Source organism: Theropithecus gelada, chromosome 8 (genome assembly GCF_003255815.1).
Source record: "Theropithecus gelada isolate Dixy chromosome 8, Tgel_1.0, whole genome shotgun sequence".
Classification (NCBI taxonomy): domain Eukaryota; kingdom Metazoa; phylum Chordata; class Mammalia; order Primates; family Cercopithecidae; genus Theropithecus; species Theropithecus gelada.
Window position 1 is genome coordinate 119,721,700 of NC_037676.1, and position 72,089 is coordinate 119,793,788.

A 72,089-nucleotide genomic window follows, 5' to 3' on the forward strand; every position below is an offset into this window, starting at 1 on the left:
TGATTTGAGAACTCTCTTCTTGATGCTTTGCTGAACTAACCAACATTGTTTATTTTTAACTATACTGAGGCTTAGTCTGAGACACAAACTACTAACTCAAATACTGGGAAGATAGGAAATATGAATGGTTAATGGTTAAAATGCACAGTTCTCCAGTGAAAGGGACCAAAATACCCTCAGGAGAAGGATCTCTGAATAAAATTGAAGTCTAAACTTGGAAAAATAAATTTGGAGGAAAGCCATGGCAGATTTAGAGGCAGGCAAATTAAACTTAGTGAATTTCAAATTAATTTCACAGATGGTATCCAATTCTGGTGTTGCTGGCAGGGTTCCAGGTTATATTGGAAACATAAAGAAAAAGCAAAAATCTTACTTTGATTTTCTCTGGAGATGTGAGATGTCTGATCTTTACAATTGTGTGTTTATAAGTATGTTTATGTGTGTTTGTACATATGAGTATATGTGTTTTGTGTGTATGTAGTCAATACCATATAAAGATGAACAAAACGAAACAGTATCCCAGCCTACAAATCTTGTAAGAAACAAATTCTCAGACACTTGTGAAGGGAAGTATCAACTAAATATTTATTGGGTCTATTTTTAAGAACTGCCAGATACATCTTTTTATAACATTGAAAATAAACTTAATCTTTACTTAAGGGATAGGATTATATATTAGTGATGTGTATATTATAGCCAAACTATTGATTCTATACTTCTTCTTGTGTAGAAATAGAAACAAGAGCTACAGCTGCCTGAAAAAAAAATGTATATAATATTAAATATTTAATATCCAATGTTCATATATATATGTACATTTTACTATTCCAGGGAATTACAGGATATTATTTTACTGATAGTTATATACATTAAAGATTATTCACCTTTTCAATTATTCTTGTCTGCTGAGACACTCTGCTCTTTTTAGATATTAGCAAGCAGATTCATGGCAGTTTTGGGACTTCTTAGTCCCCCAACTTTCTAAGTTTAGAGACTTCTATCCCATATCATTTCAAACATATAAAAATACACCCACAGCAGATGTTAAATATAACTTCCCTAAAATTTTTTCAAAAGGTTTTTAAAAAATGGTTATACATTTGAGTTTTCTTAAAGATAAATGGTTTATTTTGTTCTTGTGGATTACATTTATATTTAAGTTTATATTTAAGTAGAGTTGGATTGAATTATGCTTAACATTATATTCTTTAGATATTTAATTATACCTTTGTTCATTTTTATTTTTCAGGGTTTTTTTTTTCTTAGTTTGAAGCCAATAATTTTTCTTCCAGATTTAAACAATGCCATTGACAAGCTCCTAGACTAGTCTAGACACTAAGCCTATAGTACAAAATTGATAAAACTATTTTTTAGTTACCACTAATGATGCTGTACTTGCTATAAAACCAAGTTTTTTACTGTGGCTTATAATGTCTTATATGTATTTTTCTATGCCTTCTTCTATGGCCCTTGCTCATGCACTTGTCTTGTTTTCAGTCTGTTCATATAAGCAGTCTTTTGTTCTAAGAATCTATCATTGCTTGAGAAGATAAAGTAGCAATAGCAGTTTGAGGGAGTATCAGGGTTAAGGGAATACTTTTTAGGGTTTTTGCTTTGATTTGTATAGGATAGAAAAGACCTGGGCAAGCTTGTAGGCAGACAAGAAGTAGCTGAGCGAAAAACATCCAGCAGAAGAACAAATGTCCTTCATCGTTTTTATAATTGAGCTACTGCCTTAGCTTAGTGCCTGGACAGGGCATAGTGGTGATAGAGAAATTCTAGGCAGACAGGCGTGTGTCCCTGGCAAAACCCAGCTTCCAACTGAAAAGCCTGAGACCTGCAGCCCAAAGTGAGAACTTCTATCCCGGTGTGCCTGCTCTCTCCCAGTTGGTTCTTTCTGAATAATGTCATTTCACCAATTGAATGTTGCCTCTTCCAAAACTACCTATGGCCCACTCTGCCCCATCCTGTGCCTATAAAGACCCCAGATTCAGCTGGCAGAGGAAAGAAGTGGCTGGACCTCAGGGAGAGGTGGCTTTGGCTTCAAAAACAGTGGCTGGATGGGCAACTTGACTTCAAAAGAGAGAAGCAGAGAGGCCATTTGACTTCAGGGGAGTACAACCTGCTTTTCCCGTCCCCTTTCCACTCTCCCTCACTGCTGAGAGCCACTTTCATCACTCAATAAAATTCTCCACATTCACCATCCTTCAGTTCGTCCACATGACCTCATTCCTCTTGGAAATGGGACAAGAATTTGGGATGCACCAAGTGCAGGTACCCAAAAGGCTGTCACGCTGGCCCTTTACCCTCACTGGTAGAGGGCAGCCACCCCATGCAATGAGGCAAAGGTCCCACTGAGCTGATATCCAAAAACTGCTGTCCAAAAACGACGGTGCTAAGAGAGCACCTTAACACACTCTCTGAAGCCTTGGGGTCACAGGCACCCCTACCTGGATGCTGCAATGGGGCCTGCACAAAGTTTGCTTCTGCCAGCACTGAAGTGGCCGGCCAGTTCCTGCACTCTCCTGCCTGTGTGCTCCCTCCCAGGAGGGGTGGAGTCCAGCGGACCTGAGTGAATTAAGTTTGCTTCTGCTGGGCTGCTGGCTGGTTCCTGCACTCACTTGCTCCAGTTCCCATACTCGTTCACTCACATGCTCTGTCCCACAAGGAGTTGAGTGGAGTGGGCTGAGTAAATGGGGCACCCCATCACAAGTCCCGTGAAGGGGTCAAGAAAATATCCTGCATCAGTAGGAGGTCTAAAACCAATCTTTTTTGAAGGACAGTGTCATGCAATAGATGCTTTATTTTTATTTTTATTTTTTATTTTTGGAGACGGAGTCTCACTCTGTCGTCCAGGCTGGAGTACAGTGATGTGATCTTGGCTCACTGCAAGCTCTGCCTCCCGGGTTCACGCCATTCTCCTGCCTCAGCCTCCCCAGTAGATGGGACTACAGGCACCTGCCACCGCGCCCGGCTAAATTTTTTTGTGTATTTTTAGTAAAGACGGGGTTTCACCATGTTAGCCAGGATGGTCTCGATCTTCTGACCTCATGATCCACCCTCCTCGGCCTCCCAAAGTGTTGTGATTACAGGCGTGAGCCATGGCGCCCGGCCAATAGATGCCTTATTATAACAGAGTATGGTTTTCTATGACTGAGAAAGAATATTCTTCCAAGCTCTCTCATGCAGTTGTAGACAGGATTGTTTCTCATAGGATATTGGACTAGAAGGTCTTACTTCCTCATTGCCTCTTTGCCAAGGGCTTCCCTCAGTTCCTTGCCACATGGACCTCTCCATAGGGTGACTCACAACATGGCAGTTGTCTTCCTTCAAAGCAGGTGAGAGAGCAAAAGAGGCTGAGTACCCAAGACAAAAACCAAAGTCTTCTTTTATAACCAAAGCTTGGAAGTGGTATTCCATTACTTCTGCTGTATTCTATGCATTGGAAATAAGTCAGTAAGTCTAGCCCACACTCAAGGAGAGGAGTGACATGAGGACATGAATATCTGGTGGTAAAGATCTTGGGAAGTCATCTTAGAGCCACATTCACTATGTAGCAGAAGATTCAGGCTTCTAAACAAATAACAGTTTAAGATGTTGAGTAATATTTTTAAAAGCAGATAACTTAGAATATTTATTCCTATCTGGATCAGAGATGAAAATCTCAGAGAAAGTGACATTTGAACTAAGAACTGATTTTAAGGAAAATAGTCACCAGGTAGAGAAAATATTATGAGCAGAAAAACAGATGCACAGATGTTTATGGCATGTTTCTGGGACTTCAAAGACTTCCGTGAACTTGAAAGATATGTTGGGGAAAATGGCTGATAATAAGACTGCAACAGACTACTGTAGCCTATGGAGTTTCTCGTTTGTTATGCTGAAGAGCTTAAATTCCATCTTATACTTGAAGAGAAGTTAATGAAGGGATAAAAATCATATTTCAGAAAGATAATCCTGCTAACAGAGTGCAGAATAAGTGAAAACAAAAAAGAAAGAACTAGGCCATTCAGGAGCATGCTGTGACAGCATAAACAAAGATACAGTACACTACACTAAGCCAGTGGTCATGGGTATGGAGAAGTAGAGACATATAGGACAGATATGGTCAGGGGTTGAAAGAAAGCAAGACATTAATAACTTCAAGGCTCCTGGCTTGCATGACTAAGCAGATGTTGATGATTGAATCATAGATGGGTGGATGAAAGAGAATGAATTTCTTTCTGGATATGTTGAGTTTTAAGAACCCCACAAGACATCATACATACAGTATGGATAGGCTTTACTTCATAGACAGGGAAAGGGGGAGGAAATATAAAGCAACCATCACTTGGATGGAGACAAGCAGGAATGAATTTAGTTTAACAAATATTTGTTGAATGTTTGCTACAGTCTTGGCAGTATCTTAAATATGGTATCATAATGCATTTCACCAAAGTACGAACATGTAGATTACATTCTAAAGAAAAATAAAGAACTTCTAAATTATCCTTAAATTCAGATGCACCATTTTAAATAAACTATCATCGGAATTAATTCTAGACTTCGCCAGAATAAACACAGAAATCAAGATGAACATGGAGAAGAAAGGATATTATCAAAATATACACCAAGCAACTATATTCAACCATATTTGAATCATGTATACTGTTTCATTTCCCAGAGTTTGCCTTTTATTGTTATTTATTTTCTCTTGATTCAATTAGGAATACAGTCTGCAATTTGAAAGCAATTCTACATGTTATGTGACTGAGTTTCACACAAACCACTAATAAAATGTAGGAAAGGACAATACTCAATGAATCTCTTATGTATTAACTTGATTACTAGAATTAAGTCAGCTAGTTCCATTCCGTAGTGTTTAGCACATAATGCTCATGTAGCTTAGGACAGTTTGCAATTCAGAGCTTAGTTAATTAAAGTTTGTAGTTACTTGTTAAAATTGTAATTGCACCATGCCATGATTGAGGGTCTTTTAAAAATTAAATTGTTATTTACCCAAGTGGTGCTGAGTTTTTAGTGGGTATGTGTATATGCACACAACACAATTACACATATATTTTAACCAGACAATATTTAAGACATTTTTCCTCATTAATGTGATCAGAGAAAAAAAGATATGTGCTGCAGCTGCTTAGTTTTGGTGGCAGGTCTGTGTGTTCTGGCCCTAGATGTTCCCCTGTTTGCTTTCTTGCACACTCTTCAGAAGCATTTGCGTCTCTTCTCGAGGCCTCTGCTTCTCTTCTCGAGGTCCAAAACATCACACATTTTACAGAAAATGATGCATATGCCATTGATTTCAATGTTGTCTGTTCACGTTAACCTCACAGTTTGAACCAAAGATATTAAATTCTTAAAAAGCCCCTTCTTGATACATTAATACTCAGTCCTGATTTCTGTGTCCAAGCAGTCATCATCACAAATCATTGATGGTTCTAATGATGACAATAATCAGGGAAAGGGGAAGTGTAAAGTCTTTTATTAATTGCCCTCAACATATACAGAACTCCTCTTTCTACAGAGTGAAAGAAAGGGTTATGTTTTCAACCATACAGAAATTAACACCTCCAAAACCAAGAAAATGTCTTCAATTTTGTGGAGTAGGATGAACATTGGATGTGGTAGATATTGAATTAAAGCAGTTCCCTCAGTTTTACACTTTGTTCAAAATAGCTATAAAAATTTATACCTTTCCTTATATTTAGACCTGAAAAAAATACTATAATAGACTTAAAATACATTTATTCAACTAGCTTTGTCTTTCCTTTAATTCCAATTTAGTTGGCTTTTTATAGAAATGTGCTTGTTGATTTCTTAAGCTTTTCTATTAATTCTTGAAATGCCCCAGTGTATATTTTCATTTTTATATGCAACCTGATAGAAAATCTATAGAACTCAGAGACTTAGAAAAAAATGTAAGCACATTAGTAAATAAATTTCTCAAAATTGGAAAGAATTGTGTCTAATATACTGTTGATTTAAATACAGGAAGAGTGATTGAACAAATAAATGAATGATTGGGCTGCATAAATGAAACATGGCCCTGTATTCAAAACAAGAGATTCAAGGAAGGGAGAATGGGTAGACACTGGAATTAGATAGATCTATCCACTCTGGCATGGCTCTGGGCAGATGGGAGGGCAAGCCAAAATGAAGTGATTTCAGTGTTGAGATGTGCCAGTGTAGAGAATCCAACCTGACAATGCTCAGAATCCAAGTTAGATCAAGGCCCCTTGGAATAAACTTCAAGATATGATAAGCAAAAGCAAGACAAGGCTACAGTGTCAAGGGACAATAAACGGGTTCTCAGAGGCAGTAGGTGTGAATGGGAAGCAAACACATGGCTCAAAGGTTTCACTTTGAGTGAGCTGGAGTATGCAAAGTCAGGAAAACCAACACAATCAATGTTTTTGTTGTTGTTGTTGAAGAAGAAGATAGAAGAAGAGGAAGAAGAAGAAGAGGAAGAAGAACGAGGAGGAGGAGGAGGAGAAGAAGAAAAAGAGGAAGAAGAAGAAGAAGAGGAGGAGGAGAAGAAGAAGAAGAAGAAGGAGGAGGAGGAGGAGGAGAAGAAGGAGGAGGAGGAGGGGGAGGAGGGACAGGAGGAGGGAGGGGGAGAGGGGGAGGAGAAGGAGGAAAAGATGAAGAAGAAGAAGGAGGAGGAGGGGGAGAAAAAGAAGAAGGACAAGAAGGAGGAGAAGGTAGTGCAGGAGGAGGAGGAAAACTACCTATATAAGATTATTGATAGAATAAAAATGAGTACAAACAGTTTTAAAGTGTTTTTGCACAATGACTGCCATCTGGTAAATACTTCATAAATTGTCATTATTGTTATTACCTTTTAAAAAATCATTTCACTATAGTAAACAGCTGCTAAAAACTCAAGACAAGAGAGTAGATAAGAGATGCATTTCTACCAATGAGATGGTAAAGCTTAAGTCTCAGTCAGAAAACTGATTGACTCAAAAGACAACAAAAATTCTATGTAGAGAATTAAGGAAGCAGCATAGCACTCAAACCGAGATAAGTTGGTCCAGGGATAATATTATTAGTATGTGTCTCAAGGATAAACTGGAGAAAGTGAGGCAATGTTATCCAGTGAAGTTTTTACTTATACAATTCTCAGTCAATTAGCTTCACCTCCCATTAGTTGGTTCATGGGTGTCAGGCACAAAAAAAACTATAAACATTTTGATTTTAAAATATTTGAATTTTTGGCTCATTGGGTTGCAAGAGATCTTCTTGACCAGCCTGACCAACGTGGAGAAACCCCATCTCTACTAAAAGTACAAAATTAGCTGGGTGTGGTGGCACATGCCTGTAATCCTAGCTACTCAGGAGGCTGAGGCAGAATTGCTTCAGCCAGGGAGGCGGAGGTTGCAGTGAGCCAAGATCACGCCATTGCACTTCAGTCTGGGCAATAAAAGCGAAACTCCATATCAAAATATATATATATATATATTTTTTTAAAAGCATGACTCTCAAATATCAACTATTCTTTACCAATGATCTCAAGGTTTAAGAAAAATGAAAAAACATTTTCATACCTCAAAGGATTAGTGACTCTTAAATTAGCTTACCTGAGTTTTATTATTTAAATTAGCTTACCTGAGTTTTTGAGTTTTTAACTTTTGCAATGGGTTCCACATAGTTTATTCCATGCAATTCCAATTTATTTTTATGAATTGCCACCTAACATCAGTATCTTTGGGGTTTGGACATCTCATTTATCACTGGTAACCAAGGCGTTCTGGATGAGTGACATTTTTCAGAAAGTTGAAACTTATTCCATAAAAATGTGAAAACATTTATTTTAATTGCTTTGACTTACATATTTTTCTACCTTAATAGAAGACATTAAAAATAATTTAACCTCTTGGATAACCCAAGAGCATGATTTGAGATTTCATTACTAGAAGTAATAAGATAAATAGATTTGAGTCAGCAAACTTGGAATTAAGATCTGGTTCTCCCATCTATGTCCATGTAACTTTGGACAAGTAACTTAACTAATTTGAGATACCAATGTTTTCATCTGCAAAGCTGGTAGCAATAATACATAACTCGTGTTATGTTGTTGTCATGGTTGGGTGAAATAATATGAAATATATAAAAGACTACCATTTATGATTTCCTATTGCTATAGGCTTACTGGGTAATACGCTTTTTCTTGATACAAATTTTTTTTCCCAGAAAGATATTCCATTTGAAATATTATGTTTACCAGTTGAGATGTGATATGGTTTAGCTGTGCCCCCACTGAAATCTCATCTTGAATTGTAGCTCCTATAGTTCCCACCTGTTGTGGGAGGGATCAGGTGGGAGGTAATTGAATCATGGGGGTGGGTCTTTCCCGTGCTGTTCTCATGATAGTGAATAAGTCTCACTAGATCTCATGGTTTTATAAAGGGGAATTTCCCTACACAAACTCTCTTGCCTGCCATCATGTAAGATGTGACTTTGCTCCTCATTCACCTTCCGCCATGATTGTGAGGCCTCCCCAACCATGTAGAACTATGAGTCCATTAAACTGCTTTCCTTTATAAATTGCCCAGTCTTGGGTATGTCTTTATTAACGGTGTGAGAACAGACTAATACAAGATGATAACTTTTTCTTTTCTTTTTCTTTTTTTTTTTTTTTTTTTTGAGACAGAGCCTGAGCCTTGCTCTGTCGCCCAGACTGGAGTGCAGTGGCGTGATCTCGGCTCACTGCAAGCTCTGCCTCCCAGGTTCACACCATTCTCCTGTCTCAGACTCCCGAGTAGCTGGGACTACAGGTGTGAGCCACCATTCCCAGCTAATTTTTCTATTTTTTTGTAGACATAGAGTTTCACCATGTTGCTCAGGCTGGTCTTGAACACCTGAGCTCAGAGCTCAAGTGATTCACTCACCTTGTCTTCCCAAGGTGCTGGGGTTACAGTGTAAGCCACCGGACCTGGCCTCAGTCTTACCATTTTTAATCTTCCTTTTGCCAACTAAAAGTTTTGGCAATTGGCAGGAAAAGTCCACAAGCACCTGTCTCTCTGGCAGTGTATTCAGCCATCCCTCCTATGACTCTCGACGTACTGTCCATCCCCTTACCTTCTATCCCTGCTCACTGTTTTGTCCAGTAATTCTCCACCCTCTCTCCTGCATCATCATTTCCCATTTTCATTGAATAAATCTCAAGAGCATACAAACACATTGTGATTTCTCCCATCTTATTAAATAAAAAAAAAAACTCTCTTGACCTTCCATCACCTACAGCTACTCCCTATTTCTCTCTCTTTTTGGCAAAAATTTTTTAAAATGTTTTTAATATATAGAGAATATAGAGCATTCTCTGTGTTCATTCTCTGCAGTTCCTCTTTTCCAATTATCTCCAAAATTTCTTGCAACTAGTGTTTTGACCAATCCACTCTCATAAAACTTTTTCAACATGACCATGACCTCCAATGGCTTGCACGTTGTTGTTCCTCACCTTATTTGACCCTGTTAGCAGCATTTAACACATTGATTGCTGGCTTCCTTGAAACATTTCTTTAATTTGGGTTCTAGGACACTGTGCTCTTCTCCTTTGCCTCTTGCAACTCACTGACCACACCTTCTCAGTCTGTTGTTCGTTATTCCTCAGCTCCTAAATCTCATTATTTTATAGCACTCCGGGGATTCATGGTAATCTTAACCACACACATGGTATTAAATATCATCTATATTCTGAAAACTCCCACAGTTACACCTCTAGCCTGAACCGTACCCCTAAACTCCAGATTCTTGTATCTAGTTGCCAACCTGACCCCTTTCTTGGCTGACTGATGGGTGTGTCACAACTCCCATGTAAAAACTATGTTCTTATTCTTCTATCCCTGGCATATTCCTTCCACAGCCTTCCCTCTCTGTTAACGACAACTACATTTTTCCTGTTGCTTAGGCCACAATTCATTCTTGACTTCTCTTTCTCTCTTGTGTTCCACTCAGCAAATCTTTTTGGCTCTCCCTTCAAAATATATCCAGGGTATGACCACTTCTCACCTCTTCCTTTGTCACTCCCGTGGTCCAAGCCTTCAAGATCTCTCCTTTGAACTACTTCAATAGCATCAACTGCTTTTTCCCTCTGATCTTAGTCTCCTAGAGACTATTCTATCCAGAGCAACCCTGCTAAAATAGTCAGACCGTTTATCTCCTCTGTGCAATCCAACCCTCCACCCCAGCGTCTTACTCAAAATACACGCTCTCCCTGATGTAGTAACCTCACGCCGCCTGCCCCTCCCGCCCCCTTCCTTCTGGTGTGCTAGCCCCATTGGCCTGTTTGCTGAGTCTTGAACATGGCAGGTGGCTCCCTGCTCAAGGCCTCCCTATTCGTGGTCTCTATAATTGCTGTTCCTTCAAGTAATTGACCACATTAAGACAGATAACAAGCCGTTAATGACTTTCAAGTTGTCTGGAATGTTTTTTACTCAAATACTCCAAAGCATAATACCTCATCTTCTTTTAAGTCTTTGCTTAAAGATTATGTACCATGTGAGATCTTCTCTGATTACCTTATGTAAAACAGCACTGTCTATTCCCTTTCTCTGATTTATTTATCTCCATAGCCCTTCTTACCACTGACATAGGATATATTTTGCTTTCTTGTTAAATTATTTTATTTATTTAATGTTTATTGTCTTTCTCCCCCATTCATATGAGCAGCAGTTTTTTCTTTATTTTCTTTACTGCTTTAGTTCCAAGGCCTCGAACAGTGCCTGGCACATATTAGGTATTAAATAAATATTTGCTAAAAGAACACTGAGTGAGAAAGAAAAATAAAAGAAAGAAAAATAAACTAGCTATTTCAGGAATAATCGAGTTCACTGACACGAACAACTCATATTCTGTTCATAAAAATATTATTAATAATATTCTTAATATTTTCTATGACAAATAGAAAAAGAATTCATGGACCAAAAAATCCATATTTTTAACTCTGAAAAGATAGTCTTCTTAAGAATGTATAAAATGTCTCTGAATTTGGTATGTTTGTCAATTAGTCTTCATCTCTTTTGTGAAACAGTGAGAAAAAAAAATCTAAGTGAAAGCAAACCATTGATCATAGGAGACAGAGAACAAGTTGTTAATGAGTTTCAAGTTGTTACAATGTATACATTAAGGCACAATTGAAGGTGCTAATAGATCTCTTAAGTTCTGTGTGATTTTGAACAGGCACAGCTATTTCAATGATTCACTTGATCTCACTAAACACTTTCCCAAGGACTCAATTCATTTCTAAGAGCTTTTATTGAAGGCTTTTGTAGCCAATACCTGGAGTGTACTTTTAGATGAAAGAGGAGAACTATCTAGGGAAACCAGGCTGGGCTTCCTTTTGCAATGCAAATAAAATTCTTCAGTCCCCAATTTTTGTGCATTGTAGAAATACATTACATAGATAGTCACTCCTTAGGGAGACATCAACAGCCCCTTCTGTTAACAAAAGTAAATGATTTTACATCAGAATAATATGGAGAGACACCAGGGTAGAACTGGAGCCTGAGAGATTGAGTGATCAAGGGAAAAGGAATTGGGCTCTGGTGACACACACACACATACACACACACACACACACACACACAGATTTGTGTCCCAAACTTCACTACTTTTAAACTAGGTGACATTGCACAATGTGTTTAACCTTTCTAAGCCCCGTTCCATAACATATGAAATAGAGTTGAGAAAAATCTTTAGCTCTTGTAGACATATAGATTAAAGATAATGTATGGAAAGCACCAATTACAACATCTGCACATAGTAGATGTTCAGTAATGGTAGAGATCATAAACAAGCAGGAAAAACAAGCAGGAAGACTAACATTTATTGGCAACCCGCTTAAGACACAAAATATCTATTCTGTGATACTTAAGAAAACTTCGACAATTTGATCTCTTCTCCAAACACATTCCCAAACTCCTCACTTTCGTTTGCTTCCTCTATGTCCTCGCATTTGTCTTGGCACCATATATTTATAAAGAAGCAGAAAGAAAAAATGATGACCAGCTAGCTCCACCCCGGCTCAGGCCCTAAGAGACTGTAGGGAAGGATAAAAGAGATAACAGAATACACGGTGAAATTTTAGTTCCTGTATAGTGGCGTAACTCCCTTACGGAACCATCTTCCCACCCGTAACAATTACAGACCCTGGGGAAAAAATTCAAACCTAATAATCTTGACAAGTAAACAAAAGCAGGCATATTATGGAGGTAATTGGAACCTGGGAGCAGCAACAAGAATGGGGGTGGGTTTTGTGTTCCTCTATGGCTTTGACTCAAAGTTGGGCTACGCTTGCAGAATCTTGCTGCAGTACAGGAAGCTAAAACTATGTGGGAAGCCCCGTCGTCTTTCTGGCTGCAGGAACCAAGGAAAGAGGCTAGGACAACAGCCACCATGGGAAAATGAGAAGGGAATCCCAGAAAGTAGAGAAGCAGATGAACAGATTCCCTAACCATATGTACAAAAACCAAAAATAATTCAGGTTGACCCCTTAACCATGCACATGTGAGACAGATACCAGGTTAGTTGGTATTTAAAAAAGGAAAACATTAGCAAAATTCCTCAGAGGAATATCAAATAACCTAAAGTCTATATACCAAAACATTGAGAATATCCAGATGGAATCCAAAATAAAATATAAAGAATGAGAAAAATACAACAAATTCTCAATGACTTAAAGTTCTACATCAAGAAGCTATATTTAAAATTTAAAACTCATATCAGACAAAGGACTTGAAACCAGAATACATGAAGAATTCTTATCATATACCAATTTAAAACTGGGCAAAAGATTTGACAGACATTTCACAAAAAAAAAAAGATATACACATGAATAATAAGTGCATTAAAATGTCTATCACCATTTGTCATCACGAAGAAAAATTAAAACAATGAGATACCATTAAACATCATGTATTTATTTATTTATTTATTTATTTAAATTTGAGGCTGCAACTTCAAACTCCTGGGCTCGAGCAATCCTTCTGCCTTGGCCTCCCAACTAGCTAGGACCACAGGTGCAAACCACTATGTCCAGGTAATTTTAACTCTTTTGTAGAGAAAGAGGGGTTTCACAGTGTTGCTCAGGTTGGTCCTGAACTCCTGGCCTCAAGTGATCCACCTTGGCCTCCCAAAGTGCTGGAATTACAGACAGTCACCGCACCCAGCCTGAACATCTTTTAAAATAGCTAAAATGTTTTTAAAAATTGGCGATATCAGGTGTTGAGGGTATTCTGTCCTCGTAAGTCACTTGTGGGAATGTAAAAGCATACAACCACCTTAGAGAACACTTTTGCAGACTTTTGGAAAGTTAAACATATGACATTCATAACCCAGCCATCCCACCTCTAGAATCTACCTACTAGAAATGAAAACATATATGCACATAAAGACCTGCACACAAATATTCACAGCAGTTTCATTTGCAATGATCTCAAACTGGAAATAATCCAAATGTTCATCAGCAGAGAATAAAGAAAATACGGTATAACCATATAATGCAATAGTATTCAGCTACCAAAAAGTACTTCCCTACTAATATATGCATCAATGTGGAGTTACTCCGGAAATTATTATACCGAATAAAAGAATCCATTATATCTTTAAGAAGAGTGCCTACTGTATATTTCCATTTTTATAGAAGTTTAGAAAATCTAAGTTTACCTATAATCGACCAGTGGTAAGAAATGCAGTGAAAGAAGAAGTGTAAACGACACATAGAAACTTTTGGAGGTGATAGAAATATTTGGTACCTTAGTTGTGGTAATAGATTTTTAGTGTAATATGTGTCAAAACTTATCAAATTATTCACTTTATATATGTGCAGTTTTATTTTATATGAATTTTACTTTAGCAAGAAATAAAACATTAAGATAATAAATGCTACTTGTGTTTTAAAAAGAAGATATGGTACCTACTTTCAAAGATTTTTATAATCTGGAAGTAGAGTGAGATGAAACAATAATTTAAAAAAAGTAAGGGGGCTGGTGTAGTGGCTTATCCCAGTAATCCCAGCACTTTGGGAGGCCAAAGTGGGAAAACTGCTTGAGGCCATGGAATTCAGGGCCCATCTGGGCAACATAGTGAGACCCCTCTGTCTCTACAAAAATAAAAAATAAAAAAAAATACCAGGGTGTGGTGGTGGACACCTGTGGTCCCAGCTACTCAGGAGGCTGAGGTGGGAGGATTGCTTGAGCCTGGGTGGTCAAAGCTGCATTAAGCTGACTGCACCACTGCACTTCAGCCTGGGTGACTAAGACCCTCTCTCAAAAAATAAAATAAAATAAGATACAATAGCTCTCAAAAGTGAAAATAAATATAATAATTTTGAATTTGGAAATGTAAGCTAATAAATCTTAAAGTCTAATTTTTGAATGAATAAGCAAGGCTTACTCACCATTTATGACTTTGTTCATACAAAGGTAACCTGTGAATCTAATTATTCGTATTCAAAGAACAAAGGAGGTCCTAGTTGTCTGTTTAAGCTTTAATTGAAAAACACATTAGAACTATGTTTGAAAACAGACCTTAAAACGTCTCCAGTGCTTATTCCAGAGCTCTGCATCTGTGGACCTTCCATTTTTGATCATTAGGACAATGATGGTAGAAACCAGAGTTTTTTCCTCTAAAGACATTTTTTCCTAATGTACAAGCCTTAAAAAGTAAGTCTGCAGGATTGCATGGCACGTTGAACCTCCATCTTTTGGCTCATTCACTGAAAGGGACTTTGCTATAGGCCACCAAGCATTTATCAAATATTCATGACAGGTCTGGTACTGTGCTAGGCATTTTGGAGCAGGAAGGCGTACATGGAAAGAGTCACTATACCTGCTTTCATTCATGTAAAAATTAACTTTGAATACGTACAACAATTAAGGAATAACAGTAGTATAATAAATACCTTGTAGTGGTTAAACTATAAATGCAATTAAAAGAGCAAAGAAGGCAATACTGAGACAGAGAAATAAGCAAGACTTTCTCAAGTCTTGAGTCTGGACTTGAAAAAGGTAGAGGGAAATCAGCAGAAGTGGAGACAAATTCACTATCATTCATTCATTCAATGAATATTAAGAATCTACCATGCCAAGGCACTGAGCAAAATGCTAAGAACACAGCGGTGAACAAAAATGCACTAGTCCTTGCCCCCACATGTTGCTCCCAGCCTACTAGAAGAAGCAGTTACTGAATAGATATGCAAATAAAAATAGAATTGCAAAAGATTACTAGTGCTGTGAAGGAACAGTGCACGGGTGGAAAAGATGCAAGAGCTGAGGAAAGAGGACATGCACAGAAAACACAAGGCCGCCAGGGGATGTTCAGGATTCCAGATTTTAAGTGCAACATTGTGACCAGCTGGTGAAGAAAGCATGCCCTCTAAGGTCAAATAAAGTCAACTAAATAGAGGGTACACTAGGCTGCTACCAAAGAACAACTTCACTCAAGTCTTCTCGCCTAATACCACCAGCCTCTCTCTCAGGCCCTGCTTCTCTTTGGGTTCACTTCTCCTCTGGCACCTTTCCCTTTGTCTAAGTCACTCTTTATTTCCCTGTTCAAAGTCCTGAGAAAGACAATCTGATTGGTCCAGGTTATTACCTTCAGTCCTGCTTGGGTAAAGTCTTTTGTACCAGAGCAGGTTACACATCACTGGCCAGCCTAGAAATTGGTTGCCCTTGGGTCACATGGTCATCCTAATCCAATCAGCTGTGACCAGGAGTCATATGGCACAGAAACGGCTAAGAAAGAAGAACCTAAGGTGGAAATGAAGATGGCAAATGCCATTGTCAATGGTATTTGTCAACCTCCTTAATATAGCCAGAAAAAAAAAAAAAAGGTTTCTCTAGTAGAGTGGAAGTAAGCAATAGAAGGCTTTGAAAATTAGAGAACTGAGCCTTTTTATGGAAACCATTGAAATCTTACAAAGGAAATATGCAGAGACTGATATGATGAAAGTGGAATTTCAGGAAGACAAGTGAATTTGTCTTAGTTTTCTGTTTCTTTTTCTACTAAACCATACATTGAGATTTAAAGGTCATAATATTTTCTCTTACCTTCTCAGATCAAATGTGATGAGAAATGGGTACAGAGAGAGATGAAGGTAAAATAGCAGGCTAATTATTGATAAAGCTAGATTACAGAATATGGCTTAGCACTGACTTCCTCTTGAATTGACTGCCAGTCACTGGCAGGGTAGGGACAGAGCCCAAGGAGTGGAGGAGAAGGCACTATTCTGTTCAGAGGGCCAGTCTTAGGAAGAGAGAGAAAAGGTGGGGACACCCAGATCCCAACTCACCACACAATCACCTCTTTGATCTTGTCAAAGAGTAAAAGAAATACAGGAGCTATTTGTCACACAACTGCTGTTTTCTGAAAACCTGGCAAGTGGCAAGTCCTTTCCTGCAACATTTCTGTATCCTGAAGGCCTGTTATTCCTCACCCCTGATTTGCCTGTTTCATCCCCTGTCAATACACAAGAGGGTCCCTCCTCTTCCTCACCATTCTGTTTCTCCTCATTCAAAAGTCTGCTCAGAATTCAGCCTTTATATAGGGTTCCCATAAGAGAAATATCTTATCATATCTTTTCTTTTTATCACTCAGAATGTATAAAATATTTTATCATATAGGTGTTTTTCACTTAACATCATTACCCTAACTCAACAAAATTGGTTGTAAAACAATTCTTTCTGAAGCAAGAGAACTTTGCACTTTTTTAAAACAAACAGCCTACTCTGTTTTTTCAAATGTCACCCATTAGAAAATGAAGCAGGCACTATAGGTATTGTTGAACATGAATTCAGTCATTCTAATACAGTACAAAATCTGAAGACTACTCTTTAGGCCATTAACAATAATTCAAAAGATATTTGCATGGAGTACCCTAAGAAAAAATATGAAAACAGAGAAGTTCAAGAGAAGTTATAGAAGAAAACAGTACTGGAAATTCTGGCAGGTGAATTATTTGCTTTATTCTCTCACTACTCACCTTGAAATATCAACAATCACAAAGATCTTAATAATTTTTATCAGTTTGATGACTATAAAACTTTAAAAGAGGGAGAATATTTACTTCTAGCAAAACAAAGAAGCACCCATTATGTGGTAGCACATGTGGTTGTAAGACAATCAACCACAAACAACTGGTAACTTCATACATAACTTGACTCCTTTTATCCCAAACCATGTTTATTTAATTACAGCCTTGTGCCTTCATTAACGATGTTTCCAAATATCTCTTGATCCTGGCTAAGTGTTTCTAAATATTGATCTTGGGTTAGCAATAACTGTGACATGTATAAAAAGGAGATATTAGGCAATTAAACTGTCCAAAACAGTTGACCAAGTCATGCAAATTCTCTAAACCTAGAGGAGGATCAATCTTGAAAGTGAAGTTGTGATTTAATTCATGCACTTCTTAAGTATGAGATTCTAAGTGAGCATTGGGAAGCACAGGAAACCTTTACTAATGAATCTTCAGGGACCAGTTAGCACAGTTTGTTAAATTGGAATGCTAATTAGGTCTAGGCAATAGTTTAAATCAACCTAAATGCTTGTTAGTTTGACCGATTACAGGTGCCCAATAAGTGTTTGTTTGAATTCAATAATTCTCTGTCCAGAGGGAATATTCTGGTTCATGAGTGGCTGAATTGAAAAACATAAGCTATTAGTCATGAATAAATTGCATATCAACTGGTGCATTTCAGCATTACTACTGGAAGTCAAAGGTCGCGGCAGTGATGGCTCAGTCAGGTCCCTTTCCTTTGGTAGGTCCTATGCAGTGACATTTCCAAATGGACCTAGATTATTTTGAAGCTTTTTCATGGCATGTGTAATATTATGGAAAGTACAAGAGTGAAACACCTGGGTTATAAGTCAGTCCAGAACTACCAAACTATTTAATGACAAAGCAAGTCTAGAACCCACTGTGCTGACTTGTGGGGAGTCTTCCTTCCATTGTGGCCCCTCAAATCTTTCTTGAGTCTACATTTCTCCCTTTCCTACCCCCAAAACCTGCTGATTTCCCCTCAGTGTATTCTCAAATATTGAGTGTTAGGTTCAGATTAAATACTGTAGCCTGTATGTAGCCTTTTGATTCAACGACTGGTGTCCTGACTCCACAAAACCATCCCAGAATTGTTCCTGTCTCCCAGGTGCTAGAAACTGCATAGCCCAACACTTCCCATAACAACATACACAAAGCTAGCTCCAATCCTGCAATTACACAAGAGCCAGGGACACTGCTGCAGGTAATGAGTCAGGTCAAGAAGGATTCCAGTTTGTCTTTTGGGTAATGTAACCCAAAAGCAGAGGCAATGAATCATTGTGTTAGAAGAAACTACTTTGGTATCAGACAAAACCACGTGGGGCTTAGGGCAAATTTCAAATGTGGCACTTCAGCAGTGGCAAATTAGTATTAAATTCAGTTGTATGTGTCAGAAAACCCCCAAATAAGCACTTAGCTAAGCTGTAGCTATGATTTCTGCATCCCAGCTAGTAGGAAGAAGGAATTGGAGGCCCCATTCTTCTAAGGACAACAGCCAGTAGTCTCCCATGTCATGCATACTTACAGGTGATGGGCCAGAACGTAGTGAAATGCCCCTGTCAAGGCTCAAGGAAGGCTGGGACATACAGCTTCCACCCTGGGTGCCCTGCTAAAAACCAGATATTCTCTTGCTTAAAAAAAAAAAAAAAAAAAAAAAAAAAAGCCGAACATGGTGGCTCATGCCTGTAATCCCAGCACTTTGGGAGGCCTAGGTGGGCAGATCATGAGTTCAAGAGTTCAAGACCAGACTGACCAACAGGGTGAAACCCCATCTCTACTAAAAACACAAAAATTAGCCAGGCGTGGTGGCACACGCCTATAATCCCAGCTACTTGAGAGGCTGAGGCAGGAGAATCGCTTGAACCTGGAAGGCAGAGGTTGCAGTGAGCCTAGATTGCACCACACCACTGTACTCCAGCCTGAGCAACAGAGCAAGACTCTGTCTCACAAAAAAAAAAAAAAAAAAAAGGCAGAGGAGATATTGTATAGAAATTAAGTCTCTGTTTCATTCCCTTCCTAACTATGGGACTATGGGTAATAATTTTGAGCTAAAATCTTCTGTGATTTAAGATAATACTTCCTTTGTGTGGATTATTTTGCTTAACCTCTCAGCGGTACCTGACACTGTTCAGCACAAGCTCCTTGCTGAAACAATCTATTCTTCCTGTGACTTCCATGGCAGGATAGTCTCCTGACTTTCCTCTGACCTTTCTATGTCTTCCCAATTTTTGTTGTTAATAGTGTTGCCTCCTCTTCTTCTTTCTGTTCCTTAGTGTTCCCATTGGCTCTGTCCTGGAGCAGTTTCTTCCTCACTTCTCACTTTACCCATTTTCCTCACTGTTATCATGATGGAAGGAAGTATAGTGTACATTTATTGAATGCTTACTATACACTAGGAACTATAAGTGTGTTATATATAGCATCTCACTTAATCCTATCAACAATCCCAAAGCTAAATACCATTGTTATTATGGAAGTTGGTGTGATCTGTCCACTGTTGAGCAATGTCAGGTTTGGATTTTAGTCCAGGACCATCTGACTCCCACAGATTTTGAGCTTACTACTACACCCACCCACCTTTCTCCAACCATGTAAAAGGAAAACCCTACCAGGCCTCAGCACATACTCAGTCGCTTACTGGATACATCCACTGATGATCATGTACACATTTCAAACCCAGGATGCCCCTGAGTAAACTCCTGGTTCTTTCATCAACTATTTATTGAGCACTTATTATGTGCCAGGCACTGCCGTAGGTGCTGAATCTACTGAAGCAACCGAAAGAGACAATCTCTAATTTCATGAAATTTACTGAAGGCACAAACAGTGAAAGAAACAACATCAGTTTGTGAGAAACACTACAAAAAATGAAGCAGGCTAAATGGATAGAGAGATGGAGAGGGCTGTACAGTAGTGGAATAATGGCCCCACAAAAGATACCAACCCTCTAATCCCTAGAAGCTATGACTATGTTGCATTACATGGAACACAGAATTTTACACATGTGGTTAAGGTTAAGGGTCTTGAGGTGGGGAGATTTTCTAGAATAATGTAGATGAACCCAGTATCATCACATGGACCCTCAAAAGTGAAAAGTTAGAGGTATGTGACAATGACAATGGAAGAAGATGCAGGAGAAATGTAGAGCATGAGAGGGAATTGACTGCCATAGCTGGCTTTGAAGATGGAGGAAGGGGCCACAAGCCAAGGAATGTGGTCATGGAAGCTAGGAATGGCTGTCAGTTTACAATCAGTAAGAAAATGGGGACATAAATTTCTGCTGCTTTAAGACACTAAATTCTGATCTTTTTTTCCAGCAGCAACAGAAGACTAATGCAGGCTGTTTTAAGTAAGGTGGCCAGAAAAGGCCACTGAAAACAAAGACCTGGAGAGATAGCTGAGAGAAGAGTTTCCCAGCCAAAAGAAATGAGTCTGGAGTGAGATGAACTTGGAATGTACAAGGAATAGTAAGGAGGTGAATGTATCTGGAGTGAGGGGAGAACTGTCGGAGCTGAGAGAGCAGGAACAGCCTAGGCCAGCACATGTGGAGATGTGCAGGTCATGCAGCTTTGGATTTTATTCTAAGTACGATGAGAGGACTGGTCAGCAGGGGAGAATCACAACCTGACTTAGCTTGTAAGTTTGCCTGTGGGTGCTGTAATAAGAGTGGACTGGATGGGGCAAGTGTAGCAGGAAGGAGTCCAATTAGGAGACTCTGGATTGTTATCCAACATTCCAAATAAGAGAAGAAGACAGCTTGGACTAGGGTGAAAGAGGTGAAGTAATTGGTCACACATAGGATATATTTGAAAGTCAGAGTGCATTCTATTTTCTGATGACTTGGAAGTAGGGTGGGAAAGAGAGAAGCCAGGATGGGCAACTAAATGACTAAATGCATGGTGGTGCCAGACAATGACATGGAAAAAAGTGTGGTAGAAGAAGGTTGGGAGGGATCAAGAGTCAGGTTTTTTTAGACATAAGTTTTAGATGCCAAATAGCCATCCAAGTCAAGATGTCAGGTTTTTAGGTATGTGAGTCTGAATTTAGGGACAGTTTGGATTGGAGGCATGTGGTAGGCAGATTTTAGTTACTCCCCAAAGACGTCCACATCCTAATTCCCAGAATCTGTATGTCATGTTACATGGCAAGGGGGGTTAAGGGGTAACATAATGGAACTGAAGTTGCAAAACAGCTGTCCTTAAAATAAAGAGATATCCTGGATTATCTAGTTGGACCCGATGTAATCTAAAGGATACTTAAATGAAAAAGAGAGAGGCAGAGGACTCAGAACCAGTGATACGGCACACTTAACTAGCCAATTCTGGCTTTGAAAAGGATGAAGCTGGTTTTTGAAGTTGGTGGAAGTGGTCATGAGCCAAGGAATTGGGACATCCTTCTAAACACTGGAAAAGACAAGGAAACGGATTCCTTCTGAGAGCCTCCAGAAAGGAACACAGCCCTGCCAACACCTTGAGCTTAGTTCAGCGATAACCATTTCAGACTTCTGAGCTAAAAAGCTGTAAAATAATAAAAGGTGTGTTGTTTTAAGCCACAAAGTTTGTGGTAATTTGTTACATGTGCAATAGGAAATTAACATAAGGCATAATTTCTCTGAAACGTCAGTGTATCCTCTCTTGGTAAATGACATAAACTTCACCTGAAGCTTCACATGAAAGCAGAAATACGTGCCACCCTTAATTCTTTCCTCTCCTTCATGCTCCTAATCCAGTCACAACGAAGTTCTCTAGATTCTACTTACTAAATATTTATTCAAAGTTACCCTCTGTCTCCTTTCTCTACACAGGTCATGATCATCATCATCATTCCCCTTTGGAAAAGAAGACAATAGAAACCCACCATCTATTCCCCATTTAGCAACCAGAATAAGTCTTCTAAAATGAGTATTTCAAATTATTCCTCTCACCTTGAAACTTTTCAATGGCTTGCTGTTTCACTCTATAAATTCTCAACTGCTTGACATGGGTTAGAAGATCCTTCAAGGTTGCCTCTGCCTTCAGCCTTATTTCCTCACACTTGTCCTCACATTGAACTTCTTCCAGATCCTGGAAAGCATTAGGAGGCCTCTTCACTTCAGGTGTTGGCACTGGCCTTCCTCATCCTCCTAGAAAAGACTCTATCATTCGTTACTCCCTTCCCTATCTACCTTCAGGTTCCACACTGCTCCCTTCAGGTCGTTCTCAATCTCCTAAATTGTTAGCACCCTGGTATCAGGAACTTTTCTTTCAAGACGCTCATCACAATAGTGTTCTGTTTGTCTCCATGACAAACACGCTGCAGGGCTTTTGCCTGATTTGTTCAGTACTCTATCTTCATTCCTAGCCCCCAGCACATAGTAGGTGCTCAGCCAATATTTGTCAAATGGTAATTACTCACTGAAGACCCGCGAATTACTATGTTTAATTCTAACACGGTTCCTATGACATATTTAGTAACCATTTCCCGGAAAGTCCGTATAATGGAGCATTCAGATACTTCTAAACAATGCAACATTTGTGCCTATCACCAATTTTACATTCTTGACTTCTTCCCACCTTGAAGATGAACAGTAAGAGGTGAGAGACATTTTATTTTAATTTTTCTTGCATTTATCATGTCACTCAACAATCATTCAATAAGTATTTATTGATACTTGTGCCAATCACTAGGTGTTGGGAATACAGCAAGTGAATAAAATCGTCTGTTTTCATGGAGTTTGCAGTGTGTGTGTAGATAGGGTGAGAAAAAGTCTGAAAGTAAGCCAGCCGAAAGCTATATAAAATATCAGACAGTAGGCCAAGCGCGGTGGCTCACGCCTGTAATCCCAGCACTTTGGGAGGCCGAGGCGGGTGGATCACGAGGTCAGGAGATAGAGACCATCCTGGCTAACACGGTGAAACCCCGTCTTTACTGAAAATACAAAAAAATTAGCCAAGCGTGGTGGCGGGAGCCTGTAGTCCCAGCTACTCGAGAGGCTGAGGCAGGAGAATGGCGGGAACCCGGGAGGCGGAGCTTGCAGTGAGCCGGGATCTCGCCACTGCACTCCAGCCTGGGCGACAGAGCGAGACTCCGTCTCAAAAAAAAGTACCAGAGTCAGAAAGAAGTGTGCGTTGATCATTTTTTTGCTTAGAGAGATTGGGAAAACTCAAGAGAGTAAAACATCTGAGCAGGGACCAAGAGCAATCGGGGAGTCCGTATCATGTCACAGAGAAGCGTACAAGCTTAGGAATCTTGCTTTCTAAATTCGAACCGCAGGTTGCCAGTTACACCTGTATGCGACTGAACAAGTACTTTAACCTGTCTCTTAGCTGTAATACTACAAACCTCAGGCTTGTTAAGAGAAAATACTCCGCAAGGAATTAAACACACAAGGTTCTAACGCTGGGCCAAGACTGGGAAACGAACTCTGGAAACTCACCCTCTGCTCTCCAAGAGCGTTTCCCCTCTGGCTGGATCGCAATTGGTGATTGGCTACTTAACCCGTCCGTCCTTTCCCGCCCAGCGTCCAATCCAATCCCGCCCGGCTCCGCTCGGAGACAGTTCGCCGAGTGGGCGGTGTCCATGACGTTTTATGACGTGTTGCGTCACGGTGGGCGGAAGTCGCGGCCGCTGTTTTGAAATCGGGCCGCGGGGGGTTTCTCAAGCTGGTTCCAACGCTGAGGCCCCACAGCCTCCCAATTCCGGGCGGACCCCTGACGGGCCTGAAGCTGCAGCCGCGCCATGTCCACCCCTCCGTTGGCCGCGTCGGGGATGGCGCCCGGGCCCTTCGCCGGGCCCCAGGCCCAGCAGGCCGCCCGGGAGGTCAACACGGCGTCGCTGTGCCGCATCGGGCAGGAGACGGTGCAGGACATCGTGTACCGCACCATGGAGATCTTCCAGCTCCTGAGGAACATGCAGGTAGGAAGGCGGGCGCGCAGGGCCAGCGAGATGCAGCTGGGAGGAAAAGGGGCGCTGGTTTCCTCGTTACCTCGGGCCCGTGGATGTCAACTGGGCTGCCCTGGGCAAACCTTAGGTGTAGGGTCACCCCCATTCATACTCAGGAGTGTCCCCAAAAGTCGGAGCTGTAGAGGTGATGTTTTTCCAGACCAGATTTCTGCATAATTGAAGCCAATTTTTTTTAGATTCGATCGAGCTGTTTAGTTACCATGTAAACTCTTGCACCTTTCAAGGTAAAGATGGGGTCGCACTCCACTTCCCTCTTTAGGTTGCTTTAAATGTTTTTTCCAGCATTTCTTCTGGGGAGGTCCAAGGAGTTGAAGAATTTACATTATGTTTTTAAAAAACAGTCCTTTTTTTTTTTTTTGGCATAGTTAATATACAGTAAACTACACTCACCTAAAGTTTTGACATATATGTGTACTGTACTGTGTATACTTGTGAAATTATCATCACAATCAAAATAGTGAACATACACATCACCCCAGAAAGTTTCTTCGTACCCCTCTGACATCTTCGCCTCCCACCTTCCATCGCTAAGCAACCATTGATCTGCTTTCTGTAATCATAAATTAATTTGCATTTGCTAGAGTTTTATATCAATGGAGTCTACAGTATGTGAGCTTTTTTGGTCTGAGATCCTTCACTAAGCATGCATCAATACTTTCCTTTTTATTGCTGAGTAATGTTCCATTGTATCAATATATCACCATTTGCTTACCTTTTCTTCTGTTGATGGACATTTGGGTTGTTTCCACTTTCTGGTTGTTATAAATAATGCTATGAACTTTTGCTGACAAATTTTTGTGTGAACATATGTGTCATTTCTCTTGGACAGATTCAGGAGTGGAATTGCTGGATCATGCGATACATGTCTGTTCAATACTTTAAGAAACTTTTCCAAAGTGGCCTGAGCCATTTTACCTCCCGATTATTGCTAGTGGGAATGTAAACATTGCTGTTTAACGGTTCTCGTTTCTCCTCATCCTCATCAACACCTGTTGTGTCTGGATGCTTTCCAAATACTTCTCCCAGTCTATCCTGCCTTTTTGCTGTCTTAATATTATCTTTTGAAGAACAGACATTTTTAATTTTGATGAAATCCAGCTTACTGATACATTCTTTTATAGATTTTGCTTTTGGTGTCATACCTAAGAAATCTTTGCCTAACCCAGAGTGACAAAGGGTTTCTGTTTTCTTCTAGAAGTTTTGTAGTTTCAGGTTTTATATTTAGGTCTACAACCTATATTTAGTTTTGTGAGTTTTTAAATATATATACATAGTGGCAGATACGGATCCAAGTTCATTGTTTTGCATTTGGATATCCAATTGTTCCAGCACTATTTTGCTGACCCATTTTTAATGCTTGTTTATGTTACCCACTACATGTAGTAGATATTATTCTTGTTTTAAGATGAAGATTCTGTACTTCAGAGAAGTAAAGTGGCTTGCCCAAACCTAGTCAGTGGTAGGGTAGATTTGAAACCAAGTTTTCAAAATCTTACAGCTCTTATTTCTGTGGTTGTCCAAAAATGTGTTTTATTGCTTTTTTTTTTTTTAACTGGTCAAGATTTTTTTTTTCCTCCTGATTATAAGAGTAATTCAGTTTTGTGGAAATTTTTAAGACTATGTGAAATATAGTACAAAGGAAATCCAGGAGAAATTATGACATTCTTTGGCAATAATTAAAAAAAAATGAATAGATTCATATCTAGAATGAATAAGGTGCAGATTAAATAATGTCTCAGAATTTAGCATATTTTAAAAAATTTTTGTCCTGTTATATGCAAAGCACTGAATAATACCTAACACTTATGAAGTACTTTCCTTGGTCAGGTACACTGTTATAGGAGCAGTTTTAAGGAGTATTTTTATCCCTATTTTACAGTGAAGGAAACTGAGGCTTAACAAGAGGAAAAAATAAATTACCCAACATCACACATGACTAATAGCTCTTCCTAGTAACCTCTTTTTAATACTAACTTGCTGTCAATGTGCATTATTAAAAGATATAATACAGGTTCATGTTCTACACAGAAAGAACTAAGCTTTTTCAAAAAAAGTATTTTATCAATAACTAGATTACATGTGGACCTGCATTCAAAGCCAACTTTTTTTTTTTTTTTTCAGTTTTTTTGTCTGTAAGTTTATTCAATGCAAAATAATCCTCTCCAATTTTACTGAGGTGGCTGGCCACGTCCACGACCAAATCCGCCTCTAAACTGGAATTCGGTTACTGACCCAGCCCCAGTCTCGGCTTTCTTGCCGGCACGAGGCGACACGGGCACTCCGTCTGTAGGTATGTCTGTCGGCGTCCCCTCTTGTGAGTTTGCAGGTTGCTCACCCTCCAGACCTTTAGGCCGAGGCCTGCCAGTCGCTGGACGACTGCCGCACAGGATGGCAGGAGCAATCTGCAGGGCAGATGAAGGTAATCACGGAGATACTGGATTCCCTCATTGGTAAGGTACCAGTAGAAATGTCTCCAGGCAAACTGTTCCTTCACGTAGCCTCAGGACTTGAGAGACTGCAGGGCCTTCATGACATGAAGGTTGGACACATTCTTGTTTGCCAGCTCCGGGTGCTTAGGCATGTGGAATCCTTCTTGGCCACCTTGACTCCCTCCTTAAAAAGGAGTTCATAGGCTGGGCGCAGCGGCTCACTCATGTAAGCCTAGCACTTTGAGAGGCGAAAGTGGGCGGATCACGAAGTCGGGAATTCGAGACCAGCTTAGCCAACAAGGTGAAACCCCATCTCTACTAAAAATACAAAAATTAGCTGGGCGTGGAGGCACGCGCTTATAATCCCAGCTACTCAGGAGGCTGGGGCAGGAGAATCGCTTGAACCCTGGAGGCGGAGGTTGCAGTGAGCCAAGATCAGGCCATTGCACTCCAGCCTGGGCGACAGAGTGAGACTCCGTCTCAATACGTTTCTTCTTAAGCTTCAACATTTCGGCGGCTGTAGGGTCTGGGGCCCAAAGCCAGCTTTTGAGGGACTATGATAATTATATGTGTGCTTTTCATTTTGTGAAGTCTGTGGTCACTCATCTAAGACCCTTTGGGGCCTATCATAATTGGCTGAAAAGATAACAATGGGCTCCTTCATTTCCAAAAAACTAGAAGAGGTGATAGAAACAGGATATTCTTAACTACATATAACCTAGTGATTTGTTAATACATTTTTAGCATTCACATTTTTAAATAATCCTCTGTATTATTGATCTATGAGAGTAAATTGCTGTGAATACAGACTGCTAAGAATTTTTCTAAGCGTTTGTTTTAAAGAAGTGGTTCCTGGTACACACTAGATGTCTGTTAGCCACTTGAGAGTCTGATGAAAACTGTAAACTCTCTTCAGAGAAAAATACACATACACATGCATTTTGAAAATTTCAGGGGTTAAAGGAAGATTTAGGGATACTCCCCAAGTATCCTTAAATCTCAGATTAAGAGTCCTTGTGGAAGATACCATTGCTTTTGTTTTGTTTGTTATTCTTTGAATCTTTCATTTTTTAAATACATAGTACATTCAGAACTCAGGAATAGAAAAGGACAGTGCAATGAACATTTTCCCTCCCATTCCTCTCTCTTATACTATGTACCTAACTCCTCTCCACAGGCAGTGACTGTGAGTGATTCTTCCTATTTTTGTGTATCTTTCCAGATATTCTCTGCATGTTAAGCAAATGTTTATGTATATTGTTTCATTTTTCCCTTTTTTGCACAGATAATAGCATATTATACATAACCATTTTGTATCTTGCTTTTTTCAGTTGATATATTCTGGAATTTATTCATATCCGTACAGCAAATACTCCCTTTTCCTTTTTATAGTGTATAGTTCACACTGTGTGGAAATACAATAATTTGTTAAACCAGTTCTCTAGTGAGGGCATTGGCTGTTTTTCATCTTTCCCTGTTAGGCTGCAGCAAATAACCTCCTACACAAATTTGCACTTATACCTGTAGGATACGTTTTTAGAAATAGCTATGTGCTTTTGTAATTAGACACATTTCGATGAATTGTCCTCCACAGAGATTGTACTAATTTATGCTATGGCCTAAGACCAGCACAGTGAGTTGTATCTTTTTTGGATCTTTGATCACTCGATAGGTGAAAATTCTACTTTACATTTCTCCTAGTTTGACTGAGTTTGAACATCCCTTAAAATATTTGAATCATTTATATTTTTTTCCTGCTAAATGCTTGTTCACTTACTGTTTACCCATTTGTTTGTCTTTTTTACCTATCATAATTGTAGGATTTAGCTATTTACATACTAGAGAAACCTGCTCTGTGTGATACAACTTGCAGTTATTTTTTCCCCCAGTCTTTTACCTTTTGGCTCTGCTACTGGTAGTTTTGCCATGCTTTTTTTTTTTTTTTTTTTTTTTTTTAAGAAGTTGAATGTATTAGTCTTTTAGGACTTCTAGGCTTTATGCCTAGTTAGAAAGGTCTTCCCCACTCAAATTAGAATTCTATAATTTTTTAAATTTCAGTCTTTACATTTAAAACTCTGATCCTTATGGAATTTATCCTATAAAATGTGAGGTCTGGGCCTAGCCCTAACTTTTTCAAAGGGTTCACTGAATAATTCACTTGCTTCTTCCAGTGATTTCAGGTAGCTTTTATATAAGTGAATTTGTTTCTGGATGTTCTATTCCACGTAGCTGCCTATCTTTTATGTATTAATGCAAAACATTCTTATAATTTGTCAGGATGTATAATGTGTTTACACTTACTTTTTCAGAATTTCCCTGGCTATTCTTGCTTATTTTTCCACATGTATTTTAGAATCAGTTTATTCTAAGAAAAAACCTGTTAGCATTTTTATTAGGATCATTCAGCCTAGAAAGATTTGACATCGCTATGATGTTGACTTTTAGTTCTTTACTAACCAAGAACATGGAGTATTCTTATTCTGTTTTCCTATAAGGTATCTTAAGTTTTCATTTTTATCTTGAGATTTTAAAAGTTTTCTTCCAGATATTTTATCTTTTCTGTTGCCATTGTAAATGGGGTCTTCTTTTCCCATGTTTTTGTTTGTGTTATAGATGAAAGCAGAGCTATTGCTTTCTCTTTGGACCTACTTCCTTATGGAATTCTTTTATTTTTAGTAGCACTTTATCATATTATTTGTAGATAGATTATGATGCTTTCTTTTTAATATTTCAACATTTTTTTTCTCTTTCTTCTCTAGTTGCATCGGCTAGTGCTTCCAGAACAGTGTTCACTTATAGAATTAGCGTCTTAGTAGACATCCTTTTCTGTTTCTGACCTTAGGTGGAATGCTTCTAATGATTCCACGTTAATCATGGTGCTGACTTTTTAACTGAAATAAATGAATGTTATCACACATTGCGGATTTTTTTATTGAGTTTTATATTGATTTTTAAAATGGATGTTGAATTTAGTTGAATGCCTTCTTAGTGTCTGTGTATATGGATCATGTATTTATGGGTTTTCATCCACACTCATGAGTGAGATGGTTATTGATGAGCTTTTCAGCTGAACAGCTACACCACGGTATATACCAAGGGATCTTAGATATTTTTACTGCGTATAGTCTGTGCTATGGGAACCTTGTCTCTCTTGTGTTTACTGCTGTATCCCAGCTTCTAGAACAGTGCTGACACATGAAAGGTGCGTGGTATTTTTTTTAATGATTTAGTAAATTAAGTTGGTAAGTTTGGATATTAGATTTAACATCTAATATCTTCCTAAGTCAGCAAATTTGGGAAGCGTGATTCTTTGCATTTCAAAAGGATTTTTGTTTTCTTTATGACAGTATTTATTAAGAGTTCTTTTATATAATACATCTGAATAAATTTTAAGTATAGATTTATGGGTAAAATAACTCACTAAAATAATTCACACTGTACTTTTTTTTTAATTTATTTATTATTATTATACTTTAAGTTGTAGGGTACATGTGCATAACGTGCAGGTTTGTTACATATGTATACTTGTGCCATGTTGGTGTGCTGCACCCATCAACTCGTCATTTACATCAGGTATAACTCCCAATGCAATCCCTCCCCCCTCCCCCCTCTCCATGATAGGCCCCGGTATGTGATGTTCCCCTTCCTGAGTCCAAGTGATCTCATTGTTCAGTTCCCACCTATGAGTGAGAACATGCGGTGTTTGGTTTTCTGTTCTTGTGATAGTTTGCTAAGAATGATGGTTTCCAGCTGCATCCATGTCCCTACAAAGGACACAACCTCATCCTTTTTTATGGCTGCCTAGTATTCCATGGTGTATATGTGCCACATTTTCTTAATCCAATCTGTCACTGATGGACATTTGGGTTGATTCCAAGTCTTTGCTATTGTGAATAGTGCTGCAATAAACATGCGTGTGCATGTGTCTTTATAGCAGCATAATTTATAATCCTTTGGGTATATACCCAGTAATAGGATGGCTGGGTCAAATGGTATTTCTAGTTCTAGATCCTTGAGGAATCGCCATACTGTTTTCCATAATGGTTGAACTAGTTTACAATCCCACCAACAGTGTAAAAGTGTTCCTATTTCTCCACATCCTCTCCAGCACCTGTTGTTTCCTGACTTTTGAATGATTGCCATTCTAACTGGTGTGAGATGGTATCTCATTGTGGTTTTGATTTGCATTTCTCTGATGGCCAGTGATGATGAGCATTTTTTCATGTGTCTGTTGGCTGTATGAATGTCTTCTTTTGAGAAATGTCTGTTCATATCCTTTGCCCACTTTTTGATGGGGTTGTTTGTTTTTTTCTTGTAAATTTGTTTGAGTTCTTTGTAGGTTCTGGATATTAGCCCTTTGTCAGATGAGTAGATTGCAAAAATTTTCTCCCATTCTGTAGGTTGCCTGTTCACTCTGATGGTAGTTTCTTTTGCTGTGCAGAAGCTCTTTAGTTTAATGAGATCCCATTTGTCAATTTTGGCTTTTGCTGCCGTTGCTTTTGGTGTTTTAGACATGAAGTCTTTGCCCATGCCTATGTCCTGAATGGTACTACCTAGGTTTTCCTCTAGGGTTTTTATGGTATTAGGTCTAACATTTAAGTCTCTAATCCATCTTGAATTAATTTTCGTATAAGGAGTAAGGAAAGGATCCAGTTTCAGCTTTCTACTTATGGCTAGCCAATTTTTCCCAGCACCATTGATTAAATAGGGAATCCTTTCCCCATTTCTTGTTTCTCTCAGGTTTGTCAAAGATCAGATGGCTGTAGATGTGTGGTATTATTTCTGAGGACTCTGTTCTGTTCCATTGGTCTATATCTCTGTTTTGGTACCAGTACCATGCTGTTTTGGTTACTGTAGCCTTGTAGTATAGTTTGAAGTCAGGTAGCGTGATGCCTCCAGCTTTGTTCTTTTGACTTAGGATTCACACTGTACTTTAAAGCCTTCTGTGTGTGTGTACTATGCTAAATATGGTAATGTAAACTTAAGTTCCAGTCTTTACTAAGTAGAAAATATGGGCAAAGTATTAAACCTCATAATGCCATAATAAAGATACAGAGTGCTGTTCTAGGCAAGACATAATCATCACGCTCCTTTTTGTCACCTAAACAAGAAAGCAGGGATCCACTTAAACTTTTCTCTGAATTTCTAGTTAGTGTCTGTGGAATTTCATAAACTGAGAGTTCATGAAGAGAAAGCTTACATTGTACTGAGAAATGAACTCTTAATGCCTTTCTCCTTTAAAATGTTTTGACTAGTTCAGCCTTTGATATTTTATCACATTTCTTTGAGACATTGTAGAGTGTTTTAATGCTTGAGAATTTCTGAAAATCCTAATAATATCACACCTCAAATAATTTGAGGAGATCCATCTTCTTAACTCATAAACCATAACATTATAGGAAATTTAGAAGTATGAGAAAAGAAGAAAATAAATTATTCAAGCCTATTTATCTTACACATCTTTTATCAACTACATATAGGGCTTTCCAGTCTTTTTTCATGTTTCTGGTTGTAATCATTATATGTCCTGTTTTCTTTTCACTCCAAACATTGTATCATGGTTTTCCTTTTTTTTTGGCATTCCTACCTCATGTGTTTAAAAAAGAAAAAAAAAAAAAAAAACTCAAACTGAGGCTTAGAAAGACTGGACTGATTACCTAGCTATTAGATAGTAGATAGTTCCTTTGTTTTTAAATCACCTGATTCAAATCCTCAAATAGGTATACATGTGAATTCCTACAATTAAAATGCCTGAATACTAGAAAATGTGGTACTCTATAAATATTATTGATTCAAGTATTAGGGTGATGCCACAGATCAAATTGTGGGAATAAAATATTCTACGGCTATACAGAGAAAGATTTTGTTCATGAGTTTCAGCAATGCACAAGTACATATTTAGTTATAAATTCTAAATAAATAGTCGATTTTTGTTTACCTGTCTTTTTTTTTATTATTTCAATATATACTTTTCTTCTCTTGATAAAATTCCTGAATTAAAAATATATCAATATCTAAGACAGAGTTATGATCATAGCAGTTACTTTTAATAATTTATTAATGGTGTTCAAGTATAGGTGGGACCCATATCTCCTGCTATTGATTTTTTTAAGTAAAATTTTAAATGACAGGTTTATATTTTAATGTGTGCTTTAAGCATCTTAATTATCTTATCAGAGTTAAGGTATTTTGAGAATATTTTTGCAATACCTGCCATATGTTCTTTATTTTCTTCCACTAGAATATCATAAGATTCACTTTTTGGTGTATGTTTTTAACTGTACTTTGTTTTTAACTTCTTGGTTGAGGTCAGCAGCATGCTGCATTTATATAATAGTAACATTAAAATTGTACATTCTTTTTAAAGTTACACTTCAAAAATTAAAGGGGAAAAACTATTTCAAGTCAGGGTTTATCACAAAGTTTTTCTAGGTCTGTTTTATAGCAGTGAAAGAGTATGCCAAGTTGTTAATAAATGGGCGTGCATTACTCTTACATTCTTAAAATTGAACTTGATCAGTTGTGAGAGACAGCTTACGTCTATGCATTGCCTAAAAATTGTTTCTGTTTATTGGCTTTACTTATAGAAAATCTTGATTTTTTTTTTTCATTACTTTATATTTTTATTCTTTGTTTTTCCTGATAAGCTGCCAAATGGTGTCACTTACCACACTGGAACATATCAAGACCGGTTAACAAAGCTACAGGATAATCTTCGCCAACTTTCAGTTCTCTTCAGGAAGCTGAGATTGGTATATGACAAATGCAATGAAAACTGTGGTGGGATGGATCCCATTCCAGTCGAGGTAATTTTTTGTGATAGAGGGAGGATGAATATAAGGTGTGAATTAGTGTCAAGACAGTTGTTACTGTTTTTCCTCTCTCTCTCGTTTTAGCAATATTTCCAGGTTTTGAATTTTATTAGTTTTACTTTTGACCACAGAAGGTGAAAATGTGATATATATGCATAAAATACTACTATATTTTTACATTAATAATTTCTTGTAGACTTTGACAGGCTTATAGTAATTTTTGTTGTTAGGAAGAAATGGTTTTCTGTGGCAATTTTTATTGCTATCAGTGTCTCCTTTTAATTAAGTCAGGGATATTTTTAGTAGGAATTTTAATAGTATCATATACTTTTAAGGTGGTTTTCATGAAGTACTTTACAGATAAAATATTATTTTTATTATTATTAATTTAGATTTTATATTTGGCCCAGTGGAATCACTGTATTTTAAAAAATGTACTCTCTAAATTTCATCTTGCATCCCACCTTTTTGGTTAATTAGGCATACATTTCTGTAAGTGACCCTTTCCTGTTGACAAATTATTTCTCTACCACCAAAGGAAGCTGGTAAAAGATGACCAGAGAAAAATTAAACTGCAAAAATGCCTAAAAAGAAGGGGTCAGAGATGTGGGAGAAAGATCAGAAATGTGGCCTGCATTGTCAGATGCTGCAGAAAAGTCAAGGAAAATCAGGAATGAAAACTGTCCAGTGGATTTTGCTAGATGAAAATTGTTAGGATATTTGAGTAGAGCTTCAGTGAAATGGTAGCAGCACGAAGTCTGATCGCAGTCGGGTGAAGATTAAACAGGAAATAAGAAGCTGGAGCCAGCAAGTGGGTATCAGTCTTTCAAGAAGCTTTGAAAAAAATAAGACAGGAAAGCAGTAGATGGAAGGAGAGATGGAATCGAAGGTTTGCAGGGGGAAGAGGAGCTTCTCCCCAAATAGAAGAGACAGGAACATGTTAGAATAATAAAGGAAGAAAGCTGTAGGGAGAGGTTGGGAGAAGGGTGTATAAATAATGAAGACAGGAGGGCAGTCAGGCCACAGGGATGGAGACTAATCGTCTTCAGGAGGAAGGACAGCTCTGCATTAAGAGAGAGAAAACAAAGAAAAGGAGAATGTAGACATGGGTGAGTTTATATATATCCCAAGAATTTTAAGAAGTTTTATCAGGTGAATCTTAGTTTTGCCAGTCATTTACCTTTGGCCTATTCCTGCATTGGTAATACACAATAGTAGAGGCTAGGTGATTCCTGAAGTCTGTCACACTTACGAGGTAAATTCCATCACTAACCGTGCATACTTAATTACGATTCTGCTAGAAGTTTCATTGCTATATAAATTTGTTTCTCCTACAAAAAAAAAGTTCTCACAACTGAAAAAACTTAAGACGTCTAGAAATTTGCATAGACTCTGAAGTTTTAGTTTGCAAGTTAATGACATTTATATAATACAGATCCGTGAAGTTCTTTTCTTTTTATTACAGATGAAGGAAAGCCTGTTTTATCTATCTCAATAGACTACAAATCTCTTAGGGGCAAGAATCACATCTTGTTTGGCATTAGTTTTATAGTGTTTCATAATTAAATATTTGCTAATTGAATGAGTAGGGTTTTTTTTAATTTTTGTTTTATTTTATTTTATTTTTTGTTACTTCTCCCATCTTCCTGCTGGAAGTATTGTTTAGTTATACATGACAACCAATGTTATAAAGGCTGTTTTGCAAAAGAAACCTGAAAGGGTATTGTGTAGAATGCATTGAAATGGTCAACTATTAAAGCTCTTATTTCAGGCTATCACCTGAATTGAAATTTATTTTTATACAAATAAAACTATAAAAATTGACTTTAATTTGATATATTCTCTATACCAGTGATTAGAAAACTTGAATTATATTTTTGACTTTTAATTTTTGTTAATCATTCCCAGCAACTTATTCCATATGTGGAAGAAGATGGCTCAAAGAATGATGATCGGGCTGGCCCACCTCGTTTTGCTAGTGAAGAGAGGCGAGAAATTGCTGAAGTAAATAAAGTGAGTTTTCAATACTGTTGCTGATTCAAAGGACACTTAAAACTATTAGCAAGACAGTGGTTTTTTTTTTTTTAATCTTTTTCTTTTAGATAAATAGCCAACATTTTTCATAAGGTGAAATATAGAAATATCCTTATTAAAAACAAGCATGAAATAAGATGCTTTATACCACTATGTTTAATATTATTTTAGAAGTTATAGCCAGTACAAAAAAGACAGTGAATAAATGACAGCTGGGAAACAGGAGTTACTATGTATGAGCTTTATTAGAATGATCAAAGAAACTCAACTGATGAACAACTAGTCTATTAAGAGTTCCATAAAAGGGTCTAAGACAAGACTGATACCATGTTCTTCTAATGCTGTAAACCTGTTAGATTATAAGATTCTATTGACTCTTATAACAATTAATATTTAGTAGATAGGAATTATGTCAATCATGTGTGTGAATAAACTTATTAAGATACATAAAGGAAGCTTTGAATGATTAAAAGAACATACAAAGTTCTTGGATGAGCAATACATATTATAAAAACACCAGTCTTGATTACCTCACAGTTTTAATACAGTAACAATCCAAATCCTAATAAGAAAGCATGCAAAAATAATAGGATTGTAGTGCAATACCAATCAATAAACAGATCCAGATAAAACCCAAATGAGATTTTTTTCTTGAAAGTATACAAAAATATCAAAGAAAATGTTGATAAGTATGACTAATAAAGCAGAATTCTTAGCTTCAAAAATTAAACTGTAATATGAAGCATATTATACAAATGGTAATTAGGTGTGTAATACTGGCACAAGAATAGGCAGATTAGTAAAATAATCTAGCCAGAAAAACAGCATTCTCATTGTACATGAGAATTTAATATGACAGAAGAGGGCTTGTGTGAAAAATTAGTCTTTAGAAATAGAAACTTTGGGGGCGAAATTAAGCTAGCTTTTTACATTACACCATATATCAAAATGAATTTCAGAGTTGAAAATAAGACCTGCAAAACAAAATATTGGATAATTTTTTAAGTATTTTAAAACTCGGAAGAAAGGAAAAAGATGGATAGATTTTATAAAATAAAATTTTGCAACTTTTTTAGAAGGTGAAATACATATTTAGAAAACTATTTCCAAAAAATCTGATTGTAATGAATGACAATCATAATAAAAAACTCACAGTAAAAAATTGGTAGAGGGTGAGGAAGAGATTGGGGACTTTTAGTTTAGATCTTGAAAAATAACTGGTATTTGATAGTCTAGATATATGAGACATTCATTTATTAAGACGTGTTATATGTTTCTGTTGATAAAATATGTATTACCTCAATAAATGTGTTCTGCTTATTTTTCTCTAATACGGATTTTTTTATAAAATATAATTAAATATGTATATAAATAAAACACCATTTTAATAATAACTTTGGTTTCAGAGTACCACATGTGTAACTAATGTAAATATAGTTTGTTCTGTACCATAGAGGATTTTATAATATTTTGTAAAAAATAAAGTTGTATAAATTCAGAAAGATACTTTTTCTAAATTTACATTTCTCTTCAATTTTCATGAAGTTTCTCTTTTTTCCCAATTTGATAACTTAGAAATAACGTGTCTTTGACTTTTAAAAGTTCTCGTTTATAATCAAAATATGGTAATTCTTTGGCAGCATGTAACCGAAAAAATTCTTACTAGCTACTGACATAGAGTTTTGTGGATTTTAAGTAAAGGATATAATTGAAACAAGGATATGATGTATACAAGGACTTCTTTCTCCACGTGAGGATTTAGCTCTCTACAGCCTCTCTCTCCTGGACCCACCTACATAATTGTTTCCCTCAAACCTTTCAGTGCAGTTATATCATATTTGGGGTTCAGTAAATAATCTGTGTCATATAATTATGGCTTCGTAAGTATTGTTTATTGCTAAACCACATAGTAAACTAGGGTCACATTTCCTTGGTTGAATAATTTTTTGTTTTTCTGAAGTTAATTCTTACCTCTTTAATTTTCTAAAATTTTAGTGCATCTATGATAGCATCTCAGTACTATTTTCTAATTTTCCAGAGTCAGAATCATTACACAGGTTCGTGGTTCTCATCCCACCCTCCCAAGTTTTCTTTGGTCTTACAGGTCTGGATGAAATGCTGGTTAGGCCTGCTTTTTAGCTCTGGGACTTTCCTTCACCTCTTCTGTTGGTTTCACTATTTCTTCAGCTCATGTCTTCCTCTTTCTTGGTTTTCTTCCTTGTTGGTAATGTGCATACATCAGTGACTTCTTTAGAAGGAATGCAGACACTTAAATTTTGAGTCCTTACGTATTTGTCCAGTTCATAGTTTGGCTGGCTATAAAATTCTATGTTGTAAGTTACGTTTCCTCAGAAATTTGAAGGCATTCCATAATCTAGTGTAGGGTTTGGCAGACTTTTTCTTTAAACGACTAGATAGTCAATCTTTTAACCATTCCTCTAGTTTTCATCCCCAGGGCTCAGCTAGTGCCTCTGAGATGGTCTCTGTCTGTGGTTCTCCATGGTGGATCAGGCCTATTCTCAGTGGTATCCTTCTTGCATGCCCAGGCCTTCTCTGAGTCACTGACCACTCCCTCTTTACTTTTCATCTTAAAATTTACCTTGCATCTGCTGTTGTGTCCTTTGTAATCACTTTTCCTTGCATCAGTTTATAGCTTTTTTTATTCCTCTCCTGCCACACACTCAATAGATACACAAAGTTTCTGAAAGTTTGTGTATGCTTATGGAATGAAAGTGTTTTAAATTTTTTTCCCCATTTTTACTTCTGACATTGAGATCTCTTCCTTTGATTAAATGACTTGGATCTGTTCTAAGTGCTTTTAACTTCAGTATAAAACATATTTTAGTTAACGTGATATCAAACTGATGGGTTGTTACAAAGAGAAAATCAGTTTAGGTATTTTAAATAAACCAGGTTTAAAGCTAAACTCTATTTCTGTGGGAATTGCTTTTTAAAAGACAAGTTAGAGGGAAAGTACCTTCTTGAGTATCATGGGGAAGAACTCATTTGATGACCTCATAACTCTCTTTGTATGAATTCTTCTATCTATATTTTGAGAAAGCACTGAAGGATTAGGTGGTGGGCAGAGGGAAAAGATGGGAGAGGGCTAACATTTGGTTAACTTAAATTTAAATCGCAAATAAAGAAGGAAGAAGAGAATAAAATTAACTGCTAAAAAGCAAACAAGTATTTTGTTGTTGTTGTTGTTGTTTACCAAAAGGGGTTTTTAATTCATTCCTTTAAAAAAATTATAAATGTGAATTAAATGTAGCATATTCTGTTAATGGAATAACCTTATGTACAGTTAACACTAGCTACTGACATAGAGTTTTGTGGATTTTAAGTAAAGGACATAATTGATACAAGGATATGATGTATAAAAGGACTTTCTCCACATGAGAATTTAGCTCTCTACAGCCTCTCTCTTCTGGACCCACCTATGTAATTGTTTCCCTCAAACAATTGTATTTCATTCTTTTCCTTCAACTTATTTAAGCTCTGTGTCTCCATTCTAGAATATAAGATTAAAATATATGATTAAAATATTTAATTTTTAAAATATTGAGCTTATGATCCATATATATATATATATATATTTTTTTTTTTTTTTTTTGAGACAAAATCTGTCTCTGTCACCCAGGCTGGAGTGCAGTGGCACGATCTTGGCTCACTGCAACCTCTGCCTCCTGAGTTCAAGCGATTCTCCTGCCTCAGCCTCCTGAGTAGCTGGGATTACAGGCCTGCATCACCATGCCCAGCTAATTTTTTTGTGTTTTTAGTAGTAATGGGATTTCACCGTGTTGGTCAGGTGCTGTTGAACTCTTGACATCGTGATCCACCCACCTCAGCCTCCCAAAGTGCTGGGATTACAGGCCTGAACCACTGCACCTGGCTGATACATCTTTTTTTTTTTCTTAATGGCATACACACCTGAGGGTGTTTCTCATAGTGAAAACTGGCTATAGATGATAATGTCCTGATCTGATTATTTAATCACATAGATGCTATTAAAAATAAACAGTTCATTGATTTGACAACTATTTATAAATAACTACATTCATAAACTTAATTTTTGTCTCTGTCAATTATGTTAATCCATATTCTTATGTAAACATAGGTTTGCTTTTTTTTAGTTCATGCAGTTAGTAGGTGATAGATTTTTAAAGTTCACAGAATCTTAGCTAGTAACACTAAAACACTGAAAATACTTCTTACCTATTATGGTATGGAGTATAAAAATGCATAGTTTTTAATAATGGCCATTATTAAATATCTTTTTTTATACTAAGAGGAGTTATGTAAACAAAAAAAAGTTTTGAAATGATTGCCAATAATTTTTGTTTACTTGCATTTTTTTTTCCATTCTTGTAGGTTTTGGGAGAAGCTTTTTGATTTGGCTTTTGTTATTTTTTCTTCAAACATGAAAATATTTAAATACTTGTGTGCCTGCTCTCTGCCAGGCATTGTGCTCAGTACCAGAATTTCTTCCATGAACCAGCTGGATGTGTTATCTGCTATATACTCATTTCACATGAGTGGACAAGTTTCTTCTTGGAGAACATAAGACTCCAGTGGAAACAAAGCAGCACCTGTTTCATGTTCCCATTTCATGTTTTAATGAATATTTACAGAAACAAAAGCATTGTGCCATATTTTTAATACATTGGCATTTGGTCGTATTAAATAACTAAGTTGCTTTATAGAGCTGTGTAATCTGTAATAAAATTATATTCTTTGCATTCAATTAAAAATATTCAGAATTTTACTACAATGCATATCTTCTTTTTGTTCTAAATAAGCTACATAAAATAAGTAAATTTATATACCTCTCAGTTGACCCTCACTTAGTCATTTTCAAAACATTATCATATCATTGTGTACTTGAAATTGTGCAGAAGAGCATACTGATGGTGTGTTTACTATTTGGTCCTTATGGTCTGTCTGGTTTCTAACAATGCAAAAACCACCAATAACTATCCTAATGCCATGAAACTCTGAGGCACACGATTGTAGTCAGTATTTGATGTAAATCATCATAAGACAATATGGCTGGTTTTAATAGTCAAATTCGTGGTTTATTTAAATACTTTCATTTTCTCTTAATATATCCTGGAATCCTTAAGCCGAATACCCAAGTAAAGGATGGATACTTGTTTGAGACCACATTTTTTAGGTGCAGGGGTGTCCAATCTTTTGACTTCCCTGGGCCACATTGTAAGAATTGTTTTGGGCCACACATGAACTATACTAACGTTAATGATAGCTGATAAGCCCCCCAAAAAAATATCATAATGTTTTAAGAAAGCTTACGAATTTGTATTGGGCTACACTCACAGACGATCGGGGCCACATGCGGCCTGCAGGCCACAGTTGGACAAGCTTGCTTTGGGGGCATCAGAATGAGTTTCATTTTGCTTAAGGCTATTTTCTTGATGGGAAAATGAAATTGAAAAAGATAGTAGGTAGTATTTACTACAAGATTGACATAATTGAGTCCATGCATTTAGAAAGTAAAGCATTTTTTGTCAAGTGTCACAGCTTTTGTGTGAATATTAAATTACATGGTATGAGTTAGCAGAAACATTTTTTAAGTATTTAATCTACTTACACATTCACCTGTTAATGTACGAAATTGGGCACAGCTGATGGATTTTGAAAATAGCAGCTGTCAACCTCTGTTAAAATCAATCAGTGGCAAGATACATATATTAAATCCTATATCGTGTCATGAAAATTTATTTACAGTTTAGCCACTAATAAGCATAAGTGTCAGCTTTGCTGTTGATCATTTTTATGACATGTTTTGACTCTGGATATTTTATTTGTATGCTAATTTTTTAAATTTAAAACTTTGTGGCATCTTTGAGAAATGCTATCCCAAGAGCCTTATATGTTAATTATTTAAAAATTTTCTATTCCCTAGTGTTGAATATTATCTTGAAAATACCCTACATATTCTAGTTCTTACTTTTTAAAAAAAACAATTATGAGGCTTAAATTGAAAAGAGTACCAGAATGTATATTTCCAAATGAGGATTCTTGAAAGTAGTCTTATTGGTAGGTTATACATTTATTTCAATGGTGAAACCATTGTGATAGCCAGCTGAAGGCCTGAGTTGATATTGATTATAAAGTCTCTTTTTAACCACCCGGATGACCAATTGTCATCTTACGTATGGGTATGCAGAAAGTACAACTGGCAGAGACCTTAGATTTTATAATCCAATTACATAAATGAGAAAACCGAGGAGAATGAATTTGTCTAAGATCAAATACCAAGTTAGAGGCAAAGTTGGAACTGGGACTGAGATTGCCAGCCTCCCAATATAGCACTTTTATATTCCTCTGTTTTGCTGCTACTCTTGATTGCTGGCAGAAGTGTTGGTTTCTTGGTCTCTGTGATGAAAAAGACTTTACAGGCTTGGTTATTCTTCATCTTTCCCAGCAATTTGAATCAATTTTGTTAGATATATACAACCACTTAAATAGCAGACTGTCACATACTCATGATAACAGAATATAGAAGATAGGTCATCTGAAAACTTGTACAAGGGAGATTCACTAAAAATACCAGCAGTTTCTGTTTCCTGAAGACTGTGTTAGAGTGAGCTTTAGAGTCAAGCCCTGTGTACTGTATAGTCATGTTTTTCTCTGACTGCATCGTGCTAGTTCTCTTTTCAAATGTGAATTAAATTTAGTTATGAAAGATTATTAAAGTCTCTGTAAATTGATTTTCTATTTTCCAGTAAGAGTTTCTTGGGCTTTCCTGTTAGCCACCTCTTTCTTGTTACTTCCCTAACTCAGAATAGAAGCAATACAAGCAACTTCATTTTAATTTGCTTTTTAAAGAAATCAAAATTAAGATTTTTAGGCCTCTTTTTAATAAGCATACACTAATTTATCTGGAGGTTGTTTAATATAGTGTCTTAAAATTAAATATATTATCTCCAAATGTAATGTTTCCAAGGGGTTATTGAATAATAATGATTATTATTATAACCAGTAAACACTCTGACCAGAAGTTCTCTATTTCTATCTTGTTTTATCTAAGCAGACATTTACCACATAGGATTTGAAGAAAGAATGTTTAAAAAGAAGTTTACAAATCTTAGTCAAGTAGAATTCAAGTATAGAGATACAGAGACACATGCCGTGCACATTTCAGGCATTCAGCAAATCTTAGTAGAAAAGATTGCTTTGGGTGCTCTGCCATTTGTCTTCAGTTTTTAGAATTAGAAGGAGATTGCAATTCATGCTACAGGCAAACAGTGATTTCTGCCACACTTTTGAAACACCGATTGCATGAGGCATTGTATTTTTATTATATTTTATTTTCTATATCAACAGTTTACATTTTGTGCCTACCAGTAACATTTGTTGAATGTTTACTTATGTGTCAGGCACAATTCTAATACTTGACATGAATCAGATCATTTAATCCTCATAACAACTCTTAGGAGGTAGGTTCAATTATTATTTCCATTTTTCTGATGTGGAAACTAAAGTACAGGGAGGTTAAAAAAGTAGGTCAGTGTTATAAGTTTCATAGTGAAGGATCTGGCCGGGTGTGGTGGCTCAAGACTGTAATCCCAGCACTTTGGGAGGCCAAGACGGGCAGATCACTTGAAGTCAGAAGACCAGCCTGGCCAACATGGCAAAACTTTGTCTCTACTAAAAATACAAAAAAACTAGCTGGGCGTGGTGGTGGGCGCCTGTAATTCCATCTACTCAGGAGGCTGAGGCAGGAGAATTGCTGGAATCCAGGAGGCTGAGGTTGCAGTGAGCCAAGATTGTGCCACTGCACTGCAGCCTGGGGGAAAAAAAAATCACAGTGAAGGATCTGAACGACGTCCAGAGATCTGGCTGTAGAGTATGGGCTCTTGACCGTTAGGTTATACTGCCCCTTAGAAAACCTGTATGCTTATGTTTTAAAACAAATAAATGTTTAGCTGATTTATTTATTTATATATGGTGGAGGTGGAAGAGTAAGCAGGGCCTGGGGCGGGCCTGGAGCCATAGACCTCTGCAGGCTGAATTTTTAGAATTCAGGATCCCTGTCAGCGAATATTTAACGCCAGAAGAGGGTTGAGACCATCTGCCTTATAGGGTTATTTAGCTCAATTTCTGTCTGGATCATTACAGTCCTAACTTACGACATTTTAATCTTCTAACTTCATGGTCTATATTTCCTGAAACATTTTTGATAAATTCTTTTGTTTCTACAGAAACTCAAACAGAAGAATCAACAGCTGAAGCAAATTATGGATCAATTACGAAATCTCATCTGGGATATAAATGCCATGTTGGCAATGAGGAACTAAGCTGATATTTAAATTTCCTGCTTTACACATGTTATACCGTTGTTTTTTTCCCTCAAGTATTTTTTCCCCTGTGAAGAAGGTTATTTATCTGCTTTTATTTTAGTCACTAAAACTAAAGTTTGTATTTTTACATTGTGATTTTTACTTAAAATATTCATTAACTTTTTTTTAATGCTATTGATCTTATGAAAGATTATTGTAATAAATTTTGATGGGGTTTGTATTTTGGTTAATCTTCATGAATTGAATAATTGTTTTTTTAAAGCAAAATAAAGTTTTTTAAATAAGTTTTTAAATTTGATTAATGGATTTACTCATTCCAATAAACCTTTTAGAAGAAAACTAAATATTTAAATATTTCTGCAGATAAAAGTATCAAATACAGTCAGTCTGTATACAAATTAAAATTAAAGATATGTTACCATTTCAGCTCAAGTTTTTAAATTCAATTTTATTGCCAAGCCAATTAAAATGTATATTTCTATGAATAGATGAAAATTTATCTTTAACATATTCTTCAAGTGTTTGGTCTTAAATGGTCTGTCTCTAAAAGGAGAGAAAGTAATGATCTAAGGACAACACAAATTGAAATCACAACTGTGTGCTTATCTGCTCTGCTTTAAGCTAAGAAGCAATCACCTAATTTTTTAGGTATACCCTAAAATAATCATAAGTGTGTTTTGGAAATAGTACATTTGTAGGGATTTTAAATGAGATACTTCTATATGACAGGTGTTTTTTGTTTTGTTTTGTTTTTGTTTTTGTTTTTTTTGGTTTTTTGGCCTGTAGTCAATCCTGTTTAGGTCTCCCTGTGGGAGCTGATTTCTCATATTACAAATAATATATTCTCAAATAAAGAGTTGAAGTCTTTTCAGAAAGGACTTTTCAGCTTGATTCAGAAGGCTTTTCCTATCTGGCCTCAGTTCTAACTCTATGAAAAATATTGTTTGGGCTTTTCTTATAAAAGTTTCTCTGGAAGCTAACACAGGAAACCGTAATAGGCATCCTCTGGGGAGGGGAAGTGGGTGGTTGAGGATCAGAATTAAGAAGGCGCTGACTTTTCATTGTATATAATTTTGTACCTTTTGAATTTTACAGCATGTGCAAATATTGGCTATTCAGAAAATTGGAAAATATTTTTCATTTTAAGTTATGCAGATTCCCACCTAGACAGTGCAAGAAGACAAGACAAACCATGCAAGCATCTTTAGACCCTCCAACTTTACATTTGTCAGAGCAGGTCTGAGCAAGCCCAGTGTTAGATGGGGCGCTGACTCTGCCTACAGTGGGAAGCTCTTCAGAGTTAAAGGGCAGAAGGAAAAGGTGTATGAAGCTGTGACAAGGAGAAGAAAAAGGACTAATAGTCTAACCTACTGTGGTACTTCGTAATATCTAAGGATATTCTAGTTTATTTGGACATGCAGGGTTTTTATAGGTTTTCACTGTATATTCTTTGCACTATTATGAATTTAGTGCACTATTGCTGGCTACTCTTGTCAATTTAGTATTTTGGTATTGATGACTTCTAAGACAGTTCTAAAATGTTCTAACCTAATGTTTTTGTTTTAACTATTACACTCAACTACTTCGATTATTCAGGGTGCCACAAACAACTCTTGGAGGGAATGTGGAAATTGCGTTCTTTTGCCTTGGTTCTATAAGGAATATTTCTACTGTAGAACAGTAATCAATGCAATACACACTGCTACAAAGCTATAGCAAGTTCTGAAAGGGTATATTCGCAAGTCAGAACTGACATGGGTTTACCCAGTTATTCACAAATCTACTTGGGACCAATTTGAATGTGGCAGGGGTTATTAAATACATGAACCCTACAAATTCTCAAAGTTTCAACTTTTTCTTGAGGGGGAGCATACTAATAGATTGAGGAGCAAAGAAAGGTGAATTCAATTGTAATATGTTCCCTTGGGCAAGTAAATCTCTGTTTTCTCATCTGTAAAATGATGGGTGAGACTAGATAATCTCATATTCTATGTTAGAATTTTGGTTGCAAATATTAGAACCCAATTCTAAATGGCTTAAGTCCCTGCGGTGAGAAAAGATGCTAGAGAAGAGCTCACAAAATAAAAGAAAATGGCAGGAAAGAAGGCTTCAGGAATTGGAATCAAGTTTCAGTGCCCTCAGGATTCTGTGTCCACCTCTAATTTTAGTCTGTCTCTGTTTGATCCATTCTCTCTCACTGTAGGTCAGCTTTCTCCAAGTGATGGGGAAAATGGCCTTCCACTGTCCTTTCACCTTGCTGTATCCTGAGCCCAGAGCTAGGTTGCTTCTCCAACTCTAAATTGAGAAATCCTAGAATGAACTCTAAAAAGTTTACATAATATAACCAACCCATGGACCAATGACAGTATAAATGAGTACTATGATTAGACTAATCCAGGTTATAAGCCCATTCCTGTGGCCAGGAATTGGCTATGGGAGTTATGGAAGAGTGTACTGTGCAAGGAACAAATATTAGAAAAAGGGGGGCCAACCACGAAAATTTGCAAAATAAAATCCACAAACAATGGCAACCACAGTCCACTGTTGTTCTTTCTTGGTTATAATACTATCTCAGACATAATACTAGTTATCCAATCTTTCAGAAGCCCAACAAAAGTTTACAGAAAATCAAATGCATCATTGACTATCATGGGAATTACTAGTCTTAATATTTTTTTCTGAATTTGTGAACTTCTGTACTAACATTTTTATTTGCAGCTGTTTCTTGCCAGCTGTTTCAATTAATTGCTATGTGATCTTGTCAGGTCTTGGTTAGCCTGGGTAAAAGCATAGAGAGGAAAAATAAAATGCTAAGGGAAAATAAAATGAAAGATCCAGCATCCTGGTAAGGACATTATCTTTAAAATGATTTAGAAATCTACAGCCCTGATTATTCAGGCATTAGATCCCTTGGCACTGTTACAAGCCAAAATGTGTTAACTTGACATTTTGATGTAGTTTCAACTTGAGTAATTCATTTTCTTTCCCTAAATTCCCACTGAAGCTTAAGCTAGATAGAAGAGTTTTTCAGCTTTAAACTAAAATATGTACTTGTCCTAAAACCTCAAAGAGTCTGTTATCCTCAATGTTCTTAAATTTGTTCAACAAAACTAGATGTCTTAAATTTTTGTCTAATGCTTTGAAACACTCATTCATCAAAGACTAATTTTAAGTCTAAATTTAAAGATATTCTAGGTGGGTTTAAACACGAAAGCGTCTTGAATTACTTCATGCCTTTTTAAACTAAAGAATTAAAGTTATTAGAGTTACTTAAATTAATATTTGTTAAGCTTATATTTTTACATTAAATAGAAATTGTGCACTGATGCAAAGAATTAATACGTTTTTTCAAAATTTCTTACTGTTGCTGGTATGTAATTGGCATTCCAAAAACTGCTAGAAAATGTACAAAGAAAGGGTAAACCTCTATTTTCTCTGTTTTGAGATCTTTATTATTCTTCTATGACACCGAACCACAAGACTACCAAGTGGCATGCTCTTTGTTATAATTGCTTAAAGCTGTTTTAATGCTTTTAGATATCTTTTTGAGGCAATACTTCCAGATTTAATGTCTACGAGAATCATCTGGGTGTGTGTTTAAAAATGACGGTTTTTATATTTACCACATATGTACTGAGACAGAATTTCTAAGGTGAGGATCTAAAAATCTGCATATTTAACAAGTTTTTCAGGTGATCTGTCACTGACATTTTGAAAAATCTTGTTCTAAACAGTTTAGTGAGAATTGTTGAGTATTTCAAAAAATGGCAGATATAAAATAAAACACATTATGCCATAGAGTTCTGGCTTTTGAGTATTTAACAATAATATTCTGTATCAGCAGTTCTTAACCCGGGCAGCACATTAGAATCAACTGGAAAAAATATTAACATTCCCTAGGCCAAAACCACACCCCAGACCAATTAAATCAGAATTCTAAGGTGAGATCCAGACATCAATGTGTTTTAAGCTTCCCAGTTGATTCCAACCTGGAGCCAAGGTAGAAACCATAGCTCTATATAAATTTATAGGCATGGAAAGAATCTTGAAGGATTGTGTTTTCAAGTAATAGTTAAATATCTGGAGCAAAGAACTTCCTCAAGAGGGCAGAAGTCTAAAACCTATGCACAACTAATCTTACAGTCTTGGATGTCAGAGACAAAGGACCCTCACCCTTGTCATCCACAATCACACCACTCATGAAAATGTAAGAGAGATAATGTCATACAGCTGGCAACTCATACAAGTGAAGACAAAGGAGGGGATCGTTGTGTGCTCTCCCAGCCTTGTAGGTCATAACACTTTGAAGACACTGCAGAGGTAGAGTGAAGTCAAAAGGAAGACTACATTTATCTGTGTTCTCTGTTCCATGCTAAACATGGCCAGCCACATCTTGTTTTAGACTGCTAATAGAACTAATCTGTATTTGTAATTTACTCAGTATACAGCCATTTACTGATCACCTACAGGCTTCAGGCACCAGGCTAGGAGCTGGGCCTACCTTGCTGGAAACCTCTGCTCAAAGGTTATGGAATATAATATAGTTTTCAAGGTGATCTGTCACTGACATTTTGAAAAATCGTGTTCTGAGCAGTTTCCATACCATGCTGGAAACCTTTGCTCAAAGGCTATGGAAAATAAGCTAGAAGAGAGCTATTCATACATGCAAATCCTAGGATAATCAGAGGCCCTCTCCACATTCACAAATTGGACATCCATCAACCAACTCCCCAAAACAATGAACTGCTTTTACTCTATTGATACTTAGGTTTTCATGGTGCCTATAAAGCGACCACAGAGCCCACTGGAGGGCTCCTTCCCATGGGATACCACACTGGAGGGCTCCTTCCCATGGGCATAAAGTTACTGTATATGCCCAGACCTGTACAGTCTAACTTAGGATAAAGATACAAGAAGGTAACGCTATAAAAATGTTCAACTTTGGAAGATGAGAATGTAGCACAGCTTTAATTGCAATAAGGTGAGGGAAATAATTTTCAAAACAGCTTTGAGAAGGGGGAAAAAGTCATTTGCAAAAGCTCAGTACTTAAAATCTACAGATGGCATAGCCAACAAATAAATCAATTAAAGGATGCAAAGTGTGAACAGAAACATAAATGTGAATTAAAGCCATACAAACTTCAAGTTATGTATGAAGTAAGTATTTTAACCACTGGCACTAAAATTTTAAATTGAATTCTCTGATGAAACAGAAAACCGGCATAATTGCCTCAGTAAAGAGTGGTTTGAGAGTTACAGCTGGTGGGGAAAAAATAAATGTGTTTCTGTGTTTTGAATAGAGAGTAAAGCATGACAGATGAATAGAAAGGGCTTGCCAAGGTACCGACAATAGTCCAGGTGAGAAATAACTAAAGCATCAAACAGTCTCAGAGGCAGAATTTGAATTAAATAGTAGCATGTTTTTGTCCTACAATGCTCACATGCGGCTAGTTCTTACCAATCCTTCCAATGTTGTAGCCATTGGCGTAGCAAGGTCAAAGAGTTTGGGGTGCTTCCTAAAGCTACTGGCCTCTGTTTGGAGACTTATTTTTTCCTTGACCTTTAAAGGATTTTGTAACAAGTGTTTTGCACCAGTCTTGTGTCCTTTCTTGCTTGTTTACAACTCTTTCTGTGTTTGTGGGGGAGAGGGAGAGGAGTCGTGGGAGAAGGGTCTTTTTCTTTCAGATGGTGGAGGGCAATACCATCTTAGAGCATTCTCACCCTCTTCCATGGCTGCGTCCTGAATAGAGGGTGAGAATGTGGACCCTGGAGACAAACTGCCTGAATCCCAGCTCTGCCGCTTACCAGCTGTTCCTTTGAGCAGAATTTTCGAGTTGCTTATGACTTGATTTTCTCTTCTATAAAAGGGACAAATAGTATGTTCTCACACAAGTTTTATTTTTAAACAGCTCTGAGGAACGTTTATATTTACAAGAGCCAAATACTTTAAAAATCTACCAATGCCTTACCTAGCAAACAACTCCATCATTTGCAAGGATGAAATGAGTTAAGAAGTTAGCACTGTGCCTCCACGAAAAGGGGAGGGGATCTGTAGATGTCAGATATCATCCCTATTTAGATAAAAACTAAAGATTTTAAAAGTAAATTCATAATCATTTATTTCCCCCTCCCCATAAGCCCGCACTTTCTCCAACTGCTTTCAGCAAAGCATTGGAATTTCAACAACTCAGTTAGAAAATGGCATCACCACTGCCATTTTCCAAATGTGTGTCTCCCTTGGACACACCCAGGAAACTGCAATAATTGCCTTTCAGGATGCTTTACCTCTCACCTCAATCACATGTGTGGGCAAAGCCAGCCTTCGTATGACCTCTTCTTCCGTCTGGATACCCTACTGTCTCCTCTTTCTTCTTTCTGGCTAAATCCTGAACCATCCTTCAAGATTCATCTCAAAGTCCACTGCTGCCCCCGAGAACTTTCCACACTGATTTCTGTCATCCCTGAACTCTGAGGGCTCGTGGATTCATCACACCTGCCTTCTGCTCTAATGTTTTAGTTTCATGTGTGTGAAGCTTTGTCTGCCCAAGTAAATGAAAAGCTCCTGGGAATGGGATTAATTCTCCCTCTTTCCCCACCCAGCACAGTGCTATGACACTCACAGATATCCAGTTATAGTGGTTGAGCTTGCTTGAATCAGAATTCATTGTAGTTTGCAAGTTCCCACAGATTAGGAAATAATCTTTTTACTTTGTACATTGCCTCAAGCAGTTACTTCTTTTTTAAAAAAACAACACTTGATGCAAGAAATAATACTTTTTAAGTCAAAATAATTATATGTTAATGATTAAATTTATATATGAATGCTTTCATTGTGACACCCATAAAATTAAAAATAAAGCCAAATCTTAGAATAAGCTTCTATACTACAGTATCAACAGTAGTTCAAACTCACTGATTGACAGCCTGTTACGAAGAAGTAGTAATATAAAGTACATCACTAAATCATGAAAACAATCATATGAGATAGATATTAAATTATTCCCTTTTTACAGATCAGGAACCTTAAGCACATGTTAGAAAAAAGGGTGAAGACGGAAAGCAAGGCACACGTTTTTCCTTGAGAAGTTATAGAGAATCAACAAAGACAGTAGATTTTTTTTTTTTTCTGCCAGACCCTGTTCTAAATATAGTAACTCATTTAATCCACACAACTTCCTAAAATAAAAACTATAGTATTCCTTCCATTTTACAGACCAGAAAACATAAACCCGGAGAGGTTAAATCACTTGCCCAAGGTCACACAGCTAGAAAGTAGCGAACTGGCTTCAAATCTTAGTCAGTCTGGCTCCAGAGTACTGATACCTTTTTTTATTCTTTGTTTGAGACAAGGTCTTGCTCTGTCACCCAGATTGGAGTGCAGTGGCACAATCATGGCTCACTGTAGCCTCAACCTCCCAGGCTCAAGCAATCCTCCCACTTCAGCTCCCCAATTATTCAGGTGCAGCAGCTCACACCTGTAATCCCAAGGAGGCCGAGGTGGGAGGATCGTTTAAGCCCATGAGTTCAGGACCAGCCTGGGTAATATAAGTGAGACCTCCGTCTCCACAAAAAATAAAGAGTCCTCATTTTTAACCAATATACTTACTACACAAGTCAAAAACATGGTTATAACACTGACAATTGTGTAGTATTAAAATGTCAATGTCTCTGGAAGAGTTAGACTCTTCAGACCTTGAACTCCTCCCAGCAATCAGCAAAACCCTTGCCCTAAAAAACAACAACAAAAGATAATCATATTTGCTCAGACTTGGCATGGATCTGATTCATAGCAAGCACTTGGTAAATGTTATGTACTCCTGTCCACACAACTGCTACCACCACATGTGCCCTTCCACTATGGCTAGATGACCAACAGCACTTAAGAATCATAGATTCCTGGAACATACGAACAGCATCTTGCTTTTTTTCTTGGAGTCTTTTCTCACAGAACCCTTTATCTTATTTTCTGCTTCTTCAGGGTTGTAAAGGTCTTTCTGAATAGGTCATGGAAAAGAAAAAGGGCATATTATCTGAGAATGGTGCTAACATCATCTCCCTTTATATTTCCCATCCCCAGATGTCCTTTACACTTTCATCTATTTTCCTTGTCTCTAGGTACATACTTGCTCAGAAGCCACCAGGCAAACTCAAGGCTTTTCACCATCAGTGGATCCAAAGGCAGCTAGCAAATCAAAGCAATGCTTTAGCCTTTCGCTACGTGAAGCTCGTTAGCTGTAAATTCAGGAAGACCTGTGCTCCAAGGACCCTCACAGGGAATTGAAATTCTCTCACAAACCAGGTTCGGTAACAGAGCACAAAATCTGGGTGAGAAGAGGTTTGACTTCCTGCTAGAGGGTAGACTGCCTTCTTTAGGTGGGGCAGTGTTTTCTAAGGGAAAGTGCTGATTAAACAGCACCTGCATAGAGATCTATAGCTGACTGGGATGGGGGTTGTAAGCCACGTGCCCTTCAAGGTGGATGAAGCATCTTGAACATTAGCAAAAAGAGAATATTTCCTGGCACAAGAACAATACCTGGCACATAACAGGCACTCAATAAATATTTGTTGTATGAATGAGTGACCATAGGAGAACATAAAGTATTTATAAAAATAAATACTGACCCTTGAACAACGCAGATTTGAACTATACAGGTCCACTTATATGTGGATTTCTTTTAACAAAACACAGATTAAAAATAGAGCATTCATGGGATATGAAGCCCATGTATCTGCAGGGCCTGCTTCAGGACTTGGGTACATGCAGATTCTGGTAAACTTAGGGATTTTGGTGTACAGGCAGGTTTTATTAAAACCCTTGTTTTACAAATGAGGACACTGAGGTTAAATAATTTGCCTTCAGGACATGCAACTAGTAGGTGACAGAAGCAAGATTCAAATTCAGATCACTCTTATTGTAAAAATCTATGCTCATACGTACTATGTTTCACTCTTGAAGGATGGCTTGCTTGACTAGGTATGTTCCAGAATGTTCTAAAAGTATTGAATCTTTGCCTCCAGGAGTTAATAAGACTTATGAAAGCTGTATTTTGCGTAATATTTTGGATCTGAATTCAGCAAGATGTCACCATCGTATGACCTTAACCTGTATGACCAGTGTGGATGTGTGTGCCGGCTCCCTTCCCCAGTAGCTTGTCAATTCAGCACCAGCTGATGCCAAACCAGCTGCCACAGCCATTTTTACCAAAGAAGTAGGTCTCTGCATCTTGAAGTGTAGTGTATTGCAAAAAATAGATAAGAGGAAAATATTATATAAGAAGTTGTCAATTCTGCCCCTCTTGAAAAGTATCCAGTGAGGGAGGGCCATTTTGTACACTTTGCGGCAAAGGAAGGAAGGCACCGGAGTACTTTACTCAGGCACTTCAGGAGCAGAGCCTCAGCTCTTTCTTCCCCTTTGGAGTTGGAAGAGACCAATGCCTTTTCAATTCCACTTAAGACAGAGAGGAGACTGTAAGGGCCATTGTTAGCCTGACAATGGAAGATGATTTTCATAGACAAGTTGATTGCTTTCTGAGAAGCAGAAAAATAAAGCTGAATTCAGCAGCTACCCAAGAGTCTGTGAGAGCAGCCACTTCTGAAGGGACAGAAGAAGGCAGCTTTGCCAGCAAGCTCGTTTCCCTCATCTGGGAGGAAAATGGGTTTCACAATATTTTCATATTAGAGCAGTGAACATCCTATCCAAGATCTGGTAACGTCTGTGGCCTGCTGAAGCTAATGAAAACTTGGGAAATGTTACCAGGAAAATCTGATATCACGAGGCTTAAACTAGCCTAGACATATGTAGAGAGATCTTTTGAATGGATAGATAATGTAAGTAAACAGACCATTTTCTGAGCCTTTAAACTCTATTGTGATAAACCTGCCTTCTCAGAGAAGGGAAAAATAGTCAGCTCCCTAACAAAGCATTGAAAAGGATGGTTGAAAAAAAATACTTAAATGTAGGTATGAATGTTGCTGTACACATGACATTTATATAGAAAGTAATAATATAAAGCAGCGTAAAGCAAAAAAATCATTGTGCTGTCTATTCATGCTCTACATCAGAAGGTTCATCAAGCAGCTGTAGCAATATTCATATCGGCCAAAAGAACTTCTTAACACTATGAATTTTTCTTCACATTTAGCTAAAATGTACTGAATACCTGCATTGAGTACGCACATTACATCAGGTAACCCTATGTGAACCAAATTCTCTAATTACCAGTAACTCTCCTGGGTGATGTTAGCCTTGCTTTTTAGATGAGGAAGTTTAGGCTCAGAGAGATTACGTAACTTGGGTATCACTGAGGGTGCTTTAAACCACAGGTAACCATACCTAACAATGGCTTAAACACAAATCATTTCAAGTTATCTCCCATAACAAAGAGTTTGAAAGTGTCAGTCTCAGGGCTGATTCAGCAGCTTAATAATAACACCAAGGACCCTGGCTCTATCCATCCTTCCACACATCCTTTCTTGGTGTGTTGGCTTTTAGTTTGCAGGCTTCTAGTCCCATGGTTATATGATGGCTGCAGCAGCTCCAGACATTACTTGTTTACTCAGCTAAGACCACAGGTCAAATAAAAGGGTGCAAAGGCTTCTCTTCCTGCAAGGTCCTTTCCATCATAACAGAAAATTACCCAGGGTCCCCTAACAAAATCTAATTTGACAAAATGGATCACATGGCCATCTATAGTTGTAAGGGATGACGGGAAAGTGAGTATATAGCATTTTCACCATTATTGGAGGATGGTTTTGTCAGGAAGGAAGGAAGGAATAGAGGAAGAAAGGGAGGAAGAGGAGAGAAAGGGACGGAGGGGAGAGAAGTGGTAACTGAACCAGCACCAACAGTGTCTGGCATATTATCAAACTTAGAAGTTGATATAGCTAGAACTGAGTCTCCTTTCAAAAAGCATGTACCAGGGCTGGGCGCGGTGGCTCACGACTGTAATCCCAGCACTTTGGGAGGCCGAGGTGGGCAGATCACAAGGTCAGGAGATTGAGACCACAGTGAAATCCTGTCTCTACTAAAAATACAAAAAATTAGCCAGGCGCGGTGGTGGGCACCTGTAGTCCCAGCTAGTCAGGAGGCTGAGGCGGGAGAATGGCATGATCCCAGGAGGCGGAGCTTGCAGTGAGCTGAGATCGCGCCACTGCACTCCAGCCAGGGGCACAGAGCAAGACTCCGTCTCAAAAAAAAAAAAAGAAAAAAAGCATGTACCAACACAAACAACTTCATAGCAGAAAAACAAATAACCTGATTTAAAAATGTGCAAATGACCTAAATAATTTATCAAAAGAAAATATACAAATGGCCAAACAGGCATATGAAAAGGTGGTCAACATTACTAATCATCAGGGAATTGCAAATCAAAATCTCAGTGAGATATTACTTCACTTGTTAGAATGGCCATTATCTAAAAGACAAAAGATAATGTGTGTTGGTGAGGACGTGGAGAAAAGGTAACCAGTCCTTGCACACTATGAATGGGATTGTTGATGAGTATGGCCATTTTTCAAAACAATATAGAAGTTTGTCAAAAAATTAAAAATAGATCTGTTAGAAATCCCACTTCTGGGTCTATATCCACAGGAAATGCAATTAGCATGTTGAGAAGATATTTGCACCCCTATATTCATTGCAGCATTATTCACAATAGCCCATATACGGAATCAACCTAGGGGTCTGTCCATGGATATATGGATGAAAAAAAAAAGCTTTATAAACATAATGGGAATACTATTCAGCCATAAAAAAATGAAGAAAATCCTGTCATTTGTGACAACGTGGATGAACCTGGAGGACATTATGCTAAGTGAAATAAGGCAGTTGCAGAAAGAGAAATACTGCATGATCTCACATATGTATGGTATCTAAAACAATTGGACTCATAAAAGCAGAGAATAGAATAGTGGTTACCAGGGGTTGGGGATGAGGAGAGGAATGTGGGGAGATGTTGGTGAAAGGGTATAAAGCTTCAGTTAGACAAGACGAATAACTTCTAGACATCTATTGTACAGCATGGTGACTGTAGTTAATAATAGTGTAATGTACACTTGAAAATTGCTGAGAGTAGATCTTAAATCTTCTCCATATGTGAGGCGATGGATATGTTAATTAAGTTGATTTAATAATTTCAAAATGTGTTTATACCTCAAAACATGTTGCACACCATAAATATGTACAACTTTTGTCAATTAAAATTGAATAAATAAATATTTTTAAGTAAGACAAAACAAAAACCCACATACTTTTTACCCCACACCAAGCAGAAGAGGTAGGAAAATCCTTTCTCAGGTAGTTGCAGCCCACAACTTTTAACATCAGTGCCATGTCCTTGAGGGGCTGCTGAAAGGTCATCAGGAAGACTGTTGGTGATGATAGAGCTGAGATGCTCCCTTTAAAGCATGGGGAATCTGACACCCTTTCCTGAGTGTCCTTGAGTTTGAGGTCTCTAGGGAGCCAAGCTGACTTCCCTTTGGGGAATAGAAAGTCATCCAGATTTTGCGTTGACTGAACTCACACTCCTGGAGTCTGAGGAGGGCTTCTTATACCTAGCTTGATTCTAACTTGCCACTGAGTCAAGACACTTGTCAAGTCTTTAAATGTCCTTCAGTCCTGTGACAATTGCAATGTACAAAACATCTCCAACTCCATTCTTCTGTTGGGTTTGTTGATTTCTCTCTGAGTGGTCCAGATGCATTCTCATACTATACCACATATACATTTTCTTGTGTGTCATTAATAGATTCCAACAGTTGCATATTGAAAATTATATGCAAAAATTATAAAATGGCCAGGCGCAGTGGTTCCTGCCTATAATCCCAGCACTTTGGGAGGCCGAGGCTGGCAGATCATGAGGTCAAGAGATCGAGACCAGCCTGGCCAACATGGCGAAACCCCATATCTACTAAAACTACAAAAATTAGCCAGGCGTGGTGGCAGACAACTGTAGTCCCAGCTACTTGGGAGGCTGAAGCAGGAGAATCACTTGAATGCAGGAGGCGGAGGTTGCAGTGAGTCGAGATCACGCCACTGCACTCCAACCTGGTGACAGAGCAAGACTCCATCTCAAAACAAAAAAAAATTATCAAATAATATTGGAATTATTTACATCATATTGACCTATATGAACATATAAATAATATAAATATGTATGTAATATGGATTTAAGTTATTTCCATTTGCAAAGTTATTCTCTGAGAGCCCAAGAAACAAAGTTGAGTATACACTTTTTGTATATATAAACACATGCATGCACACACACACACACCCATACCTGGGTAGTCAATGGTGAAATAAAGAAGAGAGCAACTGTAATCCATAGCCTCAAAAGTTTTATATACAAGAAGAAGCAAACACACACACACACACACACAAAATTCAGAAGCAGACTTGGGTTGGAATTCTGGCTCTGTCACTTGCACCTTGGTGTTAGGCACATTATGTCATCTCACTGAGACTCAATTTCTCATTTGAGAATGGGGACAATAATACCCACTCCTCACAATTGGTGGGGAATTTGGAGGAAAAGTAAACGAAACATCTAGCACAATGCTTAGCATTATCCATAAACACTCACAAACACTGTATTGTTCAGCCAAAAAGAGGAGAGATTTATTATGTCACTAACACATTTGAATTTCTTGGCTCTCAACTCTTCAAAACTCTTCAGAAATGTTTTAGGAGCTCTAAAGTGGTACATCTAAAGGAGTGACATCAGGCAGAACCCCTAATTTCAGTGGATGTTCCTAGAACTCCCATGTCCCATGTGGCAGCTACAGGCAATTGATTTATCATGTCTGCGATGGGCAATTGATTTATCATGTCTATAATCATCTCTAGTAAATCATTTTATGATGTCTATAGTCATCTCTAGTAAAGCAGATTTCACAGTCAGCTTTTTTCATCATCCCCATTTTCAGTCACTCAGACAGGGAATGGCCCTTTATTTTGGTCTCTATGCCAAAGTTTTTCCTCCTATTCCAGTTACCACATCCTTGGGGAAGAATTTTGTTAAACTGATCAGCCAAATGCCAGCACAGTTCTTCCAGTGTTTAGAGCTCTCTGTGTCCATTTCCTCCCAAGCTAATTAGGTAGGGTAAAGCTTTTTAGCCCCTTAGAGTGGTAACTTTTGAGGCTTTGGTTAGGATTCCAGGGAAAAGGCACAGTGAGTCGCTTTGAGTCTAGGCTGAGCTTCTCCAAATGTGGACCATGGACCAGCATCATCAGCCTCACCTGGAAGCTTCTTAGAAACACCAAATCTCAGGTCACCCCTCAGAGCCTACTGAACCAGAAGTTGCATTTTAACAAGATCCACAGGAGATTCAGACACTCAGTTTTGAGAAATCCGTCCCAGATCTAAAAATTAACTTCATTTAAGTAAAGGAAGTTTCTGCCTAGTTCAACCTAGCCATCTGAAACACGACACTGGGATTTGATATAAATTTCCAGTTGGTTAAAATTATTCCTTCTCATAAGATTGCCGTTGTTCCCTGAACTTAAATTTATTTCTGGGTCTGCTTTGTGAGGGCCTCCTCTGTGATGAGCTGGAACGAGCAGGCACAGGCTCTTGAGAGCCCATTCTGCCCATCCCTTCCCAAGTTTGTGTTCAGAAACATCATGTTGGTAACATGAAATTGACAATGGCAGGAGTATTTACACCACTGAAATAGGAAAATACAACAAGTCAGAACATTCTTTCCCCCTAAAGAACCGGCTTATAGCCCAGACATACCTGACATAAATCAGGGGTGTTGGCTCCCTGGCATAATAACATCATAGGGGCATCCTAATACTATTGTCACTTCCTCCACACACTAATTCTTGCAACAGAGAAAGTGCATTTCTTTTCATCCTATCCTTGGCAGAAACGGGGATCAATTGGCTACTACCAAACATCATCTCATGGAAATGCTATAGCTCAAAAATTTTGATATACATACAATCATTTGGGGTGTCTGTTAAAATGCTCTTTTAGAAATTTACTCCCAGGATTTTTATTTAGTAGATTCGTATTCAGACCTGTGATTCTGCATTTTACAAAATAAAGAAATTCTAATGCTGGTAGTCTTTAGACAATGCATTTAAAATATTCAAATGTCGGGCATATTGACAGGGAAGCAGTTCATCGCATTTACCTGGAGGTTCTAAGAGTTTCCACCACCCAATGCCCTGTGTCTCCGCACAGAAATAAAACTCTACTAAACACACTAACTCTGAACTCAATTGTATATTGCCAACTTGCAAAGTTTATAGTAGCTACCTGTTCGGATAGCCATGAAGTAGTGTGATCTTCAAGCTCTCAGATTTCCTGTCAAAAAATTGAAACCCCATTGGCAAGCTGCAGGTTGCTGGCTGTCCAAGGATATTATCTCCAATTGAAATCAGCAATGCAGGCTCAGAGTCTTTGGCTCAGGTCTCCCAAGCATATCATTATTATTCTAATGAATTTGGAAAATTACATGTTCTCTAATAATAGCCCATGAAAGGAATACACAAATAGAAATACAGAAAGAAGTGACTTGCTGTGGGCCCTTTGAAGAACTTGGTGACTGAGTTTGTTCAGTTGTGTTTAGATAATAGAATTAGGCTTAGTCTACTGGGCCTCATTGAACAAAAGGGAATTTTTCATTAAAATGTATATTCTGGGCTTCTGAAACAAAATCATAAGTTCAGGCATCACTAGGCCCACATTCTGTGTGGCATCAATCCAGAGCTGAGTAATGGTAGCTGTTTATGGAAGAGGCATGAATTCTCCAGTTGTGGTAGTTTCCATCATTCTCACTTGTTTTCCTAACTGGCCTTGTCTGTGTCATATCTGAGTTTGCAGCCCCTGCTAAGCTTTGTTTTCTTTCTGGTTTTCTTTTACCCTACTTCCAAGTTCCCTTCAGAAGGCTCACAACATATAATCCTGGGAAGTTCTTCTTCTTGCTATCTGTTGCAAATTGGTGTAAGGTAATCTTGTGTTTGATTATTATCGGATTATTAGATAGATATCAATAACTATCTAGAGTTAGTAGTTGAAGTCTGTAACAGAACTCATCAAACTTTAACTTGGCTATGAATTGCCTGGGGTCCTATTAGAATACATTTGTTAATTCAGTAGGTGTAGAGTGGCTGGCCCTGCTTATGGTTGCATGCACCATACATTGAGTAGAAAAGGTATAAGTTTCCACCTCTAAAACTTTGTTCCCAGGTTCTATCAGAAGCAAGATGCAAAACAAAGTTTGCCATTCATACAAGTGTTTATTAGAAGCACTATTTAAAAAGGCATATATAATCTGCTTAATAAACTCGATAAATCTCAAATCTTTGCCCTCTTAATTATCCTGACCGTGACTTGCATAAAGCAAAAGGAACAGTGTTCTGGAAGTAGGGATTCTGTTAATCTTTTTTTTTTTTTTTTTTGAGAACGAGTCTTACCTTATCACCCAGGCTGGAGTTCAGTGGCACAATCTCGGCTCACTGCAAGAGCTGTCTCCTGGGTTCAAGCAATTCTCATGCCTCAGCCTCCCAAGTAGCTGGGATTATAGGCACCTGCCACCATACCTAGCTAATTTTTGTATTTTTAGTAGAAATGGGGTTTTACCATTTCACCAGCCAGGCTGGTTTCAAACTCCTGACCTCAGGTGATCTGGCCGCATCGGCCTCCCAAAGTGCTGGGATTACAGGCATGAGCCTCCGTTAATCTTTGAGGATGAATCCAGCAATCTCAGAATCAGTTGCTAGACAAAGGACAGTTTCAGAATCAAGTTTTTGTACCACCGCAAAGAATATGGACTACTGAGTTCCCTGGATTATTTTGCCTTAAACAAGTGCGGAAGGGTTTCTATAACATTTATCATAGTTCTAACCAAGCCACATATTTTGAATACCAGCAGTTTTATCAGTGTAAACCTATTTATAAAAACATGCTAATGTCTAAACTTCTGGGGTCAATTGTAGATAAAGACAGCTAGATGCTTGCAGTAACTTTCCTTGCAGTATAGCTCTTTGATTAAACACTGTGAACCATTTCCTGTAACGTGTATCCCAATTAGGGCAACCAGTAGAACCTATTTTTATTATACTATTTGTGATAATATATTTTAAATTAAATTACACACCACAGGACAGACTCTTCACAAGAAATGGATGCTTCAAACTGGATTTGGCCCAATTCTGAGGTGAGAAGGATCGGTTTTCCATTTGAGAGAGATCAATGTGAAGGAGGCAGGAAGAAACAGCCCCTTCCAGTGAGGTGTGGAATTTTCCACTACCACCTTCTAAGCAAGACCTGAGGGTCCCCTCACCCAAAACCCTCCTATTCTTGGCACACTCATCTTTTAGATTAATTTCTGCTTGGGACCCTTTCCCATCATGTCTTCAGACAACATTCTCTCATGTGACTTCATGACAAACAGAAACAGAAAATAAGTAGAAGCAACCCTAGAGATTGCCAAAGCCAGTGGGTTTCCCATCTTAGCTTTGAAGTCCTTTGTTCAGACTTAAGATCACGCTGGGATGCAGACACATAATGTGCATAGGAAACAGAAATGTTCTGGATGAAGCAGTGGGTGGATGCAGGGAAAGCAAAAACACCGCTCTTTTCCACGCTCCCAGTCCCTTCATCTGTTTGTGCTTGAGTGACTTCCAATGGACACCGTTAACCTGATCATTCTTCTATCACCCATTTTGCAGATTAGGAAACTAAGTCCTTGAGGGGATAAGTAAATTGCTTGAGTACACATAGTGAGATGGGGGCAGAACAGAAACTCTCTTTCTGTTGTGGGTCAGAGGACAGGCTTTAAGGGAATGAGGTAAAGGCACTCGCTCTCGTCCTGAGACTGACGGCTCAGTGGGATAACGACTCAGACTCCAAGCTGGTTGTCCATGCCCCTAAGCCTCCCCAGCCAATTAGCTCATTCCTTCAGTTCCAGGTAATGACTCAACTTTTTCCTTTCTGGGTTCCAGATGAAAACCTCTTTCTGCAGTTCCTGGTATCACCTGAAAAGCAAAAAATAAGGATTTTCTTCCTTCTCAATGCCATCTAGCACTTGAAGAAAAACTGCCAGCAAGCCAGATGGTAAGTTGTCATGGGGAAGATGACGTGGCCGCTCCCCACAGGGAGAGCCTTTTCTGACTTTCCTCAAGTGAGTTATGCTCTTTTTAATCTGCTTCGTAGACAGCCCATTTGCTAACATTGCATCAATATGTGCTCATCTCATTTCCCTAAAGGCTTCTGTTTCTCTCTAGGTCTCCTTTTCCACCCCATTTTTATATCTTCCTATCCTTTCCAGTGCCCTACAACAATTTCATTCATACAAAAGCAAGCCTTCCCAAAACACAGAGTTACATTTGGAGTTATCAACCACAGTAGCGGTTATGATTGAGGATATGTTCTCCCCATCCTAAGACGGTAAAGCGCTCAAGGAGATAACTTCCTGCTCATACCCTTTACACTGTGGGTATGTCACCCTGAGGATTCTCTGGGGCTCCTCTTTACCCACATCTCTTTCCATCTTCCCCCTCTTTTCTCCTTTGTTCACAAGACCCTCCCTATTGCCCCTTTCTCTACCTACCTGCCTTCTAAGACAGGAGTTGTAAGAAGGGGTGTTCAGTCTCATAAAGTACTGACATTGACAGCCTGGATCCTACTCACCACCATGCCACATTATTTACCAAAATCACATGGGTCTATAGTCTATTCTCAGAATATTATGATAATATTAGGTTGGTGCAAAGTAACTGTGGTTTTTACCATTAAAAGTAATGATGATGAGAAAAAAAAGAAACAAGAAAAAAGAAATCTTAAGAGGAAGAAGGAAAAGAAGGAAGAAAAGAAAGAAAAATAAGAGAACTATGCACCAATATTTCTAGTAATACTAATAACTGACATTGACTATGGAAGTCTTTTATCCTGCACTACTGTGTGTGTGTGTATTACATTAAGGCCTCATGAGTACTGTATTATTTCCTCTTATTTTACAAATGTAGAAATCTAGGGACATTTAGTCCAATGAGCAAATAGGAAGCCGGGATTCAATGCCTGGGGAATCTGATTGCAGAGTCTGAGCTCTGTAGACTGCTGACCAAAGCGGGGCACAGCGCCCAGCTTTCAGGGTTGGGAATTATTATGGTAGCACCCATGTTTGGGGATTACACATATTGGTGGCTCCATGATTCAAAGGGCCAAGGATGTCACAAAGCCAGGGATTCCCATATCAAGGACATAGTATGGGAGAGGATTCTGAGGTGTTAAAGACAAAAGTGTTTTATATCAACAATCCAGAGAATATGGTTTTATAACAGGTGAAGTGATGGGGAAGGAAAGGCTGAAGCCCTGCTGTGTTTGTCTTCCTAAGATCATTATATTGATATTTTCTAGACTCTTGTCTATTTGAAGAGGCTTAAGCTAATTTTTTTAAATTTTACTTTAAGTTCTGGGATACATGTGCTGAACGTGTAGGCTACACTGGCATACATGGGCCATTGTGGTTTACTGTACCTATCAACCCGTCATCTAGGTTTTAAGTTCTGCATGCATTAGGCATTTGTCCTAATGCTCTCCCTCCCCATTCCCCCCACCTCTCAATAGACCCCAGTGTGTGATGTTGCCCTCCCTGTGTCCATGTGTTCTCATTGTTCAGCTCCCACTTATGAGTGAGAACATGCGGTGTCTGGTTTTTTGTTCCTGTGTTAGCTTGCTGAGAATGATGGTTTCCAGCTTCATCCATGTTCCTGCAAAGGATATGAACTCATTCTTTTTTATGGCTGCCTAGTATTCTGTGGTGTATATGTGCCACATTTTCTTCATCCAGTTCATCATTGATGGGCATTTGCATTCTTTTTAAAATCACTTTGTGAGTTCTGGAGTTTCTTCCATCTTAAATGCTGTCTTGCTATTGTGTTTCAGTCACCTGTTACTCACATGTGGGTTATTCACTTTGGAGACCATTTCTGGAAAGTTTCAAATACTAAGATGGTTTTTCCATGCCAACCCCTGGGCTCTTGCCTCCTTTTTCCATTGCCTGGCCATAACACAAATTAATTTCTGTATTCACTTCTTCCAAATGGTTTCCTCAGATGTTCTTTAAATGAATCCCTGCTTATTTTTGAATTTTCTACATCACAACCCCCTGCTCTTTTACTCCATCCACAGCAGAGAGGAATTGATAGATGTTTATCCTACTGTGCTTTAAAGCAGACTCTACAAGTGCAGGAGTTATGTTCATTTAAAATTTGAAGGAATGTTAATACAACCTCTCCTTCCTTGCAAGGTGCCCTCTACTTTAGTTTTTCCTTTTCAAAACTGACAGACTCTTCTTTGGGCAACACTTAGGAGCCAAACATTTTGGCCTTTGTCTTAGATGAAATAATCCTATTAAATCACGAATGAGAAGTGACACTTCCCATTTCAGAATGCAAATCATGCTTCTCTGCCATCAAGACCCTGTATGCTCTGCTTCCTGCTACTCATCTGACTTCCTCCCCTACACTTTCCTCTTGTACCCTCTGCCCTGACTCCACCCCATTTTCTTGCTCCATCCCTTTTGTGACCAGACACACATACGTGCCTCAGGCCTTTTGAACTTGCCATTCCCTCTCTCTGCCTCTGACTGAAATTCTCTTTCCCCAAATAGCTGCTGGTTCATTCTTATTATTCTCTGCTCAGATGTCATCCATCAGAAAGCCCTTCTCTGCCAGCTCAGTTTATAATAGCTAACCCCAAACATTTTCTATTTTTTACCCTGCTTATTTTTTTCACACCATAGCTCAGCACTTTGTTATATATCTCTTCACTTGTTTGTTGTCTGTCTTCCCCATTAAAATGTAAGACCCATGAGCTGTGTTCACATTTTAAACAAGACAAAACAGAAACAACAGCAGCAGCAGCCACAACAACAGCAACACTATCACATCCTCAGCACCTAGAACAGCACTTGGCCGGTAGTAGCATTTGTTGAATGAACAAAGGCTGAGCTGTGGTGGGAGAGAGGGCTATGCACTGGTGGGAAAGGCACCAGATCCCCAGAATCACATATTACAAGTTTCTGGATCTAACTTTGTTCCTAAGATATAAATTGCTTAATTGCTTACGGGAGTTCTGTTTACCTGTTCAAAGCCCTAGTTCTGCAGCAATGACTATTACCGGGCCTTGTTTTCTCTTCTATTCTGCAGCTGCCTTCTTTCCAGAGAGGTTGCTCCCACTCGTCTTCCCCAAGGAAGACACTGGCCAAGCAGACCTTGACTTTCACATGCTAAGTGACTGCCTGAGGCAGCATCGTTAAAAGTAAGGGTCCGGTTCTTGCTTTCCACTTCCCTAGGTGCCTGGGCCAAGTCTCACTCTTAGCTTCTCCCTTGGGCTCCCATGTGCACAGAGCAAGAGAATTCTGGCAATTCAGGGGACCTGTCCATATGGGGCCCAAGGGACTTGGCAACACATTTTGTGTCTCATTCCAACCACAGTGCCAAGTTTAGATTTAAATTTACTTCCTTAAGTTTGGAGTCTAATGTGAGCCTTTGAGCAGTATGTGAGACACAAGGCTACAAACGTTTCCCTTTCTTTCCACCTCAGTTCTGCTTTGCCCTGCAGTTGCCTGAATTAAGTATACGTGTCAGAAGGCTTTAGTTGATTCCCAAGAGCCTTGTGTTCAAATCATGGCTCTGACAATTATTATTCATGTTTCTCAGACACTGGAAGGAATCCCTCTTACGAGATAACACCTATTGAACAGTTACCTAGATCTGGGTCAAGCACCTTCTACACTCTGTCTTAATCCTCAGAATTCTATAAGGTAGATACCATAATTAACCAGGTTTTACACGTTTTAAAAAAATCAGGCCAGGCGCGGTGGCTCAGGCCTGTAATCCTAGCACTTTGGGAGACTGAGGCAGGAGGATCACTTGAGGTCCAGAGTTTGAAAATAGCCTGGCCAATATGGCGAAACCCCATCTCTAATAAAATTACAAAAATTAGCTGGGAGTGGTAGTGCGCACCTGTAATTTCAGCTACTCAGGAGGTGGAGGCACAAGAACCTCTTGAACCTGGGAGGCAGAGGTTGCAGTGAACCAAGATCGCATCACTGCACTCCAGCCTGGTTGACAGAATGACACTGTGCCCCCCCAAAAAATTCAAGAGCTAGATAAGCAAGGATTTGAACCAGAGCCCTAGCTCATCACCACTTCACTGCATCATCACTATCATCACTACTATGATTAGTTATCATTTGTGATATGACATGGAAACCCTGGTCCATGTGCCCAAGGCCACCTGCTCCCCTTCTCAAGTACTTCAGACTTGTCCTATTGGTATACCTGGAAAGGCTCAAAACTGGGTACAACCTCAGGAAGAGTAGGTCTTCCATTTTGGAGATCCTCCTTTCATAGTAGGAGACGGTGTGTTATAATGGACAAAGGCTTTCTTGGCGACTCCCACTAACTGTGTGTCTTTTGAGAAGTCGGTATAACCTCCTGGCCACCCAACTTTCTCAACTATAAAAGAAAGGCTTGAACCAAAGACTCAAAAATATTAATGAATGAATAATGAATAACATTTATTCTCCAACGTCCAATGATTCTGTAGCCAATATCCAACTTCTAATAGTTTTGGTTTCCATAACCTCTCTGGGCTTCCTTTGCAGGGCTCTGTGCACATTGATCCATTTCCCCCAGCACAGAAATCCTTATTCAGAGGATCTGTGATGCTTTGTATCAACCAGATAATACAAAGTAGTCCAGTTACCCAGCTGCCTCCTTGGGAGAACCATGAGTTCATTTCTTACAACCTGCAACAACTATTGCTAATAATGATAGCTAACATTTGTTGTACTACAGATTCTTCTAATCATCTTACATTTAATTAATAACTTAATATAATTAATTGTTATGATTAATTAGTAATTTAATTTTCATAACAATCCCATGAAGTAGTTACTAGTATTAATACCCATCAGTCAGCTAGGCGTGGTGGCTCACGCCTGTAATCCCAGCACTCTGGGAGGCCGAGGCAGGTGAATCACAAGGTCGGGAGTTCAAGACCAGCCTGACCAACATGGCGAAACCCCGTCTCTACTAAAAATACAAAAAATTAGCTGGGCGTAGTGGTGGGCACCTGTAATCCCAGCTACTCAGGAGGCTTAGGTGGGAGAATCACTTCGACCCAGGGGGCGGAGGTTGCAGTGAGCGCCAAGATTGCGCCACTGCACTCCAGCCCAGGTGACGGAGCCTCAAAAAAAAATAAAATAAAATAAAATAAAGAAAAGAAAATACCCATCAGTCAATAAAGAAGGAATCAGCATCCTAAATTATTTGAGCTCTTCTCTTCTGAAGTTTCACAGCAGCCTAAGGCATTCGCCAGGGTCTCTGGAATAAACAAGGGGGAATCAGGGCCTGCCTAAGTTCACAATGAAGGAGAGGCAGAAAGGACTTTCCGTAGGTTCCCTGCAAGAAGATGCTGCCCAACTGGTGCTCAGGGTTCATGTGTCATTTCAGCACTGGCAGCAGCTGTTCCTCACCAGCCCTGTATAAATCTGGAAACTGGAGAACATTGTCAACCTCTGTCCTGTTGCACTGGTATCTTCTCTCCCCAGTGAGACGCCTTGGAGACTGAAATGTCCCTGTTTGGAAATGTCAACAGAAGAGACTGCTGCTTCGGTTTCCTTGTCCTTCTTTTCTATTAACACTCTGGAGAGTATGATGCAGCTGATCTCACCTTACAGGGGCTACCTTGAGTAGTCATTAGGAGAAAGTAGAGGTACTGAAGGTGGAGGAGGTGGCTTTCTGGAAGTCAGCAAAGATGATAAAATGCACCAAACAGGAGCTGCCATTAGCCTTGCTCTTTGACCAGCTCTGTCATTTTATAACTTGGGGGTGAATTACAGGTTCGAGTGATAGAGAAGGGGCCATGGCATGTCACCATCTATTTAAAGAGCCATGAAAACACTGTCAGCAAGCTTTGCCTAACGAGGATGCAGGATGACCTGCCCTTTATGTTTACTCCTTCAAGATTGAATGTGTGTTGCTGCTTTTCTGCCAGTAAAGGCAACAGTTGCAGTTACATTATTTTTGCAACAAAAGAGTCAGAAATTTTTCAAAAGTGACACAAATTCACTTTTAACTTTGTTCAAGGAGATTGATTTTTTTCTTTCTTTAAAAAGTGTTAAATGTTTAGGTAGTTTGGAAGTTTTTTAATTTTAGCAGTTTCCAACCCATGCTGACAGAGTTTGTGGATTTGGTCATTCCACTTAGCAGTTGTAAATATGCACCTTGCTTAACAACACAGTGGTTACGCTCCTCAAAAGTAGCGTAGGCTGGGTGTGGTGGCTCACGCCTATAATCCCAGCAATTTGGGAGGCTGGGGCGGGTGGATCACTTGAGGCCAGGGGGTCGAGACCAGCCTGGGCAACATGGTGAAACCCGTCTCTACTAAACATACAAAAATTAGCCTGGTGTGATGGTTCATGCCTGTAATCCCAGCTACTCAAGGGGGTGAGGCATGAGAATCACTTGAACTTAGGAGGCAGAGGTTGCAGTGAGCTGAGATTGCACCACTGCACTCCAGCCTGAGCAACAGAGTAAGGCCCTGTCTCAAAAAAAGAAAAAGTAGCATAGATGCAATGTTTGGTGAAGGAATTCATCCTGTTAATTCACGGTGCAGTGCCTGAGCTTCTTTATCTGATCTACTTAGAAATTATCAAGAAGATAATTACCCTAATTTGATCATCATGCACGTAGAAAAACATCACACTCTACCCCATAAATATATACATTATTATGTGTCAATTAAAAATAAAACAAAAAAGAAATCCTCAAGACACGGAAGCAACACCTAGCTCTTTGACTTTGGTACCTTGTCTCTTGATCTTCCCCGTATTTTTCACTAGAAGTTGATATCTACAAACACTTAAATGGACCAGAGGAAGCTTCTATCCAAAGGAATCCTCCAAAATATCTCAGTGAAGTATGGACTTCTTCTAATGTCAGAAATAGCTTCGAAATTTAGTTGCTTTGTTAGTATTTAGTTTAATACATCTTTGATGTTCATAGGAATGTAATCAAAGGTCTTCAAGAATTTCCAAATGTAAAAAGATAATTATAAATTATTCTCTTCTCCCCCCAAAATTCAATAAGTATAATTGAATATTTAGGCAATATCTTCAGATGCTTTTTATTTTAATACAGCATAGTTTACTTTTTAATTTGTCCCAGACTTCTATTTTCTGGATAAGAACCTGCCATCAGTTGCACAGATCTATTCAATATCTTTTTAAAAAAATTTATCCATGCTCCTTATTTTTCAAACCAACTTTGATTTTTATCAAAGTAATGCACAAAGTTGTTGAAAAATCAAATAGCAGTGAAAGGTTTATAGTAGAAAACAGCAGTTATATTTCCCACTATCAACAACTTTTGGCTCTCTTAGTTGTTTCTTTCAGAATATACCTCCATAATTTTATAATGTATTTATTATTATATTTTTATGTATTTGTTTAATAGCATTGTCCACTTATACTTTGCTAGATAAAGGTTAGCTTTCCTCCTCACATACACTGACACACATACTCTCACCCATATGACTATCCTTTAAGACTATTACTCTTCACACTTCTGGTTAAATAGTACTGTTTGTTTATATTTTATGACTACAGGAATAGTATACTCTGCTGAGCAAAACATCTTTTCCTGTAGAAACTTTTGTTTTTCCTAGAGTTTACAGTGTCTTGCTTTTTTCATTTGATTAATTTTTTTGTGTGTCCAATCACTGACTCTTTCCTACACCTCTGGCAGACCTACACTCTTCCACCATCACCACTGCCACCTCTGTGCTGACAGTATTCTCCATGTGGTCAAATGCATCCAATAGTTTATCTTTACATTGTCATTCTCAACCCAGCATCATGAAATGGCATCCATTCCAGGATATTTTTAAACAAAGAAATAAAATCATTATTCTCTTAAGAGTTGTTACTCTTCTGTGACAAAACTTCACTGCAACGTGCTTGCTGAGTTAGCAATTCAGTTCACTCCATATATAAATAGCTCAAACCTTGCAGGAAAGAATTTAAATTTGTGCCTCAGCAAAAAGACAGATCATAACATCAGGAACTTTTAGGGGTTGTGTGACTGGTAAACACCTCCAGGTTTAATATCCCAAACCATTCTATAGGCCCACTTTGGATGTGGAGAAGCCCTAGGCAGCTTATGGAGGGCTTGCAGTACGTAACACACCACACACACACACACACACACACACACGAATGCACACATTTGCCCTAGGCCCCAATAAGTAAAGCATACCTGGGTGCACAAGGAAGTTGTTAATTTTCATTATGTCTGAGAGAGGGAGGTTCTTTTTTAAAAGACAAGACACTTCTTATCTATCCTAGGACTGTCAGTTCTGTCTCTGTGACTGGTAACCTTGCCTCTAGGCATCTTTCCTAACTGTTGTTCACCTGGAATGTGTCCTTGCCAAATGGGACTACATTTGCTTTCTACACCCATTTTCCTCTGCCAAACAAGGATGCAGCTGCAATCAATAACAGTCTGCTTCCAACTTCTGATGTAGTGCAAGCTTTCAGATGATGAGGGTCTTCAAAATTCAGGTTCCATAAAGAAAAGTGAAAGCCCTAGCTGGGAATAAAGACTTCATATTGCTCAACCGTCAGAAACCCTCACCTCTTCTGATTCCTTCTCTGGCTCTGTTCCAGGATTATGGATATACCTGGAGCCAAGGGCAGCTAGACAGCCTGGCAGAGAAATGCACAAAGCAGCCCGTGACTATCCACGGGGTGTTTAGGAAGATCACCTTGACTGCTGCTTACAAGTAGCACCTTCCTGTTACAATGAATCTTGCCTATTTATTCTAATGAGTATTTTTTCCTCTTGTGAAAAGAAATTAGTGATTTTTTTGTAGTTATCAAAGCAGAGGATGATGGGCATGGCCCAGTGGTGAGGTCGAAAGCAGCATTCAAGTGGACACCAGAGTTGAGACAGAATCTCCTGGCAACCAGGAGTTCAGGAAGAAGCTAGAAAGAGACATTTTCACTCTCCCAAATGTCCAAAATGTAGGTGTGTTTTACAGAACAACCATCATAGAGAGCTTCCTCTCTTTATGTAAAGAGCTTTCCAATCTGATAATTTTTTTTTCTGATATGATTGGTTATTTAGCCTCATGTTCATGTCTCTAATACCACATTTTGGTGAAAGATATCCTTTTTTAAATAATAATTTTAGCTGTCAGTCTTTTCAATGGAGATGATCCATTCTTACACCATCCCATTAACAATTCTGACTGAGTCAACAACAGCTTAATGGGGCACCTGATTTTGCATAAAGAACACAACACATCGAACTCTCTGTTCCTTGCACAGGGGGAGGAATCTGTTCTTTTGTTTATCAACATTAGGTCATTCTGAGGTGCAGTATCAAGGGCTCTATTTTAGTAGCTCCTGAGACAGCCTGGAAATTAACTGGTCAATTAGACATACAGCCTGGATGTACCTCTAATTGACAATGAATACATTTTGATACTATATCTGTTTAGGAGATTATCTACAAATTGCTTTAGGCATTAGATGGCTCCAAATGGTTATATGGACATCTGTTTTTGTTGGCCACAAACATGCTATTCACAATGACGATTTTATCATTAACTGAAATCATGGCTTCATCTACTATATTATTCTGAAAATTTCTAACTTTCTTATAATGATCAGTGGGGGAATGTGTCTGTGATATTTCTGTGGTGAAAGATTTCTAAAGAAATGTGTTCTTTTATTCATTCATTCAAAAGAACATATCTGTCCTTGATGTACATATGTACACTTTTCCTAAGTAACTCATTTAATACTGTCCCTGGAGTAGCATAGAGGAATTGCTGTTCTCATCTGCATGCCTAGGCTCTGGCAATACAAAGCTTATTCTAGATATTCTGATGAAGCATCATGCATTTGTTTAATAGTCAAAATAGATCCCAGAGAAAGCCATCTGAGAGACCCACATTGAAGATTATGCTATAAATTATCTGATTGTTACTCTTCAAAACTGTCAAGGTCATCAAAACTGAGGAAAGTCTGAGAAATTGTCACTGTCTAGAGGAGGTCGTATTGGTTTGTTCTTGCATTGCTATAAAGAAATAACTGAGACTGGGTAATTTCTTCAAGACTGGGTAACTTGATAAAGAAAATACTTTTTATTGGCTCATGTTTCCACAGGCTGTACAGGAAGCATGGCTGGGGAGGCCTCAGGGAGCTTTCACTTATGGTAGAAGGCAAAGCCAGAGCAGGCATCTTCACATGGCCGAAGCAGAAGAAAGAGAGGCGGTGCTACACACTTTAAAACAACCAGATCTCACGAGAACTCTATCATGGGAACAGCATTAGGGGGATGGTGCTAAACCATTAGAGACCAGCACCATAATATAATCACCTCCCGCCAGGCTCCACCTCTAGCACTGGGGATTACACTTCAACATGAGATTTGGGCAGGAATACAAATCTAAACCCTATCAGATGCTAAGGAGATACGATAATT

General features: G+C 38.3%; 1 protein-coding gene and 1 pseudogene across 6 annotated transcripts; one reads left to right on the plus strand and one right to left on the minus strand.

Moving 5' to 3' along the window:
* Window positions 1-22,962: 22,962 nt before the first annotated feature.
* MED30 (mediator complex subunit 30) lies at window positions 22,963-43,872 on the plus strand. Of its 5 annotated transcripts, none has more exons than XM_025394245.1 (4): window positions 22,963-23,929; window positions 33,054-33,212; window positions 35,127-35,235; window positions 43,478-43,872. In XM_025394245.1, the coding sequence occupies exons 1-4, from the start codon at window positions 23,753-23,755 to the stop codon at window positions 43,576-43,578; spliced, it is 546 nt and encodes a 181-aa protein (XP_025250030.1). In that variant the 5' UTR covers window positions 22,963-23,752; the 3' UTR covers window positions 43,579-43,872. The 5 variants fall into 5 exon arrangements, with proteins under 5 accessions (XP_025250030.1, XP_025250031.1, XP_025250032.1 ...); XM_025394246.1 differs by having other exon boundaries at window positions 35,127-35,231; window positions 43,478-43,865; XM_025394247.1 differs by lacking the exon at window positions 43,478-43,872 and adding an exon at window positions 39,713-41,962 and having other exon boundaries at window positions 35,127-35,231.
* Window positions 26,105-26,632, minus strand: LOC112629794 (annotated as a pseudogene). The gene has a single exon (XR_003120756.1). The product of XR_003120756.1 is annotated as a 40S ribosomal protein S10 pseudogene (transcript).
* Window positions 43,873-72,089: the final 28,217 nt, after the last annotated feature.

Coding starts and splice junctions, on each gene's coding strand:
- MED30 (XM_025394245.1), top strand. CDS start 23,753: ATGTCCACCCCTCCGTTGGCCGCGTCGGGGATGGCGCCCGGGCCCTTC. Junction 33,213..35,126: donor TGGATCCCATTCCAGTCGAG/GTAATTTTTTGT, acceptor AATCATTCCCAG/CAACTTATTCCATATGTGGA. Junction 35,236..43,477: donor TGCTGAAGTAAATAAAGTGA/GTTTTCAATACT, acceptor TTGTTTCTACAG/AAACTCAAACAGAAGAATCA.